The following is a 72,089-nucleotide window of genomic DNA, read 5'->3' on the forward strand; positions in this document are numbered from 1 at the left end:
GATCCTGCATGTCGATTCTATAAAATTCTAACAAAAACTCCCTTCACCCAACGATGTCCAGAGTCCCTTCACTTAAGTTACAAAATGACCTTGATTCGGCATTCTGTAAACATTTCTCAGCGCGAGTGATGAGAAGTGAACAGTGAGGCGGCCTAGGGATTGACACACGCAACAAAAATGTTAGTCGAGTTTTTCGATTCAAGTTTTTTATTTAAAATATTGGGATTTTGGCACAAAACTTGAAGTCATTATTTATTTCTTTAACTTAAATGTCATAATCTGAACAAATTAAGGCAGATTTTACGTTAAAAACTAGAAATCTCTAATTCATAGCATATACATAATCTGTGCTCTTACAAACGAAACAAAATGCCAAATTTACTTGTTGATTGTTTACGTTTGATGTTATTGATGTTTGAGATTGAGAAATTATCATAAAGTAAGTATACATTTGTGTTTGTGAAAGTTTTATACGATATTTTTAAGTTACTTAAGTAATAATCTAATTAATTTAAAATGTTTCAGTCAAATGAGGCACGATCCTCTCACCCATCGTCAGTCCAAGTTGAAACTGTTCGAATTTATGTAAAAAAAAAAGAAAACCTGGCTTAGCAAAGGGTTTCTTGAGATATACACCATTGAAGCCATTAAACAGAATAAAAATACCACATAACGAGGTTGGCAGCTTCAGTAGGAGGAACAAGCCGTGCGCTAAACACTATAAACATTACAAACAATGAACAAAGGCCAAGGTTAGTATCCGCTTATCAACATGGTTGACCCACTTAACATTCTTTAAAAGCAAACCACAAGATGTGCAACGAATGTTGGTTTTTTAAGTGTACTCGTTGGATTCATTAATAGCCCCACCGAAATCGAAATTAAAAGAGTAATGCATGATTTTGTTCTAATTTTTTTTTATATTGTAAAGACCAGTCAGATATATAAATTGACAAAAACCACCGAAGTTTGGGACTTTTTTTATTTTTAATGAAATAATCATGAACTACTTGTGCAGTTTACGACAAATTGCTTCAGTAGGTACTTTACTAAAGTGCATTTTATTTAAGCCCAAGTAATAGAGCTGTGGTTGAAACCAACCCACTAAGTTTGTTTCGGATATAGAAAACTTTATCTTGTATGGATGTTATGCCATGCACATACTTATGTCACAAATGCCATTAAAACTTAATACATTATTGTTCATACTGTCTTTTTCAGCATAACATTCCACAATTCCACTGACTGAAGCCCTGACTGAACTGGGAAAAGGATTGGAAGCTTTAGCAGAAGCTAATAAATGGATTAAAGATAAAATATTACTACAGCTTTATTTGTTTAATTTCTTTACTACATATTTCTATTACTGTGCCCCTCAGAAAGTAATGATAATTAGAGGTAGTCTTAATAATTATTTTAAATACGAAATACATTTATACATAGGTATATTTTATTATTCAAAATAATTAAGATAAAACAAAAATTTTAATGAAAGTTTGTAGGTATCCACACTTATTATTCTTTTAGGTACATACATGGAGATGTAAAATGTTTGATTTATAGTTTGCAGAATATGAGTGCTTCTGGGGAATTATCTTCGGTACCACTCACTGGTGTCATTAGGCAGGCGCATGGAGCATATCCTAAATCACCTAAAAAAAGAACACAAGCATCAATCACACATTACAAAAATTAAAATTGCCTCACATCCTAAGTAGTAGTGACTCACCAAGCAAAACCACTTCATCACCAGCCTTTGTACATCTCTTAAGTGGTTTTTTTACTATAGGTAGGTAGATACAGTGATTAAAAATAAATCAGACTTGCATAGCACCACCATTCCACCATATTAAGTTGGATCCGCATTTGACTTATTTAGATCTTTATCTGTTTAATCTGAAAAAAGAAATAATATTAGAAGACACATTCTTTGAGTGGTGAGGTTACATAAGGGTGATCAAAGAACAGGAAAAAGACCTGCTCTATCACACAAGGACATAAGTTATTTATTGTATTAAATATAAGCTTAAGGACTAAATTTCCTTGCTAATGTAACAATATTTATTATGTAATTGTATGTGAATGTACCTATTGTGAACTCGTTAGCTTTATATCAAACCCTAGTGGTTTTCAAAGCTATCTAAATGCAACTATCCCAATGTAATTGTCTAAAAAAACTATTACAAAATTGATAATATCCAATTTACCTACCAATTGCACTTTCTTGCATGGTAACCTTTGCGACAGTAAAAACGTTATCGTTCTCTGCTGGTAAATTTATTAATTACTTTACAGTTTACTGCCTTTAGCCAAAAATGACATTATAAAAAAATAACTTTACATAAGCTTACCTTTACTCGAGTTGAAATCCATTTGCCTTTAATAAAAACATTCGTGTCATCCCTAATATGCATAATTTAGTTCAAATAAATATCACAAAACTTATTTTTAACACATTTGAACACTAATAAATGTAATTTTAATGCAATTTTCTAAAACTCCGTCTATTCTCGCTCACAAAATACTAACTTTTTATTTGACATTTTGGAGCGCATTCGAGTTCGAAGTGTGTTTCGGAATGAGGCTGGAATTTCCTTACAGAATGCCACTCAAAACGTCATCCCATACAAAATCTCACGATCAATTAGTTCAACCCGCTGCCGCGCCGACAAGCGTAGCGCTAGAGTAAATTCGTGCCGACGATCGAGTTTATAGAATGCAAATCTAAAACCTCATCGCGGATTTAGTTGCGATGTCTAGGTGAAGGTTTTATAGAATCGCACTGACACAGGAGTTGCAGCGTGGGGAAGGAGAGGTGGAAATAGTTCCGCTTGTAACGTTATCAAACAATATTTTTAACCGAACTTAATCTAGGTATTCTAAATCTATAAAAAGATTTTCAAAGCTTTTCTTCGAAGTTGTTTGGTTAAGACAACATTTCATGTTTCAGGCACCTTATCGACGCGACCTCGCGTTCGAGAGCGTCGCAAGGTGCAGTTCAATCCGCTGAAGTGCTCTGGCTGGGCTCGCGAGCTCTTCAAATTTTACACTGTATTTTGTAAAGAACAGGTTTATCGGAAGATTTTAAAATGTACACTTTCAAAGTTATTAATGTTTGTGAAACAATGCTTGTTTAAGTGAAGCAGCAAATCGAACGCACAGCTACAGTGTCCCTGTGCGTCCACGCCCACTGTAAGACCTCATAGTAATGTTTCTGCGTGAGTCCTTTATTAGAGGTTGTTTCTCGAGTTACTCTATGTTCTCATAATGGCAAAGATTACTTTATTTGTGATGAATTATGTCTATGGCCATAGTTAAGAGGTTCCTACACCCAGGTGTAATGTGACCACAGCATAAGAAAATTCCCTAAAGGATTTCTTAATAAACATTTGTTATGTCAAAAATACTGGTTATGACTTATAGTATATCACTTACCTCATAATAAACGTCCATTCATCTGAAACAAGTATATAACGTATTAGTATATTATTTACAATGTAAAATAGCAAAACTCTCATCACACAAACATTAACTGATTAGATTTGAACTCTAGGTGGCCGTTAATTAAAAGTGCAACAATTATACATGTTTTAACAATATGAACAATACTGGCTTTCCGCCCGCTACTTCGCCCGCCTGGAATTTTGTCTGTCACAGAAAAACTTTATCGCACGCGTCCATCTTTCAAAAACCGGGTTAAAAACTATCCTATGTTCTTTCCCGGGACTCAAACTATCTCTAAGCCAAATTTCATCAAAATCGGCTCAGTAGTTTAGGCGTGAAAGCAAGACAGACAAACAGACAGAGTTACTTTCACATTTATAATATTAGTATAGAGTATAGATTTAAAGACAGTATATCCAAGTCCATTGTTGCTCCAACAAAACTATTCGAAACGCTCAGCGCAATCCCAGCTCAGACAAGATGGAGAGTGGACGCGTCTTGACAAATACTCGTTAAAGCGGAAAACTTGGGCCATTAGTCCACGAGCTGTGGGGAGGACTGGAAATTAGTCATTTGCTTACTTATGGGATAGGAAATTGACGTGCGTGTAACTGTTGAATCCTGTCTCATAAGTGTTTTGTAAGATACAAAAGATCCCAATGGGTCGACCAAGGTCGACGTGAACTACTACGCCTAGGTGTGGTCCTGTATAAGATATGATAAGATACAAGAGAGTATGAACTATAATTATATGATCAAACGAACTTACCAAGTGAAGTTCGATCTGAATTATCCTGTTTTCGCCGAAGAGATTTATTTTACCGTGTAGTACCCCTGTACGACAAGCCAATCCGCACACAATATTCAGCGTAGTAGTAGTAAAAAACAAAAAGAGCGGGCAACCCCACCCCTACCACGCTGTGGGCTCGGTGTCCGAGCGGTCTCATTATATTTAGAGAAGAGATGACATTGACGTTTACCTCCAGGGAAGAAGATAATAGAAATCTTCGGGTTGGGAGGGACCTTAAATCTCTTCGGCGAAAACAGGATAATTCAGATCGAACTTCACTTGGTAAGTTCGTTTGATCATATAATTATCCTGTTTTCGCCTCCGAGATTTATTTTACCGTGTAGATGTTTAGAGCATGGATCAATGTCCATGTTAAATGGTTAAGAGAGTAAATGTCAATGTACTAAATACATAATAAAGCAATATTTTTGTATTATTATCGTATTGCATCACTTATTCATAACAATAACAAGTATCACGGTCTCAACAAGATTTTGTTCATTATAGAGTATTATTATATCGATGGGTGCCTGGAATAAAGCCGCAATCGACAAAATGCAATTTTACAGGAGAAGAGATTTAGTGAAATTTTTGAATAATAACTAAACTACGAGGCGTATCCAAATGGTTTGTATATCAAACGATGCGTTATTTTTTCTGGAGTAACATATAATGTGCATAAGGTTATAGTGCTTAGAATATACCTTAAAAAAGGTAGAAATACATATTGCCGCTTCATACTTTGAAAGTCGGTTCCGTAAGAGTCCATTGTGGTTTTATTCCGGTAAAAAGTGCAAAAGTAATAATACAGCAATAGTGCATTGCAGCGTTGTGCGCTGATCTAAAGGATGTATGGCGAATACAGTAATAGCGGTTTGCTTGAATTTAATGATCGACTTGGAAAATGTACTGGTGAATGCTGTGTACATTATATGTTCATATGGTCCGTATCGAAATGAGTACAAAGTTGAATTATCTAGAGTGTTTCGTTAATATCTTTATATAAAGTAGTGGAATTCATTAGTACATAATGATAATATTATAATATTACACGCTTTTGCCCGCGGCTTTTTCGTAGTTTAGAAGTTATCAATAATTTTGTAACTTTTTTTCAATTTCATGACCTAGTAGGCTTTAAAAAAACTTATCTTTATTTCGGGTTGACTTATCTCAGATTTCTTTATTTTGACAATATCGCTATTAATTGCAAATGTTTGAAAAAAATATTCACCTTCCTATCTTTGATGCAAGATTCAAAATTTTTGCTAGAAACATAAAAAAAATGCTTTTAGCAGAACATTCTCAAAATTTCAACTTAAATGTTTAAATAATAAAAAATGAGAACTTTCATAGGTCTAAAATAATTTTAAAAACTGCGCAGTTTTCTGGACATTCATAATAATACAAAAAAAAACATGTACTTAATAGGCCACTATTTTTGTAATCGCTCCACTAAAGTGGTAAGTCGCTAAATGTTTTTGACTTTCTTAAAGTGAATTAATATGGGCAATCTTCTAAGTTTACATTACGTAGAACAGATTTAGAGACAATAACTGAACAGAAGATGTTTTTATTCTCAGCAAGGAAGCTTTTGCCCTTTATCACACCTGGTGGAAACTGTGATCAGGCTCAAGGTAGAAGGAAACTTCAACTACAGAGAAACTATGGCTTCCTACCTCCAATGCCGAAACATATTGTTATTATAAATAAGCTTTAATGAACATAAACCAAATATCCCTCCTTCTTCTCTTCCTAAGTCCCCTTTATCTTCCTAAGTCTGTCGCCATAACAATAATGTTGACAGCATTACTGTGTTCCAGTCCAGCAGTTGTCAGGTAGGTACACAGCATTGCTTAATGTAAATCCAATCAACATATTTTTATTGCATAGAAGAACACCATGAAGTATTATTACTTAAGAAAGTTTAAAGAAATTGTACAAGTAGGTAATGTTTATTGTGACTTGGTACACATAGTTTGTTTCGGGGAACAAAGCCGCAATGGCCGTTACTTGTAGAAGTTTGAAATAAAACTTTTAACATTGAACATGCCACGATTATTCTGGTAAACAAATTTCCGGAAATAACGATTCAATATCCATAGTGCTTTTGGTAAATCAGCCAGTTTCAAAGATAAAATTCTGAAAAAAAATCACAAGGTGTATAGGGACCCCCAGATTACGAAAATCGCTTAATCGGAAAACTGCTGCTATGGCTATTGCGGCTTTATTCCAGGCACCCATCGATATACATTTATTTGTACTTCTATTAACTGTTAAGTACGACTACTGATTGTAAAAAGTTGCCAAGACAGTTGACAGAGCATCCTGTCTATCCAGCACACTGGCTAATTGTGTCAACGTTGACAGCGGCGCAAACCGCAGGCAATACTGCCGCGTGTCGCGTGCTGTGTGGGCCGAACACCCTCGTGTCGACACTCCTTTCCTATAAGTATTTATCCAGTTTCATCTCAGAACTGAGCTTGACGACGGTAGTGGTTAACACCGAATCGATCACAGTGACTGCAAGGCTAACAGCTGATTGTTGTAAAATATAAGCTCACTTGCATTTTAATTAAATAAATAAATAATGTGGTTAATTAAAACTTATTAATTTATTTGGATACAGTTTGACCAGTATTCCAAAACAGTATTAATTTGGATTCCAAGTAACACTGTTGCGAGGAAAAAAGTTTGGTTTCTATTTAATAGCACCTTTTAATAGCAATCTTTTGATTCTTGAAACCTGACCTATAAATTATTATATTTATTTAAATAATTATATATTTCAATAAATTATATGATTTCACTAACGATATTGCTAAGCGGTGGTTATTTAATGTTATTATAGGATGCACCCGACTTGGGGTGCGATGGTGAGGGACCTCCCCGTGGTGCATCCCGGGCAACGTCCGCGTGTTCTGTCACGCGGGCGGCTGACTCCTCACCGGCGCGGCAGGTTGCGTCAACTCGGCGGGCCTGTCGGGCGACCCGTTACCCCCCAACGGAGGGGGGCCGGGGGCCCCGACTACGGAAGTCGGGGCCAAGACAAGGAAAAGTCAGTAAAACCCTCAAACGTCAAGGTCTGGCGGGGGCCGAGGAACGATATCGGGTACGCTCGATATGGTCGGTGGAGTTGCACCGGCCGTTACCCCGCCCGGGAAGTTGGTGGGGCAGCTGCGCCCGCAAGCAGTTACAATTATGAACGGTGTTGGCAAAAGTAATATTCCCCAGGCGGGTCCCGGTTCATCCGGGGAATCCCGCCCCGCCGCTTCGGCGGCGGGCTGCCCTTCGTATCTGGGGGGGGCACCCACCGTTTCGCGGCTTCGGCCGTGTAGTGAGGAGGAGTGTACATATAGTGTAAATAGATGTGTGGGAGAGGAAAGCACTGCGCCTGAAACCGCAGGCATTGTTGTAAATAGTGTAAAGGAAGGAACTGTACATAGTGTAGATACGAAGGAAGACGAGGCGAAGTCCAGCAGCAACAAGCTGCATAACATCATGCAGCTCCGCGAGCCACGTGTCTCGTTGGAACGCATTGACATCGAGTCGGACTCGTCTGCCGTCTCCATGAGGTCTGCGGACTCTCACCGCAGTGACAAGTCCAGGTTTTGGAGCAGGAAGCGCTGCCATGGTAGCGGCGCTACCTCAGACTCCGACGGGAAGGAAGAGGAAGCCCCGGAACCGAAAGTGCCGACTGGACGTGCCCGTCGTGGCCGAGGGAGGCCGCCTACAACGGGCGAATACGTCGGCAAAGCGAAGTTTCAGGAGGCCTTCCGAAAGGTTAAGAAACAGCAGGAGAAGAAAGAACTCCAGATCGAGGCCGAAAAAGAGATCTCCGAGTTGACGGCAAAGGCGCGGTCCTCTAGGACCAGCACCGAGACAAGGCTTGCTGTGAAGCAAGCCATGGAAGAGAATGAGACCGTGGACGGGTTGCTGAAGCGCGTGCAAACCGGGCTGGCGCTCGTCCAGAAGGTAAATAAGAAGTCGGGGCATTTACAGGGCCCTATGCAGGCGGCCCTCAAAGAGGCCGTCGTTATCATCAGTGCGGCTACCAACATCCTCGCTAGCCGCACTGTGTCCGAAGAAGTGCACGACCTTCAAGCACAGAACGACGTCCTGAGGGCCGAAATCGACGAAATGAAGAGGGAGATGGGAGAACTTAAGGCCCAACTCCGGGCGAAAGCCCCCACCAAGGAGACCCAGGAAGAGACGACACCCTCCAATATGGAGGAGTGGGCGGCGAAGATCATGGGTGTGATGACGGCGCGGATCAATGCCCGAGTGGAAGGGCTGGAGCCGCGCCTGAACCCCGAGCCCAGGCTTCGCCCGCCTTTAAGCTTCGAAAAGCGACGAGAGGAGGCCCCTTTACAGCCTCCTGTCAGCAACCCGACGACGACAAAGCAAACGGCAAGAGGTAGCGTAACCGAGAGGGTCGCAGACCAGCCGCCTTCGGTCTCTTCCAACCCAAAGACCGAAGAAGCCAAGAAAGGCAAGAAGAGGAAGCAGAAGAAGGGGAAAGCTTCTAAGGCGCCCCCGACAGCTACTGCTCCACCCGTCCCTCGTCCTCTACCGCCTGCCCCGACCTCAATGAACGAGGGCTGGAGCACAGTGGCGAAACGAGGTAAGACGAATGGGAAGGAAGAGAAGAAGGCGCCCATCAGGGGCCAGAAAAAGGCGGCTAAAGCCGCTGTGCCGAAAGCGCGTCCACCAAAGTCCGCAGCTGTGGTGCTGTCAATACAGCCGGCGGGCAGCGAGAAGGGCGCTACCTATGAAAAGGCCATCACGGAGGCAAAGAGACGGGTGGACATTGCCGAATTAGGCATCGAGGCCGTCCGATTCCGCAGAGCGCTCACAGGTGCCACCATCATCGAGGTACCGGGAGCGGCGAGCGATGAGAAGGCCGATGCCCTAGCTGACAAGCTGAGGGCAATCTACAATGAGGAGGAAATACGAGTGTCTAGGCCCACGAAGTGCTCTGAATTGAGAGTAGCAGGACTAGACGACTCGGTAACACCCGAGGAAGTGGCGGCCGCAGTGGCCAAGTTGGGAGGATGCTCCGTGGAGGCTGTCAAGGTTGGCGGTCTCCGTAGAGACTACACGGGACTTTTCGCCACCTGGGTCCGTTGCCCAGTTCTAGCGGCCAAAAAGGTGAATGAGGGCCGTCTCCTGGTTGGATGGGTTGCCGCCAGGGTGAGGCTTCTCCCAAACCGCGAACTGAGGTGCTTCCGGTGTTTGGAGGCCGGACACGTCCAGGCGGTATGCCCGGCGGATGTGGACCGCAGCCGGCAATGTTTCCGGTGCGGGCAGCTAGGCCATGTCGCGGCCAAGTGTGAAAACGAGCCACACTGCACACTCTGTGCGTTGGCCGATAAACCCGCGGGGCACCGCGTGGGCAGTAAGGCCTGCAAAGCCCCGGGGACCAAGATAGGAAGGAGAGCGGCGGCAAGTGCCAAGGGCCAGCCAAAGCCATCCAGCCCCACGGGGCCTGAGGAGACGCAGATGGCCGGCGAATAATATGGCCACAAAATTTCTACTGGCGAATGTCAACCACTGTGCCAGAGCTCAGGACTTGTTGCAACAGAGCATGGCACAGTGGTCGACCCAGATATGTGTGGTGGCGGAGCCGTACTATATTCACGAACGGGACAACTGGGCTGGGGACGTCGAAGAAAAGGTGGTAATTATCACCAACTCAGCGGCGGACTCCCCGCCATTTAATAAGATCCGGAGGGGCCGCGGCTGCGTCGCTGTTCTTGTCGGCGAGGTAGTCGTGGTAGGAGCCTACTTTTCTCCAAATCGCTCGATAGCTGAGTTCGAGACGTTCTTGGCGGAAATGGGGACATTGCTGACCGGATGGGGACACACTCACCCTGTAATAGTGGCTGGAGACCTGAACGCGAAGTCGCTGTCATGGGGCTCCCGACTGACGGATTTGCGAGGCGAGTTGGTCGAGGACTGGCTGATGGCTAATGGTCTGGTGGTTTTGAACCAGGGAACGGTCGACACGTGCGTGCGAATGCAGGGTGGCTCGGTCGTGGATGTCACTTTCGCGAGCCCTGCCCTAGCGCGCCGTGTCCAGAGCTGGGAGGTGCTGGAGGAGGTAGAGACATTATCGGATCACCGTTACGTACGATTCGAGCTCGCCTCCTCTCAGTCTGCCCCGAATAGCCCAAGCCGTTCCCCGGAGGAGATCGGCCCGAGATGGGCGTTGAAACGCCTGGATAGGGACACACTAATTGTTGCGTCGTTGGTAGAGAGCTGGTCACCGCATGTGGGCGATGTGGAGCCAGACAGAGAGGTCGAGTGGTTCCGGGGGGCTGTGTCGCGGGTGTGCGACGCGGCGATGCCTCGAGTTAGGGCGCTGCCGCCTCGCACAGCAGTGCACTGGTGGTCCCCGGAGCTAGCTCGGCTCAGAGAAGAATGCGTCTCAGCAAGGCGCCGCTACTCCCGACACCGCAGGCGACGGGACCGGGATGAGACACAGGATGGCCCACTTTACGCCGTCTACCAGGAGGCCAAGAAGGTCCTTAGGGGTGCGATAGGGGCGGCTAAAAACGCCGCCTGGGAGGAGCTCCTCTCCACCCTTAACCAGGATCCGTGGGGGAGGCCATATCGGCTCGTCATGAACAAGCTGCGCCCGCGGACTCCCCCACTCACAACCACCATGGATCCTGGTCTCCTGAGAAACGTCGTCGAAGCCCTCTTTCCCGCAAGGCAGGTTTTCACGCCGCCAGTCTACTTCAACTCTGACGGGATAGACAGAGAAGACGCACCGGATGTGACTGAGGGGGAGCTCGGGGCGGCTATCCTTCGCCTTCAAGCGAAAAACACCGCCCCGGGCCCTGATGGTATACCCGGAAAGGCCCTGGTGATAGCATTGAAGAACGGCCTGGAGCCCCGATTTCGGGCTCTGTTGACGGAGTGCCTGAAGCAGGCCCACTTTCCACGAGTGTGGAAGACGGGCAAACTCGTGCTGCTCAGGAAGGAGGGTCGACCAGCAGACTCTCCAGCAGCGTATAGGCCAATAGTCCTATTGGATGAAGCGGCCAAGTTGATGGAAAGGGTCATCGCCATCCGCCTTAACAGGCACATGGTGGATACCGGCCCGGAACTGGCGGAGAATCAATACGGTTTCCGGCGGGGCAGATCCACAATAGATGCGATAGAGCACGTGAAAGCCCTTGCCGAAGATGAGGTCGCGCGTGGGGGGTGCGTGGTGGCGGTGTCGTTGGATATCGCCAACGCATTTAACACCCTCCCCCACGCTTGCATAGAGGAAGCCCTAAAATACCACAAGTTCCCCAAATACCTGCAGAATATAGTACTGGACTATCTCCGAAATAGGGACATCATCTTCCCGACTGCGGATGGCTGGGGTAGAAGGCCGGTGTCGTGCGGTGTTCCACAGGGGTCGGTCCTTGGTCCGCTCCTGTGGAACATCGGTTATGACTGGGCCATCCGTGGTTCAACTCTGCATGGGATCGGGGTCGTGTGCTATGCGGACGACACCCTGGTGACAGCGAAGGGGAAAACTTTCAGAGATGCGGCCATTTTGGCAACAGCGGGAGTGGCGCAAGTCGTGGACCGCATCAAACGTCTGGGACTGAAGGTGGCGCTACACAAGTCCGAAGCAATATGCTTCCACGGGCCTCGTAGAGCACCGCCGGCGGGGGCGGAGATCGTGGTGGGTGGCGTCCCCATCGGTGTCGGGTCGACCATGAAATACCTGGGATTGGTCCTCGACAGCCGATGGAACTTTAAGGCCCACTTCCGATATCTCGCTCCCAAATTGACGAGGACAGCAGCGGCACTGTGCCGCATAATGCCAAATCTGGGGGGTCCGCACATGGGTTGTCGTCGACTCTTCGCCGGAGTTATACGCTCCATGGCTTTGTACGGCGCGCCCATATGGGTGGACGCCCTCGGTAGAGAGAACCTGGCAGTACTCAGGAGGCCACAGCGAGTCATGGCTGTGAGGATGGTGCGTGCCTATTGCACGGTGTCACGAGAGGCTGCGTGTGCGCTTGCGGGCACCCCTCCCTGGGAGCTTGAGGCCAAAGTGCTGGCTGAGGTGTACCATCACACTGCTGCCGCAAAGCGCAGCGGTAACCCGCCGGCACCGCGGGAAATCGAGCACTGGAGGGAGGAGGCCCGCAACGTGATTGTGGAAGAGTGGTCGGCCAGTCTGACGGAGCCCAGTGCGGGCCACCGGACGGTCGAGGCACTGCAACCCTGCCTGAAGGAGTGGTTGGAGCGGCGCGGTAGCCCACTCACGTACCGGATGGTGCAGGTGTTGACCGGACATGGTTGTTTCGGGAAATACCTGCACAGAATCGGCCGCGAGGGGACCGCCGCCTGCTGCCACTGTAACACCGGAGAAGATGACACAGCAGAACACACTCTGGAGGTGTGCACTGAGTGGGAGCCGCACCGAGCCACGCTCCGTGCGGCCATTGGACCAGACATATCGCTACCGGCAGTGGTTAAAGCCATAGTCGGCAGCGACACCGGACATGACGCTTTTAAGGCCTATTGTGAGGCCGTCATGATGGAGAAGGAGACGGCTGAGCGGGAGAGAGAAGAGGATCCCCTTGCAGACCCCGCTCGCCGGAGAAGAGTGGGCCGAAGGCGGCGGGCTTTTGCTCGTCGTCCTTGACGCCAGTCGTAGTTTGTAGGTGGGCATTTGCGGGCAGGCCATTTACACCTGTCTGCAATGCCAATTGTTGTATATAAACTTGTATAATATATAATCGTGTAAATATGTCTTTTCCTGTACAGTGTGTATAGTTTCCCCTGTATATACTGTAAATAAAAGTCTCCGAGGGTCTATGGCGGATATTAATCGCCACGAGTAGTAGTGGTCACACTGACGTGTCTGCAGTTGCAGACAACTGTGTTGTTATTGTAGGGGGGCACGCGGGAAAGGCCCAGCTATACCGTTAGCCTCCTACAAACACAGCGAGCTGGAGACTGGTGGAAGTTTTTAGTGGGTAGGCCCCGCCCTTCTGGCGGGGAGAGCCCCACATAACCCGCCGCCTGACCCAGCGGCGGGTATGCAGTAATGCATTTTTTACCACCTTAAAAAAAAAAAAAAAAAAAAGGATGCACCCGACTTTAGAATATGCTAAGAAAATAGAGTAAGGTAGGTACAATGATGTAATTGAGCATTGTAAAAATATTTATTTGTCAGTCATTTGGTGTAGTGGTTTCGAAACGGACTACTATGCCGAGAGGTCCTGGGTTCGATCCCCGGCCGGGCAGAAATTGAATTGATACATTTTAATTTCTGTGATGGGTCTAGGTGTTACTATGTATAATATGTACTTATGTATATAAAAACGGTATTTAAGTATGTTTATATCCGTTGTCTAAGACCCATAGCTTTGCTTAGTTTGGGACCAGGAGCGTAGTGTAAAATGTCGAAGGAAGGATATTTATTTATTATTTGCGGAGTGTATAGCGGAGTCTGGTACGTTTTGTTTGATCCACGACTGCCAAATACAAAACTCACTGCCAAGGAAAGGTAAGCTTAAATGGGCAATAATTATGGTACTACTGATGTACCTGTTGCCCCAGCATTCTATTTTTTTTTTTTTAATTTATTTATTTTTTAGTGAAAAAACTTATTAACGTCTAAAAAAAAATGTTCGCCATTCTAATTCATGTTAATCGTGTAGAAATCTCTACGCCAGACGATAAAATATGAATTATGACTAAATATCAAACAAAGTTCAAGAAACAAAAAATAGGTTTATGTCATGTACTGAAACCAAAGCGTCTAACATTTTCTGAGACAATATTAAACCAAGCTCCTACTCCGTGTCTTTATTCAGACACCTTGATTCAGTCAGCTTCAGTATTATGACTGTGATGATTGAATTTTTATAATCATGTTAAGAAAAAATAACAAAATACTAATTCTCAATTTATACTTCATAGAAAGGGAAGAAAGACTCATTCATTATTATGAGTTTGTGGCAGCGTTATCGATTCGTAAAATAATATCGCATTATTTTTTTGGTATTATTAAAAAATGTCCTTAATCTAAACTAAAGGTTACAAGTAGTGGTAGTACTGGTAGGTACCTACATAATACATAGTTTATTTTATGTGGTTGATTCGTTCTTTGACTGACCAAAGTCCACTAGTCCGGTTGTTATTACAAGCGGCCCGATTTCTTTTTTGATGCGTCAATAATTTTCTATTACATTGATTACAATGTAATTATTATTGTGTTATATTTATAAAGGCATAGTTATTATCGCTTTAACGCATAATAAGATACTTTGCTTGTCTAAAAGATTTAGCAAGATAAGAAATGATTCAATGTATTTCATGATGTCGCATCTCTTCTTATGAGAATTCTAACGTTATACATAAATAATTTATACGAACCAATTGTAAAACAGTACATGAAGTTAAAACTGACCTTTTTTTTTTTTTTAGTAAATAAATAATAATAATGATGATGAAGCCTTACTTTGTAAGACTATCAATAGTATTATTAGCATTAATCATACATTGATTAGTAGGTACAAACCTACATAACAATGTTTTTCCAATACAAGAAAAAAAATTACGTCATCTTATGTACCGATACCGATACAGTTTAAGGAAGCTCTTAGATTTTATCTATTATTTATAGATACAAGCTGGTGAGACGTCATGAATAAAAAAATAAACTTTGTAAAAATATCAGGGCTAAAGAAAGGCCGCAAAGAGACAAACAAAAATGTTGCCTGTTTGTTCAGATACAAAACAAACATCCGTTAAAATAAGACCATAATTCTATTTGCTTTTCAGTGGCTATCGTGTTTATGTAATAAACATATTTTATATTAATAAGTTTCTTTAAACCATAAATGAATCTTTTGTTAAAAGTTTAATTGCGGTTAAAATATCATCCCTTTTGAAGTGCTTAAACCACATAAACTTTGTTTAGCATCTTATATAAACGCTATCTAAGTCCACCATCTAGGAACATTTTTTTTTTTTTTTTTTTAACAAGTGGGTAATCTCAGAATGTTCTCGTGTCGACGGATGCGATTAAGAATATTCTTAATATCAACGTCTCTGCGCCGACGTGTATAATTATTTGTTATGTATAATTAATTATGTTTACTCGCATGGTTATGATGATTATGAAAAAAATCATCTGGGTTCGAATCGGGAATCGAATAGGTATCTCGGTACAATAAATTCTGTAACCGGATATTAGGTACATTGCATTTAAAATAACAATATTTTAAGCGGCCAGCACATACCTGTACATAGATGGCGCGTCGTCTAGGGACGCGGGTTACCTTGGTGTTCTGGTCGGTCTTTAATGGCGCTTCCCGCGGTGCTCTGGCAGCGCTGGGCATGCGGCGGCGGCGGCGCGGCGCTGCGGCGTAAATAAAGGCGCCTGCGCTTGTGGAAGGCGGCGTGGTTGCGCCGCGGGCGGGTGATAGGTCTTAGCCCATCATACCATACAGCAGGGCGTAGCTTGTCGGTACGGCCTCTGTATAAAGCCTCGATTCACACAGTTATGCGAACGGCTAAAGCTTAAATTATATATTCAGTGCAGCAGCCTGGATTAGTTGTCATATCAAATAAATACCTCTTTTCCCGTTTTAGAGGATTATAATGAGTTATAGTTGTCGACCGTCGATGTAATTGGTCGACCGACCGGAAATGTAGAAAGATCTTTGTAAGTTTCCAACAAAAAAATGTGAGACTGATAAGTACTCACAATCACAATGTCAGTTAATATGAGTCGTTGCATAGAAAAAACGACATATTGTCATACTTCCTATATAAAGTAGGCATTTATTTCCACTTCGACTCGGTTCGGTCAACAAACCGGCCAAAGGTTTATTTAGCATCTTTTATTCTGACCTTATAATAGCAAGTAATGAATCTACATAAATGCACTTTGAATTTTGATCTGATACTTATTTCTTTCTTACTAGCCTTTGTATTTAGACCAATATCGATTGGTGTAATGTATAAAAATACGAAACAACAAAATTATTCAGTTACCCTTTGTAGCATTGAACAATGTGTATGGCCACAGGGTCATCGGTCGTTATAAAAGTAGGCGGAGGCTCGACTGGGGCGAGTGCGTCCGCGGCGCCGGGTCATCATGCTCCAAGATGGTTCATAAGGTGCAAGGCCAAGAAGGCAAGCTCTTAATGTGGGTAGTTTCGTACAAACGCAACATTTTTCTGTATGAGCTCATTATGTTCTGTTTTTACGGCTTTTAAAAATGGCCGAAAAGAAGATACTTAACTCGTAAGAGTGAATAATATTACAATACCTGGCTATCTCGGTAGTTAATATCTCGTTTTTACTCGCTAGAGCAAAAAACGGCTACTGGTTAAAAAATAACCGAACAAAGTGGCTGCTGGTTAATATCTCGTATTAACGCTACTGGTTAAAAAATGACCCGCAAAAATGACCGAATATAAAGTGGTTGCTGGTTAATATCTCGTATTAACTCGCTAGAGCAGAAAATGGCTACTGGGTAACATCTCGCATTACCTCGGAGAAAAAAATGGCTACTGGGTAACATCTCGCATTACCTCGGAGCAAAAGAATGGCTACTGGGTAACATCTCGCATTACCTCGGAGCAAAAAATGGCTACTGGTTAACATCGCGCGTTAACTTGGAGCTATAAATGGGTCAAAGTTACGCGTCGTGTCACAACGCTTATAATAAAAATGTACGAGCACTTGCACAAAATAGTTGTTACAACCAACCTTGTTCTAATTCTCGTCATTACACTGCACAACTTAAAATAATTACGTTTTTTGTCGGTAAAAAACGTCCTGGTGACGTCACTTAAGCATTTTTCTTATACTGCGTGCGGTCGTTGCGCGTGCGCACAAAGGAATGAGACCGCTCGGACACCGAGCCCACAGCGTGGTAGGGGTGGGGTTGCCCGCTCTTTTTGTTTTTTACTACTACTACGCTGAATATTGTGTGCGGATTGGCTTGTCGTACAGGGGTACTACACGGTAAAATAAATCTCGGAGGCGAAAACAGGATAATTGAGAATTTAGAGTAGATTTTCTTTGCGGAAAAACGTCGTATTTATCCTGATTTGACTAAGTACACTTAACATTTTATTTTGCCTGAATGTAAAAGATTTTCTACATTAAAAAGTACCTACATAACTAAATAGCTTGTAATCGCTTTGGACCTGCTCACAAGTGCTACAAGCTTACAAGTGTTTTGAATTAATAATAAATAAATAAATAAACTCCGTCGAGAACTCGAGACCATTAGTACAATTTTTCATTACAGTTTGCAACGTAAGTCTAATCCAAGCCTAATTCTTAATTTGCATTTATGAGACAAGACATAGTCACCCGTAATTTGTCATAAGTAGAAATCCCACCTCAGCCAGTAATTTTTTCTCAAAACTTTTAAAACATGTAATGTATGTAGAATCTCTTTCCAGCTAACCCATATTCCCCAAGAAGAAAACTAAATCACCTCCACAGTTTCCTTGCTCCAGCAGTTCCATTCGAAACGACGCCATCGCGCCACCTGTTCCTTCTAAATCTGCGTCGACATCGCGGCAACTTTACACCCGACGGATATATGGCCGGGGATCGTGCCGTGTAAACCGGGCGCAAGATAAATAAGCCTGAAGACAGTAGGCTTATCTTCGAACTCCTTGGGTGTTAGGTGGTTTAAACTAAGCCATATTTTATATGTCTGTTTGAACGACTGACGTTTGAAAGGCGAGAGTGAATAAGCACTTACAGGGTAGATATCCATCCTAGACTGCATCTCACTTAACACCAGGTGCGATTGCGGTAAAATACCTGTCTTGTTATGTTATGCACAAGCCTATGTAATTTATTGTCAATGGTTCAATTTTACCCTATGAAGTGCAAGCATAAACTAAAAGCTGACAAAGCATAGACCCATTTAAAAATAGCGATAAATTTAAGACGTGTCTCTTCATTGACTCTAAAAGATTGATAGCGAGTCAATATGGCCGAATTCCAACAGCTTAGGCTTACAGTGTCTGTCAATCAGGCAAGATTGCCTAGCACTGTGCTAGACAGTTCAGCCGTAGCAATTTATTACTATAGTGTATTGTAAGTTCATTCCAGTGAGTCTATTGGATCTACTTTACTTGTGGCTTAACAAAAGGACAGATTTTAAACTGGTTTCTTTAACGATTTCGTTTTTCGTGTGCGATTCATGAGTTTAGATTGTACTGTTTCGTTGGGAGATTTATCACGTGACTCTAACGTTAAAAATCTTTAAAAAGGAACTACATAGAGTTGGCTCAATCCAATTGGATTGAAACATGAAAAGATGGTCAAATAACTAATTTGTAGATATTTTACGAACAAGGTTGTTAACATTCAGTTGTTTTGGCGATAGACAGGTAAGATGGTGATAGCTCCGCGGATTGAGTACAAGCAGGTCTGTTCATCTCCGCGACTTAAAATTGAAAACAAAACACGCACGATGGCCCACCTACTATTCGACAAGGCCTCACATACGAGCGAACATTGCCTCACGCACGCGTATTCTTGTGTATGATGGAAGAAAATAAAGAAAATGGTGTACTAAATACTGTGCAGTATTTAACTGCCTAAATAATAATAAAAACACAAAATGTACTTTTTTAAGTTGCCTCAAGACACTGAGAGGTAAATAAGTAGTTAATATTATTCATGATAATTCATGCTAAATCATGTATTTCCTCCGCAATTTTCCGCAGTTTGGCACCTCATGTCACATCATTTTACCGAAGTCAGCCCTATAGCTTCGGCGCAGTGCCGATCACTGACGTTTGTCAACAAAATGGTGCTTGGGTCTTGAGACAGACTAAATTACACCATATTGTTAATGACATTGAGCATACATTTTTTAAATACCTTCGCGGAGTAAAACTTCTGTACGTAGTACTTATTATTATTCTGTGGTACAAGCCCTTCCATTAACCAAACCGAGCAGAAAGTTTTGTCGCCATCAGGAATCCACCCGAGAGTCTGAGAGAGGTCGTCTTACCACTACACCACAGAGGTGGTGCTGCACCTGCTAATCTATACTTACTAATATTATAAGAGTTTGTTTGATTGAACGCGCTAATCTCAGGAAGTACTGGTCTGATTTAAAAAAATATTTTTGTATATAATCGAGGAAGGCTTTAGGCTATATCACCATACAGTCAATAGCGGCAGAGCAGTAAAGAAAAATGTTGCATAATCACGCGTACAAAGTCGCGGGCACAGCTAGTATGCGCATACCTCTTCGTTTGGTCGTCATCCTTATTGGAAATAATCTCGCAGTCTATAAATATCAGATTCAAATTCCGCACTCAACTCCAACTTCTGTTGACTTCTGATTAATTCCATTGCGGGTTCCAAGATAGTTTGCCCTCGGTTCCAACTTGGTTCCTTGGTTTGTTTGATAGTCACGGATTTGATCCTGCAAGAGTTGCAGGGTCATCTCTCGGTTTGACTTGGAAGTTGACCTTTATCGGTCTAAATTACCGTAAATGATATCCATCTTTAGGTATTGGAATCTTAACATTTCAACAGGAGTTTAAAGCTATGGTTACGCATGCTCATAAAATATCATGCTTTCATGCTTAAAACAAGCGTGCTCGAACATAATATGGAAATGATAATGCTTATTTATTAGCAATATTTCGATACAACATACCAGTAGCACTTGATCAATAGTGGCATGCTTTCGTACGTAATTAACATGATGTACTTACTTTACTCTACGTAAACAAACAACTATTATAAATATGTATTACAATATTTTATGTGAAGAACTTAAAACATTTGTCACATACTTACCTACCAAGAGTTTATTGCACAAACGGTTTACCGTTTCTCCATATAAAATATAAAATCCAAAAGACGGCGTTTTATGGAGGTACCTAAGAACAATTTTATAGTCTGAGCTGTCAATTTCACTAGCAAGAAACTAAATAATAAACGCACCTGAATACACCGCCAAAATCATAACCATCGTATTTGGGTCAAAAGGGGGAAAAGTTGCTGGTGTAGCAAAAACTTCCAGCGATAAATATGAAACCAATCTCAGACGTCTGTCATGCCAAACCCAGAAATCCCAGTCCTGAATAGTCCTCGAACAATTCCGAGAAAAGCCCGAGCCTTAGGCCGGCAATACACGGACAGCTCGAGCAGTTAGTCAGTGATCAACATACACGGACCGCTCCTGCAGTCAAGAGTCAACAGCTTGAAGCTGCCAGTGATAACTGCTCGAGCAGTTGGTATTAACTGCTCAACAAATCACAAGCGCGCGCGCCGTGGAATGAAGAAAGTGGGCGGAGGTAACTGCGCGAGAGCTGTCGACAGCTCGAGCAGTCAGTGTATGGCTGGCGACTGCTTGACCGCACGATGAAAGTGCTGTTGACCGCCCGAATCAGTTGCAACTGCTCGAGCGGTTCGTGTATGTGCGTCCATAGAACTCTGCAGTTCACTGTGCAGTCGCAGCATGAAGCTGTCGACCCTGACTGCTTCAAGCGGTCCGTGTATTGCCGGCCTTAATCGGCGCATTATTAACTCGATAATTCAAGTTTTTCATCCATCATACGGTTAATTGAGTTCGCGGAGTTTCTCAAAGGAAACGAATTAATTTCGAACAGGAAGCCGGATTCTCATTTAACTTCTTTCATGTGTGCTGAAATTAGTTTCATGAGGATATTTTTATACGAGTAGGTAGTTATTATCTTCAGATTGTGATAGTTTCTTTGAATACTAACACCCGTATTTACCAACGATGCTTGCTTATGTGAAGCAGCAAATCGAACGCACAGCGTTGAATAGAGCTCTGTGATTGATTCGTGTGTCACCCTGTGCCTCCACGCGCACTGTGAGACCTCATAGTAATGTTTGTGAATATTGGCGTTATTCAGCGATGCGGCCATTTTGTTTAGTGCTATGAATTTCAGTATTCTAGCGAAATTTTTCAAGCTTTGTGAAGTTCATTTATTGAAAGTTTAAAGTTTTTAAATTAATCTATAATCGTCACACAGCTTACGTATTAATCAGGATAATACTATAATTAATTACGTCACTGACTAAATTAACAGTTAAATCATGATAAAACTAATTTTATGAAATTATGTAGCGCCACTTTATCAATCTGGATCCACCCTTAGAAGTTTAATTCAATGATTGATCGTGGAAAATATGAAATCCTTTAAGAAAGCTGAAGGTGCCTGGAATTAGATGATTCGTCAACGTCAGGTGCATTGGTTAGGTTTAAATGTTAGCTAAGCTTTTAAAGTTTGTTAACAGCTTTTAAACGAAACTACGTTTAGACCACTAAACGAAACTAAACTAACTAAACTAAACTAACAGCGAAAGTTTTTTTCGAAAGCTGTTAAAACAGTACAGTGGTTTGGGAATAAATTGATTAGATCTAAGTTCGATTCGCAGGTAGGACAAGATATTGGAAAAATATTATATATCCATTTTACGTAACCTGAAAATGTCTTCTCTTCTAATTTGGATGGGAACTAAGATACTGTGTCCTGATTTCCTGCATAAGCGTTTATAAAAAGGAAAAACATTTATTATTTGATAAACGCTAAAGCACCTTGAACTAGGGCTTCCAATCCCGCACCCCATGCTCGATCCCGGTATTGGCGGGAGTTGGAATTCAAATCCCGCGGGATCCCGGTATTGGCGGGATCCCGCATATAATTATGAAAAATATTATGTGAGGCAAATAAAACAATAAATTAATCAAATTAAATCAACGTAATTTCACTTTAATTAACGTTAAAGGGAGGGAATGAGAGAATCAATCAAATTACACTTCAATTACTGAGATCAAATATAAAAATATGTATAATCAAGTACAATAGAAAAAAACAGTTTCAGTTGAATGATAAAGAATTATTTAGTTTCTTTCATAATTTTTTTATCATTCAATTGGAAATGTTTGCGAAGAAAACATAGTATGTCTAAAGTGTTGTCTGCCAAACTGCAGCGTATTTTAGAGTCAATATAGCCAGCAGCAGAGAAGGCTCTTTCGGCTTCCACACTAGTCGGTGGTATTCCTTTTAAAGAATTATATGTAAATGTGAGATATCTTTACAGTCCCGCAAATCCCGCGTGATCCCGCACCCGTAATCCCGCAGCACGCGGGACTAAAAAATTATGCGGGATCCCGGAATACCGAGATCTCGGTATTGCGGGATTGGAAGCCCTACCTTGAACATTATCTAAATTCATAAAGCGTTTTTTGTTCAAGATCCCAGAAAATGCATTTGAAACTGTGTACCTATTAAGTTCCGTTAGTTTTTATCAAAACAATTTCTCTCTCATTCACACTTTTAGTATTTGGAAAACACCCAAAATGCTTACGAGTTCTTTCTCATTCGATAGGAATATCTAAAGCCTCCGCTCGCTGGCTCGCTCGCCGACGCACTTATACTCTGATTTTTTATTCGACGGAATTTTGACATTTCAGAAGTGTTGCCAACATTGAAACATTCCCACTAAGAATGGAGAGCATTTTCGCAAATTAAAAAATAATCCTTTCTTGAATTTAAGGTTTCACTTGAAAAACTAAGGCTTAAAAATGTACTGCTCATTTCAAAATGGTTATTTGAATTTTATTATCATATTTTTGAAGTTACAAAAAAAATTGGCAAATTATTTTTCTATTACTGGACTCCCTGGCCAATAATCCATGGGTTACAAACCTTTTTTATGAAAATCCTTTTGTCAACAAAATCTTAGTTTCATAAAATAACCAATTTAACAAGATGCCAATTTTATAATCCAAGTTGATTATGATGACGATAATGATGATTGATGATCAATACATATTTTCGTTTATGATAATATGTTGTTTTACTGTGTTAAAAAAACGTTTTTTTCTATTTAATCTCTAAAATGAACATAATAATTAGTGTACATTGAATTCACAAAATAAACAATAGTTCATTCTTGTAAGTTGTACTTGATGAAATTTCATTTCATATTATTTATTAATAATTCGAAGCAAAAAAGGCTTATTACATCTGAATTGTCAAAAAATGACAGCTGTCAGAATTCCGTCGAATTAAAAATCGGACTATAGTTTATAGGGCTGAATGATCGCACAAATCACAGGCACTGATAGATCTAGGACTTCCTCCGAGAAATCTACAGTCTACACATAATTATTGTTGTGAAATCGCTCTTATTACAACTTTGTAAGAGTCTAGTGTTAAACTTAATGCAGTTGTCTGTACTGTGTTTGTCACTCATGTGCCGATTCAGATCGCATTTATGCTGGACGGTAATTAAGCCATTTACGATTTAAGTTTAAACGACCACCATCGCCGGCGATGACGATCTGCACGCGTTGGTGCGGTTGAAGCATTACGTTGACGTATTTTGTAATACAAAAAATAGTGGTAGATTTGTAACGTAAGTTTTTTGCTATAAAATAACAAAAACACTACAAGTAAGGCCGACTTTAAAATAATAAGGTGGTATTCGAGCAGTGCAGATTTAAATGAAAGTTTGTCTCTTCAAATGGTAAAAATATATTTGGAATTTAAAACTGAGCCATCTAGTCCCAAAGTAAACAAATCTTGCATAGCTACCAAATAACGGATGTATCTATAGTTACGGATACTTTTGTGTAAATTAACAAACTCTACAAACACAAAGATACACCTTGGCATTCAGGCACCCACTTCACTCAGCCATAGGACGTCCACTGCTGAACATAGGCCTCCCCCAATGCTTTCCATGTTGCTCCGTTGGTAGCGGCCTACGTCCAGCGCCTTCCTGCTACCTTTACGATGTCGTCGGTCTACCTTGTGGGTGTGACTTCGAGTCTTTTTATACATATTAAAATAGGTAATTAAACTTAGTTCTATTATTAACCAGCAAAATGTTCCTGCAAACCCTCAAAAAGTTGCACGTTATCAAAATTCATAAAGCATAAAAGCGGTTTGTTGGTCCGTGCTTGATCCCGGAAAATCCGGAACTAGCAACAAAGCGAGTATCAACCGTTATCAGAAACTTAGAACACCGAGGTTGGGACTTTGTATGGACTTTGTCGAGCGGACAGTAGTGATGTGCCGAATCAGCCTGACTCGAATGCTGACTCGAATATTCGAGAGTTGGTACAGTTACTTGCGACTAGTCGTCGCCGCAAGTGACCGTCACAAGAAGCGGATGCTATTTCTCAGACAAATTGCAGAGTATGTGTGGGCTTCGTTACATATTTCCTTGCTACTCGCTTTACAACAGCAGGTACCTACTTGGCCTACTACACCACCTCTTAATATCTCACCTAACAAATACTTTTTTATCATATTTGTTTATCAAAAGTACGTTTTGTAAAGAGAAGAAATTGATAATGTTACTACCCGTCAAAAGGAATTGAAATAATTTCACTACTTACACAGGTAGCAAGCTTGTCTTGCAAGCTTGAATAAAACAAAACTTGTTACATATTTGCGTATCAAATAAGCTAATGAAACTTTATTAAAAAGTTCTGGAGACCAGATTTAGGGGCTCAATTAGTCGAGCTAATTAGGTACTCGAGTGTTCCCAATCTCCGACTCGACCCTTTAAATCGATTATAAAAACTGACCGACGTGTCGTATCACTAGCGGCCAGCGGTCTATTCAGCGAAAGCGCTTAAGTATCATATTCCGTATCCTATTCTGTGTCGGCAAAGGCAAAGAAAAGCAGAGGGGATAAAGATTGTCATTGTGGGAACGGATTTCACGAACGGCTCCTATTATACGTACCTACTTAACTAAAATGTTCTTAAATAAAAATAAAATAAAAATATAATTATTTTGGTCTAGTTTTGTACAAATTTTAATGTAAGTCACTTGAATCGAACTCTCAACTATGACCATTTAATTTAGTAAGGAATCATTCTGATAATTCTGATAATAGAGAAAATTTTATATTTCCCAGAGCCTACGTGTGTTGTTTTGTTTCATAATGCAATCTACACACCAAACCCGTCGATCCGCCGACATCACTCGTGACTTTGTCACAAAAAACACCTACAAGTTGTCGACATGATTCTTTTGAAAGCTCGGTGTGTAGAATACTTACGAATAACGTCGGTTATGAAAAAGTGTAACAAAACGCCAATCACAGATCACAACCCACGTAAATATTTCGTGAATCCTTCCCTTCCCAATAATCCCTAATTTCAATCTTTCGCTCCGGTGTTAGACAAAACACTGTCAATATTTCCGCATCAGCAAAATCGCAAGTACCAAAACTGGCACAATATAAAAAGCTTATTCCGCGAGTATGACAATAGAGGCGAGGTGGGCCGGAGCGGGGCCGGTGGGAAATCAACTCTGATAAGCAGCTAATTCCGCTTACATGCAGCTGGAAGTTGGTTAAGAGGGAATCGGGAGATAACATTTTGGTTCTATATCGGCAATACAATAGGGAAGTATTTTGCCAATGCGTTTTATGAGTGGTTTTTATCTAGGACTAATAAGGCTGAGTTGCACCACCTAATTTTGACCGTAACTTTAACGATAACCGGTGTTTTTTGTATGGAGTTTGACAGATTTTTGACGTTTGTCAAAGTTAAAGTAAGATGGTGCAACTCAGCCATAGTGTACACGGGTTCCAATGAAGCCTAGAGCAAGAGCCTGATAACATGTATTAAATTGCATTGCATTGAAGCATACGTAATCTAATGCAATGTTTCATCAAATTCCGCCCAGTAGTTCTTGCGTTATAAATCCATCTACACAAATTTTAAGCTAAGTAATAATATTCTTAGACGCTACATATTTTTTGAGTTTGAAAATATATTTTATTTAGTATGACTATTAAATCAACCATACAAAAAAATACAATAAAGTCATCATTATATTTTTTTTTACTGGCATAGTCTTAGGAAAAAGGGTTCCATGGAATTGCTGATGCGGAAACATAAATTCCGTTACCGGAAGCGCCTCACTATTCGAAAAGTTGTTCCGGAAATATTCATAATTCTCGAGGGATGTACGATTTTATATGCGGACAAAGGTTTCGGGTGTTGGGTTAATATTGGGTTTGTAAAAATATAAATAAGTACAATTAAAACAATCTTATTTAATAACATTTTTGAAATTAATTGATGATTAATGAGCAGTGAATAATTCTTCCACTAATTACAATTGAATAAGGTAGAAATTGTGTAACTTATAGAGTTAGAAGCTTGGCTCTACATAAGATCTGTGTGCTTAGCATGAGATTAAGGTGTGCTCGCTAGCGAATACGTCAAAAAATTCTATGAAGATTTTATTTCTTGAAAGTAGTCACTAGGGGCGCTGCACAATATGTCATACATATAATGTCATTTTTTAACGCAGTCGCTAGCGAGCACACCTAATGTAAACTCATGGTAAGCACACTGATAACTTTTTCACAGTGCGAGCCGTATAGAAATAGATATAGCAAAAACTTAATGACACAGTAAGGCTCAGTTGCACCACCTTATTTTAACCGTAAAAATAAAAATAACCGGTGTTTTTTGTATGGATTTTGACAGATTTTCGATGTTTGTCAAAGTTAAAGTAAGATGGTACATCCCAGCCTAAGTATTCAGTCTCGCCTCGGCAACATTTTAAATGAAAATGTTTTTGATGGGATATGTGTTAGCTTGTACCTCTGAACTTTCTGAAACAGTCAAATTAATGGCCGTTTTCACCATCAATATCTAATTTTTAAGTGACCCTTATAGTAAAACATAACAGGAATTTTGCTTCCATAGGGGTAACTTAAAAATTAGGGATTGATGGTGTAAACGGGCTTAGGTTTTCTAATTTGGACCATGGATCCCTAAAGCCGTCAACAATGAGGTTAATTTCAGATCACGACCGCTATTCATCGGTTCGATTCCTCGCGCTTGCCCTGCCTCTTTGTCGAATTATTTCATAGTTAACAAGATTTTTCTTTGCTTTGCTTGATTACTACGGGGATTACTCGGTGAGGTTCTTGCGAGCTTAGAATTAACCGCAACAAGTACCTAGTAACTTAAAATGACGCCCTGTTTAAATTAGAAGTAATGTAATTACTTTGATCATATTTTATAGCTTGCTGGATGTCTTAAAATATACAATGTGCATTAATTTAGCTCTTAATCTAGAGCACATAATCAGAGAGTGAGAAAATGTGATTGTACAGTGCATGTATGGTCTCTCCCTAGTCGCAATTTGCAAGGATGTTACGTTATTCCAAATCTGTTTCTAAATTGCATTCAGCCGTTTGGTGTAGTGGTTCGAAACGGACTACGGTTCCGGAGGTAGCGGGTTCGATTCCCGCACAGTACAAACATTTGTGTGCATGAACATATTTGTTTGTATTAGACTGGGTTTTTTCTATGTATAATAAGTATGTATTTACAAAAAAAAAAGTATTTAAGTATGTTTATATCCGTTGTCTAGTACCCATAGTACAAGCTTTGCTTAGTTTGGGACTAGAATAGCAGTGTAAAATGTCCAAGGATATTTAATAATTATTATTCGAAAATAATGTTGCTGTAGAAGTACTTCTGATTGAAATGAGACAAGTAGGTACGTACCTACTTATCTATTAACTTATTTAGTTCTACAATAGTTGGAAATAGTTTAATCTTTTTATTTTCCTTTTCATGGTATCAAAATCAGCCAGAAACAGACACTACTTATCAACATTACACAATCCGAAAAACCCTTTTCCTCCATACATATCTTATCATAGTTTATTTTTATAATTTAGTTAGATAAAAGGGATCCACCTCATCCTCAAGCACTTACATTAGCTTTCACGAGCCCTCAGAGGAACACGTGAGGGCCCTCGACACTCGTCCCTCCCGAGGGACTGTTTGGCAAAGGTAATTGTGCGGAAATATCATGTTAACTCTACATCAGTAGGCACTGCGATTATTAAAACCTGCCCTGGATTTAACACCATCATCATTATAATACTAGTCGTGGTTGCAGATACAAATACCGCAGCAAATGTCTAATTAAATGGTGGTTTCTTCTATTTGTAACATACAAAAAATATATTGTATTGTTTTATAGAAATGTAAAAACACCTGGTTATGAATAAAGAAATTTGAATTTGATTTGAAAAAATATTAGTAAAGTAAGGTAAGTAAGTCGGGTACTAATAATCGGGGTAATATGTACCCTAGTACGAGTTACATTTAGTTTCAGACCAAATAAATGATGCAGTGTAAATTTACAAATTACGAGTACTCAGTATTATAGGTACCTAATTGATTCGATGGCTTACAAGATAGTTACTTCTAAACATTCTTTTGCAACTTAAAAAACATAGTGTTTCCCTGGTCACATTCGGTCACATTAATAAACATAAGAAATTTAATTTCGCAAAATGGTTTTTGTCAATAATTTCTCTAGCTTATATGCTCGGGCTCATCATAAATGCCCCCAGCGGAATTCGATCCTGCAACCGCAGTTGGGAATTTGCAGTCTGACGCTCAAACCACGAATCCAGGCGGCGCAGTTTGGTAATACAACACCTAAACCACAGTTAATCTGCCTTAATCCTGGCAACAAATTGAATCCTGCTGTACAGCCTTATTAACTCCACTTTACTCTTTAAGCTGTATATTGGTGTAAACGGGTTATTAACAGACTCAAAAGCACGTAACGACGCTGTATATTGCTCCCTATTGCAGCTCTTGAGCAACTAGCTTGTGCCCGCTTCAGCTTTGCATAAATATAGTGTACGAGTACTTAACCCTGTAACTACTGTTTTATTTGATAGGGCCCTTCTAGGAAGATGAACTATTCACGCGACGATTAAACGAAGCTATGGGAAGGTTAACATTTTCTTGGAACTAGAATTTGAAGACAACGCTACAAGAGACTAGAGAGTGGAATTTCTCTTGAAGACTACAAAAAGAAAATGTAAAAGCTAATCGTTTTGTGAGAGTAAATGTTTTTCAGTTTTAAGTACAAATAAAGTAATTTGTGGAGTTCTTTGGATACTTGAACCGACGCTTGATGCGTAAGTAGTCTTGAGGAGACTACAAGCGCAGGGTTTGATGAACCTCCTGTTCATTCAGGAGGCTCAATAGCCGAAAGCTTTGCTTTATCTAAATACTTTTGGATGTAACTGTAAATCGGTAAGTAAGTAAGTAAGCATTTATTTGCTGCACACAAAGTCACATACGAGTACATAGTTCAACAAAATAACATAATACAATATTTTAACATGCACATTCAAAATAAAAAAAAAAAAAAATAACAATGAGAAATGAAATAATGTGAGCAGAGTTGCGGCAGCAAAAGGTCTCCGTCTCAGCATGTGTCACAAGCTAATGCCTGGACGCTGATTTTCAGACGGCGGCCGACGAAAGTGGAGAGCGGCGGTAATCGCCGCAGCAATTCGCAAGGGCATTAAAACACAAATGATAAAGAAAAATTAAATAAATAAAAAGTGAAAATTAGTTTAATGTCAAAATGATATATTAAATTATGTAAATTAGATGTCAGGAATAGGATTAGCAGGTCAGTATTATAAATAATGTCTTGTTTTATATAAATAAATCGGGATAAACTTGACCATCACTGGTTGGGTTTTCATCGATAGATCCTAGCTACACAGGAGTTGCAGCGGTGGGAACGAGAGCTGAGAATAGTCCCGTTATTAATTGAGCTAGTTAAGCTTGGCTGGATAAGGCGGAATAATAGAACTAAACTAGTATAATCTCCTGCCTGTCGCCATTCAATGATTTCTATCAGATCAATGATTTCTCTGCGGGTAATTTGCCATGAGGTCATGCTTCACTGAGACTCCATGTTATAGTTAGTACTTTCATGAAATTAGTTAAATTGTGTAGTGAAATTATCAAAACTATTTGCAGTGAGTTGACAAATCTGATGTTTTGTTAACACCGAGTTCAAATTCCAGTCACTCGTAGGTAATTAATTTTCATAGGTCTTGGAGACTTTTACTTATAAATACCTATCTTAGTAGTAACAAATGTTTCTTTCTTTCTTTCTATTAACTGAAAAATCCTTCTAAGACGTTCAAAATGAAGCTTTCGGACCATAAAAATATAAATATCAAGAATGCATAAGCTACAAAATACCTTTGTTTCAAAAATCGTCGCTTGTCTCTCTAACGGACGTAACTGACATTGAGCAAAATGTTCAGGCGATTAGACAGAACCATTCGTCTTGCAAAATTGATTAAGATGGTGTAGAATAGTGTAGATAAGTCAGTTTCGAAAAAAATGTCAGATACATCAGTTAGAGAGGCAAGCGACGAAATGTGGCGCGGTTATAGTATCCCAGTGAGGCGTGGCTGTCAGATACCTTGGTGTGGCAGGTGCCATAATCCTCTGCACGAAGACGACCCCAAAGCCTAGTGTACACAGGTTCCAATGAAGCCTAGAGCGAGCATAGATAAAGGTATGTACAGTGTGCTTACCATGAGTTTACGTTAGGTGTGCTCGCTAGCGAGTACGTCAGAAAAATCTATGAAGATTTTATTTCATGAAAGTAGCCGCTAGGGGCGCTGCACAATATGTCATACATTTAATGTCATTTTTTTACGCAGTCGCTAGCGAGCACACCTAACGTAAACTCATGGTAAGCATACTGAACATCCCCAAAAGTAGGATTACCATCGCTAAGAAATTGTAAAAACTTTTCTGAATGATTCGAGTTTCTGTCCACAAAATCTCACTCTCAGTGCTAATCGGGAATCCAGGATCAAATTAAAAGAAAACTTTTTATATAAATAAAAGAAATCGTCCTATTAATACTTATTTTGTAGTCCTGTCATTTTCATTAGCTAAGAAAGAATGATACCTTCAATAATGAAAGGATCTTACAATAAAGTAATTGCATTTCATCGTCAGATCGTGAGTCTCCAGCCTTAGATGTATCTTCACGGATGAATGCGCTCTCTCATGACGATATCTCGTAACTCACTTGATGACACGTGCTTTCTGAGAATTTACTGATATTGATTTTGTTAATGTTATAACTTATTCATATCAGGTGCTTGTTGATGAAACATTATTTATATAACTTTGGTGCATAAATTATTACCTAATTTTGTTGCACAGTGTGACACAGATGCAATGTGTATCTAGTAGAGAGAAAGACCGAGGTGAGTTGATACTTGTAACAAAAGTGAGTTGTACCTACAGATTTTTCTGATCCTATTACAGTTTATCGAGCTAACAGGTTCGCGAATTCATTGCTTATAATAACACCTCACAATTTGGATCAAATTATCAGCTTGCTACTTATTATAGGTGTAGAGAAATCTGCTTTGTTACAACTCTCCTCGGCCTCCCTATTGATAAATTAATACACTCTCGGGAACACTGAGATGTATGTACAACCTTAAGTAAAAGCATCTAAAGTACTATTTCCCAAAAACTGTCCGCGATCGATTTTTGCCAGTGTTGTCGATGCGATTTGATATCACGGCCTAACCAAACAACTTGTGATATGTTTGAGGATCAGCTCAAACAGTTTTCGTAGCCAACGCCTTTCTGCTACCTTTATGATGTCGTCGGTCCACCTTGTGGGTGGACGTCCCACGCTGCGTTTTCCGGTACGCAGCGTCATCGGCCGTCAGTTCTGCGTACTATGTGCCCTGCCCATTGCTACTGCAGCTTGCTAATCCGTCGGGCTATGTCAGCGACTTTAGTTCGTTAATTCGTTTACGATCGACTTCGAAGTAAAAACGCCTAAAGCATAGTAAGTGGGCTGAGTGTGAGTTTACATCAACTCACTACTAGTGAGCGCGTTTAAAAAATGCATGAAATTTTTAGTATTTGAAAGTTTCCCGCTAGGGGCGCTGTACAATCCGTCATACATTTAATGTCATTTTTTGATGCGCTCACTAGTAAGCGCGTTTAAAAATATCACACTAGGCCCTCTATGCCTAAAGAACGATATACTAAAAATATCCGAATCTGATTTATGCCAGAATGTCGATGCGATTTGATATCACACAGCCTAACCAAACAACTTGGCGATGTATTTGAGGATCAACTCAAACAGTTTTCGCAACTTTTATTTGTCGCGGATTGACTCTGTTTTATTTTGTTTCCACACAATAACTGGGTGGGTTGTCTGAAAATATTTGCACTGAGAAATATGAACGATATTTTGGCTTTTGTAGATTTTAGCGGCTCAGTGGTCGGGGAATCACCGCTGGCTCGAGACAATGATTTTATACTGAATCTGCATAGGTATGACAATTGATGCTTAATAGGTACCTACTGTTAAAAGCCGGTAGATCTATTCTCATAAATAAAACACTGGATCTTAACTTTCACATTACAGAGCCTCAATAAATATACAATTTATCACTTAGCACCAAAGCGCGTGACACTACGTCAAAGTCACTATGACAGCAGCTCATTGGCTCTAACGATACCGTTATTTTAACGTGTTAGATTTTTCACAATTAACAGCAGGTACTATACTTTCATCCTAATCCAGTAAGAAAGCAATAAAGAAATCAGTTTTTAGTCAGATCATGATGTTGCATTGAATTATAATGATGAAATTAGTCTGTGGTCATGGTCAGATATTAACATCATTAAATCTCCACTGCAGAAGGACGACTCTATCTAATTTACTACGGGCAAATTGAGATACTCCCCACGCACTGGCTGCAAAATTATCTTCTAACATTTAGGATAAATACTTTTTAGGGTAGGTAGCTTTACTGTAGCTGTAGGTACCCCATTCCGATGTTGTCCCTTTATTCCGTCCTTTTGTTGTGTTTATTTCAAACTGCCCGGGTCCAGAAGTAGGACCCAACTTGCCCGTAGTCGTAGTGTTAGAAAAAACTAATTCAGTTGACAATATACCAAACAGTACGAAGTTGGATCAAATGGCGGTAACTTTGTATCCTTTCAGATAGTGAAGAAATGTGTCGATATTTTATTGACCTCAATGTTTTTTAAGCATTGGACTTATGAGATTTAAAATCAGAATTTAGTTTTGCACTGAAATGTATCTACAATTATTATATCAAATTATGAAAAACAAATAAATAAATAACGCTGCTTCTTCTCAGTACAGACCCATTTATTGTCCCGAGGCGAGGCGAGGGTTCAAGTAATACTACGACGTTTAAAAGAGCTTTTTGAAAGCCTATCCGCAAAATAAATTAATTTCAATAAAAAAATACCTACACCAAAAAGTGCATTAAGAAGTGGAGGAATAATGGTAGCTCTACAAAATGACAAAAAATCACTGCAGATAATACACTTTTTGCTTACTGTCATTAATCTCTCTCAGAAAATCTTTTTACTCCTCATTAATAAATGAGAGCTCAATACAACTGAGCTTTTGTTTACGAAATTTTATCGTTAATTACTCTTATCCCCCAAAGCTTTTATCGACATTTCAGAGTTACACCACTAAACAGAACTGAGCAGGCGCCCAATAAAATTACAACTTTCTGAACCAGCTGGCAGTTTTCAATATTCGATCCGGTATTCCGGATCCATAATACGAACATGTCTTGTATGACTTCCCGATTTGACTCGCAATTTAGCGGGGTTTGCACGAAACTGGAATGTTAGGTTGTTTTGTTTTATCTTAAACCATGAAAAGTTTAGAAGGGAGCAAAAGGGAAACGATAAAGATAAACGATTTTATTATGGATATTTAAATCTCCGTGGTTGAGGATTCCGGGTGAGGTACAGGCCAAGAGCTTCCTCGTTGTGGATAAAAAAATAGATTATATTCTTTGGTTAAGTTATTATGTATCCATCCAATACACGCTACACTGAAACCTGAAAAAACGCTCTAGGCCAAAATATAAACTAAAACTAAAAACATTCAAAGTAAATATTTAAGATTAACGGCGCAGGAATATCCCTGAATGCAAATAGCTTAGGACCAATTATTGTAGAAATCCATGTGGGATTTCCTAGTACAGAATATATTCGAAATATTGATCACATAGTAGGTACACCAGACTTCATAGCAACTTCATTCTCTCCATGCAAAATCAGCAATAAGATTAGCGCCCGCCGTTTCAATCGGTCGAATTCTCGCAAAGCGCGTCCCCAAAATTAAAAACCAAGGTAAAAAAGTTCGCAAACTCCACAGTTGGCATTCGCATCACGTGCCCTCACGTCCTGAAGCAGTGAAACGGAGTTGGAGGGAAAATAGTTGAACCTCTGTCACTGGGAACAGAAAAAAAAACCGGGACAGTTTTGTTCCACCCGATTCAGCGTCGCTTAATCCTGTAACGGGTTCTGGTTTTGGAGAAACGCTGAAAGGGCAGCGACGATACTCGAACAAAATGAATGAATAGTTCTGTAAAATAGTAAGGTCAGTTGTATATTGTCTGTTGCTACAATTTGCGCCAGCGATCCTTTTTGATACTTATTTATTTGACTTAATTTGTTGCTAATGACCTCTAGCTTAATACCTTTCAAGGAATAAATCTAGGTTTCCCGTCACGATGTAGAGACGCACCTTTAACTTATTTTTTTGTCAAACTTGAAAAATTCGATTGCTACTCATACAGATGGAAATTGAACCTACGAGCTTTTTGCTTGCTGGGCGACTGGCGACGGGTTTTTCCAATATTTTCACTGGGTGGTCAGAGCAGTCACTCTGGGTGAGCGAAAGGTCGTGGGTTCAGTTCCCACCTGAGGCAGATTTTTGTAATTGTAAACAGTTTCAGTGAGGAACACGAAAAAAATTCGAAGATGAGAATTAGATAACATTTACCAACACAATTATTAAACCGGTCGCGATTAAAAAAGACCTGTCATAACCAAAAATCAACTTTATCCCGCTGATCAAAGAGCGTCGAGTTTAAACGAGAAAAGTTATTTTGTTTCACATGGAAATTAAGCTTTGTGGAATTGATTTATTACGCAAACATTCTATATATTTTTCATTCGTGGAGATTCTGGTGTGGACGAGCGCTATGTTTGCTTATTTCAGTTGTGTTTTTTTGTCTTCTTTACACATAACACCTTTCACTCGGCAGTAAAATTGTAACTATAATAATCCTCACTATAACCGTAACTATAACTTTAACCTGTGCTTTTGTGAGTTTTTGAGCTTGACAGACTTTTAACGTTTGTTTAAAGTTAAATTATGATGCAACCCAATTAGTCTTTTTGCTACTAATTTTGTTCAATAGGTTTAATAAAATGACAAAAAACAGAATAGCTATAGTAGAGTGACTTTACTCATTACAGGCAAAAAAATCTTGTCCCTTAAAAAATCTTACTTAGGAACTTTCCTAATTTTTTGTCAGATGCTATCTTGCTCAGAGATTCTGGGTCACAGTGCTGCCATAGTCAAAAATTAGCGCTTGATAAACGTGCTGTGACATGTCAGCGGGGCTTCGCGAATTTGGAGCCGCGCTCGCGTTCACGGCGATAAAATGTAACAAAATGCAGTTTAGGCAGAACAGCCCCTCATTTGTTCAAATTTAAATCAGGTTGTTCATTACAAGAGATGTTTAGAATTAAATGAAATCCTAGAAAAAGTTTTAAAAATACTTTGCAGGAAAATACTTAGCGTACCTAGATACAATCGACCGCCCTAGGTGAAGTGGTGGTGACCTTCTAAAAACGAGTAACGTAAACGTATGATGTGGAATCCCGCAAAAGGCACCAACCAACAATAAATCTAAAAGTATAGTCTAAATGCGTATTGCCCATTTTCATTTATTTCACACAAGCTTTTGCCCGCGGCTTCACCCGTGAACAGAGTGATGCGGCAGGTACAAAAGACACTTAACTTCAGTGATATTCTATTTATTGCGAAGATAATTTACAACCATGTGCACACATTTGAATGGTAGGAAAAAGAGACCATTGAGAGGGGCCATAGAGCATACAACGCTTCTGGGTTGCCAGATAACGTTATTAAATTTTTACCATACACCCGCCCCATTGAAATTACATTTCAATCTTCAAACAAAGAAGTTAAAGTTATTAACATTACAACTTACATTTTGCAATATAATACTTTAGCAATGAAATACACATACAGAAAATACTTAACAAGAAAGAGATCAATTAAGGTAAGTAAGTTCAACAAACCTAAGCGCTCTTGGCGTCATACATAAGTACAAGCTCTTGGCATCATACATAAGTACACAACCATAAGGTGTCCTACGAGCTATAATAGCCTACCAGTTACATACTAGTAGTAAACAAGTTTTACTTATTGTAAATCCTTTAAATATAACAATGTAATTATGTATACAATATTTAGTTTAATACACAAGATAGTATACACTCATAGTGTAGAAACAAATCAAACTATGTTTTTAATAATGAAAGTTAAACAAATACATAATTAACCTTTTAACTTTTACAGTTTAGGCAGTAATTATAAAATTACATTTATCAGTTCTTAAGTTAATTATTTTGCTCAATAGGCAATGGGACAATTTTTGTAATAGGTCGAGAGTACAAACCAGTTTTAGTTTTTACAACAACAGCTCGAATATGATTATCTTTACCTTTATATAATTCAACTACACGACCCAATGGCCAAGACATTGGTGGCTGATTTTCATCCTTTAATAAAACAATAGTATTTAACATTAAATCTGGGTTTTCTTTGTACCATTTATACCTCATTTGTAATGTATTTAAATAGTCAGTCATCCAACGCTTCCAGAAGGTTTGCCGTAGATTACATATTTGTTGATATACATCCAATCTATAATCAGGAAATTCTGCAAAATCACCCTCTGGAAACGAAGTCAGACTGCTCCCAATTAAAAAATGAGCTGGCGTGAGACACTGCTCATCACCATCCAAGTCTCTCAATGGAGTTATTGGTCGACTGTTTACAATAGCTTCAATTTGAGTTAAGAGAGTATACAAATGTTCATAACAAAGTACAGTGTGTCCTAACACTCTCTTTAAATGATGCTTTACAAGTTTTACAGAGCTTTCCCATAACCCGCCCCAATGAGCTGAATGAGGAATTATAAACCGCCATTCAATACCTTCTGAAATTACATAACTGACTCAAACTGCTCCAAGTACAGATTCTCAGTACAGACTCCTGCATCCGGCTCGAAGGACCATGAACAGAGTGATGCGGCAGGTACAAAAGACACTTAACTTCAGTGATATTCTATTTATTGCGAAGATTATTTACAACCATGTGCACACACTTGAATGGTAGGAAAAAGAGACCATTGAGAGGGGCCATAGAGCATACAACGCTTCTGGGTTGCCAGATAACGTTATTAAATTTTTACCAACCCGCGTGAAATTTAGTTGGTCACAGATCGTCATAAAGTATAGCCTACATGTTATTCCAGGTTATAAACAATAATACTGTAAAGTTTCATCAAAATCCGTTCAGCAGTTTTTGCGTGAAAGAGTAACAAACTGAGGTGTTTTTTTGTTACTTCTTATATTTTTCATGTAATTTAACAACAAACTATTGAAAATGAATACTAAATGAGCTGTCTGTCTTCCCATATCCTATGCTAAACGGCTAACACGCCGTTGGATCTTAAATCTCGTTATGTTGCGCTTCTGACACTCCATTACCTGCCCGAATGTATGGCGCTGGCGCAAGTCAGGAGATTTTATTATAAACTTCAATGTCATTGCAATTTGATTTATTGACCACCACTTTAATTATAAATGGAACGCGAAGATTTAAAATCTAGGCCGACTCTTTGTTCAATTGTAACTCTTAAGTTCTCGATTTGACCAAGAGATGGCGCTGTTCCGTTTTACTTCGCGGTGTCATTTTATTTTCGCTGGCTACATTAAAATAAAAACTGAAAGTCTTTGAAATTGGTTTTATCAATTTGGTAGTTAGTGATGCCGCAGTCAGTGAAGTGAAGAGGTGAGAGTACCCTTTAAGATAATTTTATTGTATTTATTTATGTAGATATTATTAATAATTCTCCCATGACTTGTCCAGCAAATCCAGCAGTACAACGAAGCATAATAGGATAGTACTTGAGACATACAATTTATTGCCGCCTCCCGCCTGGCTTGGCGTAATCCCGCTTTTGTACATTAGTTAATTATTTCTAATGTTCAATTGCTTTATGAGAAATCCTTTAACTTTTAAAAGATAAGTTAGATAGGTAGTACTGGAGAGAAGCAATTTATAGCTTTTCCCTGCGTAGGTTGAGATAGATCCTTTTCTTGTTTCGAATATTTAACATCGAATATACAGGGTGTTTGGCGCATCGTGTGCCAAAATGATTTGGCGGATAGAATGGGTCATTTCCTATATTTTCAGCCCCCATAACACGTTCCATACCAGGCGGCTACTTTTAAATTAATTTTTTTAGTAATTTCACCAAAATACCCAAATCGCATCATTTAATTTCGATTTCAAAAAAAACTACTAGGCGCAGCCCTAAAGTAAATATTTTGTTTTGACGTGCATTAATGTAGGGTTGCATCAAATCTAAATTTATTGGCAAATATCATCTAGTTTTTTTAAAATTCAGCTTTGAAGTTTTCCGAAAAGTTAAAAATGGACTGAACATTTAAGTTTACAAGGGTATAATTTTTTTTTTAAAAGAGATAGCGATCTTCGGATTTTATCAAAACTTCTCTAGTCTATCCTCATTCAAACGGTATACTAATCTTGTTTAAATAATAACAACAACTTCACAAATTCCTTAAATTAGTGCATTGACTCTACTCGGACTGATTTGCGAAATTTGTGTTTATAGCTCCTTTTTGTGTGAATAGCACGTAGAACACCTAACAGGTAAAAATTATTTATCTTATGCAATGTAAAAACCTTTTCCCTATCGTTTTTCAATGTGGATTTCTTGAAATTAAAGACGAAAATAATTATTTTGATCGTTTATTAATTATTACAAATTTTGTTCAAAATGTCCGCCTCGGCAACGTATACACTCAAGACATCTTCTTCTAATTTCGACTGTTGTCGTATGCAGCCACATTTCTCTTTTTATTACTAATAAGGCGTTTTCTATTCGTTGTAGTTTTTCTATTGTTTGAATCCGTTACGTACACCAGTTCTTTAGCTTGTCCCCAGACGTAAAAATCGAACGGAGTTAGGTCTGGGGAACGTGTAGGCCACTGTATAGGGCCATCTCTTCCAATCCACGAGTAGAAAACGCCTTTGTAGTAATAAAAAGAGAAAATTAGAAGAAGATGTCGTGAGTGTATACGTTGCCGAGGCCATTTTGAACAAAATTTGTAATAATTAATAAACGATCAAAATAATTATTTTCGTCTTTAAATTCAAGAAATCCACATTGAAAAACGATTGGGAAAAGGTTTTTACATTGCATAAGATAAATAATTTTTACCTGTAGGTGTTAAACGTGCTATTCACACATAAAGGGGCTATAAACACAAATTTCGCAAATCAGTCCGAGTAGAGTCAATGCACTAATTTAAGTAATTTGTGAAGTTGTTGTTATTATTTAAACAAGATTAGTATACCGTTTGAATGAGGATAGACTAGAGAAGTTTTGATAAAATCCGAAGATCGCTATCTCTTTTAAAAAAAAAATTATACCCTTGTAAACTTAAATGTTCAGTCCATTTTTAACTTTTCGGAAAACTTCAAAGCTGAATTTTAAAAAAACTAGATGATATTTGCCAATAAATTTAGATTTGATGCAACCCTACATTAATGCACGTCAAAACAAAATATTTACTTTAGGGCTGCGCCTAGTAGTTTTTTTTTTAATCGAAATTAAATTATGCGATTTGGGTATTTTGGTGAAATTACTAAAAAAATTAATTTAAAAGTAGCCGCCTGGCATGGAACGTGTTATGGGGGCTGAAAATATAGGAAATGACCCATTCTATCCGCCAAATCATTTTGGCACACGATGCGCCAAACACCCTGTATAACATTCGATATCCATTAGGAAAACTAAATTAAAAATCGTCTACTGCAAAAATTTTTCAAATAACGCTTTGCTGGATTATCGAATGAAACTAAATTTTTAAAATAAACCTGGGAATACGATAACATTGGAAAAAGCATTTCTGTAAAACCCATCAAACGTCAGGGATATTGGCAAAAACCGAATATGGAATGGGCGGGATATTTTTGAATTAAAACAAATGCTTTGTTTACGACTTTTATAGTACGATTTTTATATCGAGCTTATTTTTATCCAGTTTTTATTGGACTAGGTACTTACTTGTTTTTCCTTGCCGATAGTCTACGTAAGCATTAGGTAGAGTTAGAGTCGAGGCACTCTGGACACGACGTTGCACGTCAAAACAAATAAATACAAATACTTAACAAAGAAAAGTAGTGTATGTAAGTACTTAGGGTAAAAAATACTTTCGTTTTAATAAAAAAGGGTCGACACGTACCGTACAAGGTGGACCGACGACATCGTAAAGGTAGCAGGGAAGCGCTGGACGCAGGCCGCTACCAATCGATCAACATGGAAAGCATTGGGGGAGGCCTATGTTCAGCAGTGGACGTCCTATGGCTGAAATGATGATGATGATGACGTACCGTGCTCCATTTTGTGAGACGCAGCCGAATAATGCGTTGGTCAATATTTACTATCGTAATCGTACAGCGAATGCCAGTCGCATCGTGCCTTCTAAAAGACAACAATCGTCCAAATAAACGGATCAGGGGGCTTAAAATTCACGACCCTTTTAATCCGGCAAAAGGTTAAATAACGCACAAAGGAGAAGTGCCGTGTTATAACGCTATAACGTTATAACGGTATAACGTTATAAATTGCGATTCGTGGTCCACGCTGACGGCACTCCCGTAAATAATTGTGATATGAATTGTAATTCACGTTTGTGTGTAATAAAAATAATTGTTTTGTACGGCACGGACAAAGGGCTGTTGTTTAAATGGGCTAATATTGTATCGAAATAATAAAGTAAGGGAACAAAGCAGATTAAGTCAGTCAGCTAGATTTATATTATTGTACAGAAAAGGATAATACAATTGTTTCTGAATGTAGTCTCAAGATTAAAAATTGCATTAGATTTTCTGTTACATAACTAAGTTATGACACTAAAGGCGGAGCGGAGCGGAGAAATATTTTGAACAACCAATCAGATGTCATTCAGATTGAATGAAATTGACAGAATAGTCAACTCCTTTACAACCCAGTGCACGGCTAGGTAATTTACGGTTGTTGACACGCATAGTTCAATTTAATCTAAATTGAATATTGGAATTGAGAATTGTCACCTCATTCTATTTCAAAACGTCTAACCGCGTTACGTTCATCCTGGAAGGCATTCCATTCTGCATTTGCCGAGACGCGGTTTTCACTCGATGTCGTTGTTCCAATAAATACATATTTCGCAATAAAACAATCTACAAATTGGAATTCAATTTATGTATTCAATCCATGATTCCTGATTCTAAGCTGAATTTGCTTCGACGACTAAAAGTTGATTTAACATCGATTTCAATTGGTTACATTGCTCTATGACAGGGTTTCTCAAACTTTCGGCTCCACGAACCCCTGTTAAAGTTTCCACGTGACAGCGAACCCCCTAAAACTAGCTAATTAAAACACCCCTTCCCCAAAAAGAAATAAAAAAGTTGATTGTTGAAAAAATAAGGTTTTATTTTCAGTAGATTGCCAAAAAAATGTATTTTTAATATTAATGTAGATGAAAAAACAAGCACTGTTTCTTAAAGCAAATGGAGTCAATTTATAGGAGTAATTTTGGACAATTTTAAGTCTAACACCATTACGTAAATTTTGTCGCGAACCCCCTACCCTTCTATATGATGATAAAATTATTTAAAATAATAATGTGGAATCGATATAAAACGTAACGATTCTCATAGCAGTTTTAAATAAAACCATTAGTAAATGTAGTTTCGGCGAAAAAATCACAACATAGATTGGACGTTTAATTTTTTTCCCTTCTTTATGGCTCTTGCAGTGACGTGTAATTCTAAACCTTTCAATATCAAGCGTCTGAAAAAGAAAAACGTTGCAGCAGTCCAACCAGTCAGAACAAAATTTATTCCTTTGCTAGTTTCAAACTTCCCACAGTAAAAGAAAAAAAACTTTGCATGGCCAAATCAAAAGTCAGCTCGTGTCGAAAGTCGAGCGATTAATTAAAGCGACCATATTGTTGGCGAAACCTTCGTGGCCAGGGCCATAATTCAGGCTTAGTGTGGCCAGTACGCGAGGGTTAGCCAAATACGTGCAAGTTAAAAAGTACAACATTGTTTGTTAAATTGGATTGGCCAGGTTAAGTTTTTATTTGAGGTAAAAAAACTTATTGGGTTAATCCTGCATATTTAATACCGCAGTTATAAAATATATAAGTAATATGTAGGACAGTAGGTAGTATTTATGTTATGGTAATTTCTTCTACTTTACATCAGTGGCTCTACCCACAATAATTTCGAAAGACAATGGGACTGCTTAGTTACGTACCCTGAAATACATGAATCTAAAAAAAATAGCTAGTATGTTCTTGTTATACTTATTGATATTCGTTGTTATACTTATTCGTTCATTCTTGAAATTCGATTTATTTTAAGTAGAATTTAAATTTTATGATAAATCAAACCTGAATTTAATAACTTTTCCGAAGGTTTTTTGAAGGTGTATCAAAAAAACTTTACATTTCTGCCTAAATTGGCAAACCCATAAAAAGTTACCGGCCGAAAAAAGTGAAAACAAACATTTCGTTAGAAGCAAGAGATACGGAATATCCGATCAATCATTACGAGGCCGGTCTAAAGGCCCAAGTTTTTATCATTCACTGAAAATACAACGGAATCGTTTAAATTTTCCGCGTGGAAACTTTTTCGTCGATTGTTTTATATTTTTTATATGCCGTAGTTGGCAGTCCTTTTAGCGCTGGCCGTTTCCCGCGGTTTCGGCGCGTGTGAAATAAGGTTTATAGTTTTTTTTTGTTGTGAAACTGGCATTAATATTATAGCGCTTTACGGCCGAATACTGAAACGCCATTTAAATATTTGACGGCTTCTCAAATAGTTAAGCAGCTCCTAAACTTACATTTCGCATACTCAAAACAATATCTGAGCAGTTCTCAATTTTTAAGCACCTCTCAAATTAAGTTGCACTCAAACGCCACTTAAATGAATTTTCGCATACTGAAACGCCATTCTACGCTAAGCATCACTCAAACAACTGTCAAATCGTCTTAAGCAGCTGTTAAATTTGAGAGTGCTTGTGCGGTATCTTAAATCCTATTCTTATACCTAAATCGACCTAAATAGTGGTAAATAATGTGTGTCATCGTTATCATTTCTTTCGAGACTCGAGGAAATACCTAGATTTAATCGCAGGAACGCAATAATGCTGAACGCTATTGAAAAATATTATTATAATGACATGCAATTCCGAGCGAGGTTCCGCATGTCTATAGAAACGGTGTTGTGTCTGGATTCATAATTTGGAAGCTCTTTGAAACCCCGCACCAAACGCCATACAACCAGTGGACCAAATACTTATTATAACCCTACTGTTCTACGCAACGGGAAGTTATGAACTATGAACGTGTACTAGGTGATATCTTCCACATCGAACAGCCAACTGTGCATCGTATAGTGCACAAAGTAACAACCAAAATAGCTGCTATGAAATCGCTTTACATAAACATGCTTATTTCTGAGGAATAATATGGGGACATCGCATAGTAGCATTTCCAAGAGTTGTTGATTTGTCAATTTGATGCTCTGTCAACAATGATAAATGTCAATTGTGGTTACGTTTCGGTCCACGATCGCCACTTAATAGATTTCAACAATAAAAAGTATCACCTTTAAAATTATTTATTTAATTAAATAAAAATGCAATCGTTAATTTTTTTATATGTTAAAACGAGATTTATGTATAATAGAAACTAAAAATAAACTGTTGTATGTTAAGTTGATTGAGTAATATTTCCATAAAAGACAATACATAACCAAACGATGCTGCGTGTAATGGATAAAAAACGTAAAGTTATCATTTGTGTAAATGAAAACATACTGTTTTTGGTAAATGTTGCCAGTAGGTAAACATTTGAGAGCTGCTTAGCTGATCACGGCTTCAAATCCGTTGAGTGGCGTTTGAGAATACCATTTAAAATTGAAGGATACTTAAATTTAGGAGCCCGTCAGCTGAGTGACAGATTTGAGTAGTGTTTCAGTATTCGGCCGTTAGTTTGATAATGAGTTTTAATGCTATCAAATTCAGATACATAAATTCATGGCACTTTTTATTGCATGTAAATGTAATGTAAGTATGTAGGTCATAATATGTTTGTATTTGCAAAGTACTGATTTATTAACAAAAAATTGAAATACGGTACGAATAAAACTCAAGTACGGTTTACAATAACGTTACAAAGCTACGCTACGACAGGAAAATTAATCAAAATAATAAACCTTACTTTGAATATCGTATACCTAACCATTCCGGTATTTGTTATTTGAGAATAACAATAACAAACAAGTAACAATACGGTCTACGTCAAAACAATCTCTCCGATATTTTTATTGGAAAATTAATGTAAATTGGAAATAAATTGCTGAATGTTTCGGTCCGCGGCCCGATCTGATTTGTGTGTCGCTCCACCGCGCATCATCAATCTTTGGGGAAGAATGATTGAAGAACCCGCCACAAAAATAGGGACAGTGGTCATTCGGAAATCTGTACTTATTGGATATTTAAATTTCGAACAGCATTTTGTTTTTTGAGAGTGGCAGAAATGATTAAAAGAGTTTTTAATATGACACTGGCCGCCGTTATGTGGATAAATCAAATTAATTAGCATGCAGTTTTCTTTCGCATGGGAAATTAGATAAACTTAAATAATAATAAAACAGATTAAACCTACTTATTGCATGTATACCTATCTCTATCTCACAAGGCAGTTTTATAAACATCATGATTTATTAGATGGTAATACTGCAAGTTTACTCTCCAAAAGACTTTTTGGCGGGCTTTTGAACGCACTAGGCGCGATTTTCGAAGCCAATTTTGTATTTTTCTCTTTTTGTGTTATAAATAGTTATCTATCTATTGGAAGTCGTTAAGTCAACTTAAAACTCGACTATGCCGGACGGGGACGGTAAGGACCCGCCCAGGGGCAAGGAAAAAAGGAAGGCACCAAATAGAGATCACACCTATACGAGTGCAGATGAAGATTTCTACAAACCGTACGTAAAACCAGGGTATAGAAGGCTATTCGCGGAGAACACGGTGAGTGGCGAGTTTTCTGTATTTGTGGAAAGCACGAAAGAGAATGAGAAGATCGGGAACAACAATCCCATCCTGACTACCAACCTTTTCAAAAATGAAATCAAGGGCATTACCAATCTTAAAAGAATTAACGCCAATAAAATATGTGTCACATTTTCCCAGTCTAGTAATGCCAATAACTTCCTGAAAAACGATCCCTTCCTAACTAAACACCAACTCAAGGCATACATCCCAGCCACAGCAGTAGAAACAGTCGGCGTGCTTCGCTTTGTACCCACTAGTATCAGCAATGAGGAACTTTTTAAGAAACTCTCGTCATCATACGAGATCATAGGTGTACGTAGGTTCACCAAAAAAGACAACGGCGAAATAAAGCCCTTCCAATCTGTGTCTATCACATTTTTATCAACTGTGTTACCCGAACATGTGTATCTAGACCTTTTTAGGTTCAGAGTATTCCCATACAACGCTCCATTGTTGCAATGCTTCAAGTGTTTCAAATTCAACCATGGTGCTAAAATTTGTAAATCTGTGCAAAAATGCTCAATATGTTCTGAAGAACATCATTTTTCTGAATGTACTTCAAATAAAATAGCCAAATGCATAAACTGTCAAGGAGCTCATCTTGCGATTTCACGGGACTGTCCTGTCAAAAAACAAAAAATGGAAGATAAAAAAAATAAATTAACTTACGCCAATATGGTCTCCAGCAGTGCTGCGGCTACTAAGAGTAGCCCAGTTATCAAAAACTACATAAGCGAGTTTCCTCTACTGGCTGCTCCTAAAACTAACTTAAAATCTATTGCATCAAGGAAGCCACAAGCTAGCTCGGTTTCAACAGCGACCTCTTCCACTTCAACTAACTCGATGGAAGTTAAAGAAAAAGAACCACTTACCAATGAACAATTAATTGATGAAATATTAAACAATGATTTTATTCGCAAGGGCCTTGTAGGCGCCCTTGTCGCTATTGGCAACGAAACGAGGGCAGTCAATAGTTCTATTATACAGGAAATTCTTATAAAAAGTTTCAAAGGGCTTTAAATGGATAAAAGTTTCATAAGAATCTCTCAATTTAACGTCGAAGGTGTTATTAACAAAAAGCCATTACTTATAAAATTTTTGATTGATAATGATATTGATATATGTTTGTTAAACGAAACATGGTTAAAAGAAAACAGTTCTTTTCGTATTCATAATTACAATCTAGTTAGTAAAATAGGTAAAGAAAAAGAAGGCCGGGGTGGAGTCGCCATCCTAGTCAAAGACACTTTGAAATATTCAGTAATAGAGCTTCCCTTTTATGATTTTCTACAACCTGTAGCTATTAATCTGCGAACTGGCATAGGTAATTTAAGTATTCTATGTATATATTGTCCACCACCTAAAGAAAATAGATCAAGATTCAATGGTAGCAAACTGAAACAGATTATTAACTTACTACCTAAGCCACTTTTGCTATCAGGTGATATTAATGCTCACCACATCGCATTCGGCTGTGCTACTAGTAACGGTCGAGGTAATGAAGTTTACAATATATTTGACGAGAGCGACCTCTGTATCCTCAACTCAGGGGCGCCAACCACTGTTGGTAGATCTGTTCATAATCCTTCGGCTATTGATGTAACATGTGTCAGCCCTTCAGTAGCTCCATTATGTGATTGGAAAGTTTATGATGATCCAATGGGAAGTTATCACTATCCCACTATAACAGATATTCAGACTTCTGTTGATAAATATCAGATAGGTGAACCAGTACACAAATTTATTTACAATAAAGCTGATTGGTTTAAATTTCATACTGAAACAGAAAACATGGTAGGTAATATTAATTTAGATAATACAGATCCATTAAGAATTTATGACGATTTCTATAATCATTTGATTAATATTAGAGACAAATGTGTACCTAAAGTAGTCAAAACCTCTCCCAATTTAATGAAAAAGCCTGTACCTTGGTGGGATGATGAGTGTAATAGTGCAGTTAAAAAAAGTAAAGATGCTTTAAATTTTTATAGACGTAATCCAAGCATTGACAACTACATTGCGTATAAAAAATTAGATGCTGCTAAAAAACTAACTCTTAAGGAAAAAAAGAAAACAGGTTGGAAATCTTTATGTGAATCTTTTAATCGATATACTCCTGTTAGTACAGTATGGAACTATATGAAGAGGTTTAAGCGTGTTTCAATTCCTAAACTGCCGAAGAATGATGAATGGATTCCCTCTTTTTTTGAGAAATATTCGCCTGTATCTCCTCCTGAAAAAGAAGTAAATAATTCATTATTGCAAGCATATTTCTGTCAAATTGGTAACGAAAAAGCAGCTTTTTTATCTCAACATTTTTCTTGGGAAGAGTTTATGACTGCCTTGAAGTCTCGTAGGAACACTACACCTGGTTTAGACAATATTCCTTATGAACTTATTCGTCGCCTACATAGTAATGCCAAAAAACTTTTACTGTACATTTTTAATTTACTATGGCAAACACAGGTCATCCCAGACTCATGGAAGACTCAATGTGTCATCCCTATACTTAAACCAGATAAGCCTCCTGATGACTGTAACTCTTATCGACCAATTTCTCTGTCCTCATGTATAGGTAAAGTATTTGAGTGCATGTTAAAGACAAGATTAGATTATTATGTCGAATCAAATAATATCTTACCAAATGAACAATTCGGATTTAGGAAAGGCCGAAGTGCAGCAGAAAGTTTTACAGCATTGGTCTCAGACCTTAGGAGTTCTCTTGACAGTCACTCTGCTACAGCTTGTGTCTTCCTTGATGTACAGGGCGCGTTCGATAACGTGGTCCCCTCAATTTTAATAGCCATCTTATGTGATATTGGAGTACCCGGGGTAGTCTGTAAATGGATTTTCAATTTTTTGTATAAAAGAATAATGTATATAAAATTTAATAACATTTTTCATGGACCCGGATATGTATATAAAGGCACAATGCAGGGCGCTACGATCTCGCCATTATTGTACAATTTATACACTAGTCAAATTAATAAGTATTTAACACAAAGGGATATAAAATTTTTACAATTTGCTGATGATTTATTAATTTATACTGTAAATAAAAATGTAAATACTGCTGTGCATAGTTTAAACCTAGCTTTAGTTGAAATTCATAATTTTTATTCTGGTAAATTAAAACTTGATATTAGTCCCAATAAGAGCGGCGTTATGTTATTCTCGAAAAAATATAATGAATGTAATTCTAATATTTATTATAATAATAATCCTCTTCCATGGATTCAGGAAAAAAAGTTTTTAGGAGTGTGTCTAGATAAAAAACTCACATTTGAAAGTCATATAAAGCTTCTCATTCGCAACTCTTCTAAGGCTTTAAACTTATTACGCTCACTAGCCGGTGTAACTTGGGGCTCTGATCCTAAGATTTTATCAATGTTATACAAGAGTTTAGTGCGTAGTCATTTTGACTATAGTACTTTAGCATATATGAATTGTAGCCCAACCCTATTAAAGAAATTAGATGTTATTCAGAATAAAGCACTTAGAATAATAACAGGAGCTATGTGTTCAACACCTATCAATGCTATGCAATGTGAAACATGCATTCCTCCTTTAGTACTGAGACGTATTCAACTAGCAGCAAATTTTTGTCTCAAACTAATAACTTCAACTAACAAACCAGTACTAGATAGAATCATGCCACCATTATCTTCCCAAATATGCTCTACTCCTCCTCCTCCAATTACAGGTAATGAGTTAATATCTGGACGCACTCCGGGCTTACTAAGAATTGCATTGTATATTGATTCTCTCACTGTAAATATGTATAAAGATAAGCCATGGCCCATGTACAAAGTTAATTATGAAGATCTTGTTGTAAATAATTTCACCATTTTAAGGGAAAAGATCTCCAATCAAATTGATCTTAATAAATTTCTAAATAAGTCTTATTATAAAGTGTACACAGATGGTTCAAAGAAAGAGAACAGTGTAACCTCTGCATTTTATGATCCACAACTTAAACTTACTCAAAGTCATAAAATTGAAAGCCACTGTAGTATCTTTACTGCAGAAAGTTATGCTATCCTCTTAGCACTTAAACATATCTCTACATGTAATCCACCATCTGACAATATTATTATTCTAACTGACTCTAAAAGCGTATTACTAGCTCTGGAAAATAACTCTTGTAAATATAATTTGAATTATATAATTTATGATATTAAGAAATTAATTAATAACATATATAGACTTACTGGTAAGACACTGCTCTTCCTTTGGGTACCATCGCACCGTGGCATCAGGGGGAATGAAATTGTTGATCTGGCTGCAAGGAATGGCTTTGATGTTGACCATTCTACGTTGTTGAAGATACCTCACACTGACTATCAAGCCGCAATCAGTCAAGACCTGAAAAAGATATGGCATGAGTACTGGACTATTACTAGTATGGAAAAGGGAAAATGGTATGCTAAGATCCAAGGAAGCCCGCCCGCCAAACCTTGGTACCATCGGAGGAATGAGAATATAGATAACAGGAAGTTCATAACCATAATAAATAGGCTGAGATTTGGCCATTGCCACGCTCCCACTCACCTGAAGAGGCTTAACTTGATTCCGAGCGCTGAATGTACATATTGCAATGAAGAGCTTGCCGATATGGAACACATAATCCTGAAATGTAGAAGTTTTGGAATCCAGAGACTGGTCATGATCGATGACCTTCAATCTATTTGTGAACGTGTACCACAGTCGTTGGACGAACTCCTCAAGGATCCGAAACTTTTCAAACCCTTATATACTTTCGTGGTTTCAACTCTGGGAACTATTTGAGAAATTGAGAAGAGTAAGAACTAAGAAAATATCAGTGAATCACAGTGAATCAGTGAAGTGAAGTGTCAAATACAGTTGTCATGTGTCAAATTCAAACAAAAGTTCAACGGACTTCAAAGACTGGCTTAAAAGGGCATGCACCCAGAGCCGTGAAAAACTATATTAAAAAAAAAAAAAACTCTCCAAAAATTCTTCGCGCCAATTTTTGTGTGAAATGCGCGGGAAAACTTTTCAAAACGTTAACACTACAGTACACGCGCCCCTTTTTTTACACCAATACACGCGTGGCCTACTCTGGTAAGCCAATTTAAAATCACTGTAAATTAGTTTGTAAGCAATTTATGAATAAAATTACTATGTAAATGATAAAAGTGTTTATTAAAGTTCTTTTATAATCAAAATTTCTTTATATAGCTATTTGGGATAAAACATTATAAACAGATTAAAAAGTTGTAAATTTTTTGGACCAAAATTGCACTCTGAGATCCAAATTACCAAAAACAAAATTACTGAAAAAATATGATTTGTTTTTAATCTGTCATAGTATTCAACATTTTCTACTGCCTGATACACGGGGTAAACCCATTTTTTGCAAGTTTTCCATATTTTTTTGCTGAGTGATTTCGGGCTTTTGAGTAGACTCGCAGTTTTGACGGCCAATTTTAGAAAAGTGTGCAGACGCTAGCGATCCAAGCTGTATTGGCTTATTGACAAATTTAGTAAACGAGGCTTTCCTGGAATGCCAGCTCTCTGGCGCGAGTTTTCAAAAAGTTATAGCGTAAAATGTTACCCTGGTCTACTCTAGTAGGCCGCGCGTGTACTCTAGTGTTAAACTCATTCTTCACACAAAAGTCACTGCGTCAATTTTAAAATTCAATTACAGTTCCTACATGTCTGTCAAATTAAATTATTATTTTTAGTTCCTATTTCATCAGCGTTTTTCCATCCGACCCACGCATCGGATCACTTGCTAATGAAGATAAATGCGGGCAGAGCTGCGGGGCGGGGTTGTCGGATGAATTAATCGCGTTATCTACTTAGTTTGATGGCCATCGTCTTTAGAGAATGTGCTCGATTCACTGGATTAAGATGGAGAATAATTATAGTTTTAAAGGTTATGGAGGTATTAAAATCATTAGAAAGCTTATAAATGGAAGTTATTGAAAATTTTAATCATGGAATTATAAATCCTGAAAATAATTTATTGATAGCCGAACTGTTTTAGTTATTTCCAATTTTATTTATTTTAGGTATTTCAACTTTGCCTAAATGTAACGAATATTGTATTAATAACAAAAATGAAATTAGTGAGCTCAGTACCAACAATTTTAATTTACATAACACTGTTTTATGTTATTGCAAATTAATTAATTGAACAATAGATGGAAGCACTGGCAAAAACCAAAATTAAAGATGTCGCTTACACTTTTTTCACAGATAATTGCGATGGCTAAAATACCGTCATTGCTCGTAGATATAACTACAAGTACCATTCAAGTTCTTCGTTCGTTCGTTTCAGCCAAATGACGTCCACTGTTGGACAAAGGCCTCCCCCAAGGATTTCCTCGACCAGTTCTGCGCTGCCCGCATCCAGGTTCTTCCAAATTCTATTCATGTATAATAGAAAATTCATGTCCATATTAAAATTAGTAGGTTCTTAGAATAGCGTGCAGTAAAACGGTAATCGAGCGGGTGATCCGTAAATTCCGATTTCCCCGCGGGCCGTGCTTATTAGATCGGTCGAACGTAAACGTGGGATTTGCTACTATAGTTCTAGCGCATAAATCAGTCAAAGCCTGAGGTATGGGAGCGGCATGGGGGGATGTTTTTATTAGTATTACAAGCTTTATATTGACTTCACTACTACGCAACATCTTTTCGTCCAAATTACCTACCTCAATGCCTGAAGACTAGAGTGTATAACCAATGTGTGTTACCAGTGATAACTTATGGCTCGGAAACGTGGCCTCTCACTATAGGCCTTATACAGAAGCTCAAAGTTGCACAGCGTGCTATGGAGAGGGCTATGCTTGGTGTTTCTTTGCGAGATCGAATCAGAAATGAGGAGATCCGTAAACGAACCAAAGTAGCTGACATAGCCCGACGTATTAGCAAGCTGAAGTGGCAATGGGCAGGGCACATAGTACGCAGAACTGACGGCCGATGGGGCAGAAAGGTTCTGGAATGGAGGCCGCGTACCGGAAAACGCAGCGTGGGACGTCCACCTACAAGGTGGACCGACGACATCGTAAAGGTAGCAGGGAAGCGCTGGACGCAGGCCGCTACCAATCGATCAACATGGAAAGCATTGGGGGAGGCCTATGTTCAGCAGTGGACGTCCTGTGGCTGAAATGATGATGATGATGATTGACTTCACTTGTTAGTATGTGTGGGACAAATCTTGCAACTGAATTTAAGACCACTTCTCCTCAACCGATTGAGCTGAAATTTGGTATACTTATGTAAGTACGATGACAATGCAATGTTATGGTACCATTGAGCTGGTCTGATGATGGAGTCAGGAGGTGGCCATAGGAACTCCTAAACGAAACAGCGGAAACTTATTGAGTTTGGGTTCGTTGGATTCGACTTCCCGAGCACTTTGGTGCTAAATGATGACCAGGGTCCAGAAATTGAGATACAACTAAAAAGTGTATAATAAAATTATAATAAAAAAATAACTTTTTTGAAAACAAGCTTTATTTCGAAAGCTTGTAGCGCAAACAGAAAAAAAGAGGAATAAATTCCATGCGCGATACAAGCTTTCGAAATAAAGCTTGTTTTTAAATAGTTATTTTTTTATTATAATTTTTTTTTTTAAGTTACGTCAAATGTCACAGCAAGATTTCATTTGTACTACTTACTTAATGCTCTGTCCCCTAGATGGGGCAGAGGACGTCCACAACAGTCCTCCATCGCGTTCGGTCTTGAGCTCCGCGTTTGATCTCGCTCCAGGTCTTGCCGATTTTCTTCGCCTCGTCTGCTACAGTGCGCCGCCAAGTTTGCTTGGGGCGACCACGTTTGCGTTTTCCTTGGGGGTTCCAATCCAGTGCCTGCTTAGGGATGTGATCGGGGTCCCTTCGGAGAGTGTGTGTTACGTCGTAATATATATCAAAATCACCCGTCCCATGCCAATTGCCAAAAAATGCCGTCACGGGGAACTAGACGCAGGTTAGCGTACCATCCCTAGATTGTTGACATTCCACCAGCTCACACGCGTTTCGATGACTCTTTTATAATGCGAACGGCTAGGGACTGGAATTTTTTGCCTGCTGCTGTCTTTCCCGAAGACTATAATCCGGGCCTTTTCAAGGCGAGAGTGAATAGGCACTTGCAGGGCAGATATGTACCATCCTAGACTGCATCCCACTTAACATCAGGTGCAATTGTGGTCAAATACCTGCCATGTTATGCATAAAAAAAATGTAAAAGTGCTTTTTTTTAAGCCTATTTAAAGAAATAAATGAGTTTTATGACTTTTTTATTAATCACGCCGACATAGTGGTACTTAGAATTATGAAAAAAAACATCTTATGTTAAAATAAGTACCTAAATGAGTACTTGTTGAAAATAAATAAATTATTCATTTCCCAAAACCGACTCTCCGACTAGCTATCTGGACATTGACGGATTCGCGCTCGAAAACCAGTTCGATTCCCAGAAATGCTTTTTATCTCCAATTGTTGTTGAAAATTTATTACCGATGGCCGCTTCGTCTTAGTCAGTCGATGTGAATAGAACGATTTATAGGATTGTTAAAAAGAGGTTTGATAATTTTATTCTATTTACTGAGGTAAGATTGTAAAAGTAACTAGTACCTAGGTACCGCAAAATTAAAATTATTAAATAGGTACTCAATAAAACTTTTCTTAGCACTCTTATTAATATGGCTGATCGTTCTCTACAATTCCTTTGATTAATAGCTTTGCATAAAATAAATGTAACATTATCAATGATAGACATTGATAATCCACGAAAAAATATCACTAAGGCTGGGTTTCACCATCTTATTTTAACTTTGACAAACGTCAAAAATCTATCAAACTCCATACAAAAAACATCTATAAGTCTATACCTACCTATGTAGGACTGTAGGATAGGTATCTGATGTCTGAATAAGTTACCTAACTTACTTCAACTGAGATTACTCTAACAAGATTTTTTTATTAAAATCATTGCCTAGCCATAAGTGTGTTCTTATTACTTTATCATCAACATTAGAATAAAAGTTCCAAGCATTTAGGTACATACCTAAATTAATAACTTTCTTTCTCTCGGTTTCTAAAACCACAACATTGTCAAGTATAATTAAAACCTGTTTTTTCAGTCCGTTTAAAACTAAATACCGTTGCGACAGAAAAAAAACTTAAAAAATGGCGGCCAGTCCTTTTTAATGCATCAATTTATCTGGCGAAGCACCGCGCAAATTATTATGTTAATGCGGACTTTGTAAAAACGGAACCGCAATATACGGTTTTAGTACCTAAACTTCAGTTTGCTTAAGTTGGCATGGGAATCGAGCACAGTTTTATTCACAACTAACATAATAATCACAACTAACATAGATATTTTAGGTTGAAGAGGACAGGAACTTCTTTTCGCCTACATATTTAATTATTTAGGATACTCATAGTTCTTATTGTCGCTTAAAGCTTCAGATTATTTATTTTGCCAAATAAAATATCGATTAAGATTATCGAGATCATTTACATTTTTCATGTAAATGTGTGTTAGAAAACAAAAATATCATTCCGTACCTTTAAAAATAATACTGGCTATGCTTATTTCTACTTGGCTACCTAAAAGCCATATAGTGGGCGAAAAATAAAAAGTAGGTATTTATTTTTTATTTTCACCTGCCGTTCTAGCCAGTCATTTGCAATATTCGCAACCTGCATGCTAGCAGAAAAATACCTCTAGTGGAACCGCGCCTATACCTAAGTCAGGGAAATGCAGAAGTTCGAACGCAAAAATATCAGGCCAGAATATTCTGGCGTTATCGTTGCCGGTATTTTGCAAATGGAGGGAAAATGAAATGCCCGTGGAACTATTTCAGAAAATCCACCCATTGTTCCTTTGGTAGCTGATGCTTTTAAAGCGTAGGTACTTTTATTGTAATTCAAATACACATAGTAAATTATTTATTTATTTATTTTTATTTTCACCAACATTAGTGCAAAGATGCGAAAAATAATGACACACTAACCTGCTTCTAAATGCAAAGAAGTATGCATATTTTTCTTGTGCAATTCGGGTAGCATTTATTGTTAGGGAAATTAATAACGTCATCTTTGAAATAACGATGAAATGATATATACTTTATATTATTATTTTTCTACATTCTAATTTCAGGAAGACGTAGCGTGGGCAGGCCTCCCACTAGGTGGACCGACGATCTGGTGAAGGTCGCGGGAAGTACCTGGATGCAAGCGGCGTAGGACCGGTCTTTGTGGAAATCCTTGGGGGAGGCCTTTGTCCAGCAGTGGACGTCTTTCGGCTGAAACGAACGAACGAACGAACGAACGAATTCTAATTTCATCCTAAATTAAAATCACTGAACAGCGTTATTTTGTGATCGGTTTCAAAAAGCCTATTTTTGACAGAACATAACTTTTTAAAAACGTTCGAATCTCAAAGTTATTCAACGAGCACTGGCCAGTATGAAATGAAATTCTTAATACTGACGTGCCCTTCTAGCTTCCAGCATTCATACCGCTCTGGTTATTCAAATAAGATACAGCGCTCCTTTGTTTCCTTTGCGCATTTAAAAATAATATTCGAAATACGAACCATCTTTATGGCCAGCTTTAAAATGATGCTTTTTGAGAATTATCACTTTTCAAAGAAAGTTATTTGACTAGTACCTAACTTGTAACTACTATGGCCCAGTTTTTTGATTCATAGTTAAAATAACTAATTGTTAAATTTTGCTACCAATGGTTAAATATTAACAAAATGTATTAGTGTATGTCGGCGTTATTTTTTTTCTAACTAATAAATAAAACGTTGTTTATGTAAGAACATAATTAATTTTGGTTGATTTAACGCACCGAATTAAAAATAAGCAGTCCAAAAAAACAATGTTATTCTGATGAAGACGAATATTTAGACAACTAAATTAATAGGAAAATTATTGAAAAAACGGTTTGAAGTACTTACGATTTGTTTTTCAAATTAATTCGAATTACGTTTAGTAATTAGAATTGTTCTTTGATGTTATGTTGGTTTAATATGTTTTTGTAAGCAGTGAATCTCTATTAAAGAAATAATTTTATTATGAGCATAGCTTTCCGTTGCTTTTTTATATTTCGGCTAATATTATAATAAATAAACTAAGAACTTACTTGCACTGTAGATTGGAGTCCCATCTGAAATATAATAAGATATAATAAATTCCAACTTCTAATGTTACTAAATCTATAACCTACTAAGTAACACCCGTATTCACAAACGATGCTTGCTTAAGTGAAGCAGCAAATCGAACGCACAGCGTTGAATAAAGCTCTATGATTGGTTCGTCTGTGACCCTATGCGTCCACGCGAACTGTGATACCTCATAGTAATGTTTGTGAAAACGGGCGTAAGTATTTTTTTTACCCCAGTAAACTCGTCGTTCCGAGGGATCCGTCTTATACTCGTGAAAAATCAGCGCATGGAAACCAAACTATAGGGTAGGTTATTGATGTAAGCTATGACAAAGGCCCGTAAACGTTCAATAGCTGATCTTGATCCAACCATGCTTTCAATCCATCTTGGTGGGTCAAGATTGATGATGCGAGTCAACTCTTTGGGCACAACAACGCTTTTGTAAGGCTCGGAATTTATATTGCTTCCCGAATAATGTGGGGTTATGTCATTTATAACGGTCGAAATTAATGTCTGCGACTGTACTGTAAGTTTGCGTTTGTGTTTATTTTTAATGTCTGTAATTACATAAATTGATGTGTTGAAAAAGATAGCTTCATCATCATCATCATTTCAGCTATAGCACTGGATAGCACTGGATGCAGGCCGCCACCAACCAGCCATTGTGGAAATCATTGGGGGAGGCCTATGTTTAGCAAAGAACGTCCTATGGCTGAAAGATAGCTTGCTACGAGTATATTTGAAAAGACGAATTTTCCTTTTTTTTTTTGCACAATAAGTACTTAGTAATTAATAAGGAAACACTGTGAAATTCACTCCAGTTTTACATACTTTTTAACCGAAAATAAATTTTCATATTATGTCAACATACAATGCATATTAAGATGATTAAAATTGGTGATACTACTGATTAAATGACTGTTAACAATATTAAACCGTTAAAATGTTATTTCGATTGCATAATTAAATTCAGATTACAATTTTTCAATATTACACCAGCGCGAACATTACAGTACACGTTAATTTAATTTCGTAGAAAATTAAACTCTGCATGGGCGATTTTCTATTGCGATTCCCGTTACATACACTGTATTCGTTATTGGATTTTTTTTAACAAAGAAAAACAAAGATTTTTTTAAATTCCAACCGAAGTTGTTTTAATATGAAATTAAAAAAAGAAAAGAAATGAAGATGGAATAGTAAATATAGGTAATGTTGATGTGCTTCAGTCCTGGTAAATAAGTAATAATAGCCTAGCACTTTTCAGCTGTAACAAACGTCAATAATCTGTCAAACTCCATGCAAAAAAACACCGGTTATCGTTATAGTTACAGTCAAAGTCAAAGTTAGGTGGTGCAACTCAGCCTAACTCTATTTAAACTCAGCATTTATCACATGACGTCATCAATCACAGTTGGAACAATGAAAATGTATTTAATGCAGATAATATTCTACAATGCTTTGCTCTGCACTAACCGGGGTATATTCCGTTTACTTAACCCATTCCCCGTCTATGCTATCGTCAGTAATTTATATGCCATAAATTTCAATATGAAAATGTTAATGGAAATATATCTGGCACTTGTCTGTTCGGGCCTGACAAACTGGGGAGTGATTTATAAGGCCCGTAGTGCGCTGTTAGCTGCCTACGCTTACGGCTCGACTAATTTATTAGTGAAATCCTTGTTATAATGCCGAGATGTCTGACTTAATTGTGTGGATGTTGGGGTTAATATAGCTACGTAAGCTCTAAAAGATACTGATTTGTTTATGTTATTAAAACAGATTAAAATTTGTGAACTGCTTTTTTTAACTTGAAAAATTATGTTTTACTTTCTAGAGTCACCTAACCCCTTTACTAATAAAAATACACGCCCGTTGAACAGTATTTTAAAGTGATGACGTTTAGTATGGAAATGTCATTTAAAAAAAGTGTTCAACAAGCGTGTAACTTTTTATTAGAAAGAGGGTATAGATTTCAGCATAAAAAAAATATGACGGTAACAAAACATCCAAATAAGAACTTACTTTTAAAAGTCCAAAGTCTAATTGTTACGACAATCATGTTGGCTTTTTTCTATGATGCATCCCTTTATGACGAAATGTATCGAAATGCAAAATGATATCGAATGCAGCAACATTAACGAGAGTAACCAAGTTCTCCATAACCAGTTGGTTGAAATTGGAACATGTTTTAACGTTATTTTAAGAAGGGACGGTCTCGGCCGTTAATTAATTTCGATATTAAATTCCGATTCTGGTCTGAGGTCGGTTGTACAGGGGCCTGGTACAAGATTCTTTGAATAATCCGTTTATTTATAGAAATAACTACATGAATTAGCTATGCTTAGTTACAATCTTACACTCGTATTCACAAACGATGCTTGCTTAAGTGAAGCAGCAAATCGAACGCACAGCGTTGAATAGAGCTCTATGATTGATTCGTGTGTAACCTTGTGCGTCCACGCGCACTGTCAGACCTCATAGTAATGTTTGTGAATACGGGCGTATATTATATTATTATTATTGGTTTTGGGCCTTCATTTGCGCCAGCTCGACCAGGTTTGATCTATTGTGGCAGCCCTTGTCTTTAGAGTTCACTGCTTAGTCCCGTTGAGTCTATAAATTTCCAGATTCTTTGGAGCGTGATATCTGCTATCTCATCCGGGTGCATGATGTGTCGCCCGAGATGGATACTTCTTTTGCTCATAAGCGAAGAATAGAATACGGGAAGAGTCTTTAAATCAGTTTGGAAGCTTTCAAGATGTTATTGACTGTATGTAAGAAATGGAATCAAGTGTCACGAAAACACACATTTAAATGATCAAAGGAGTTTTTGCTGCTTCATGTTACTAATGATCAAGGGTAAGCTGAAATAATTGCTGGCGAATTTGATACCCGGCTCCTGGCCTAAACTCGGATTGATTGTTCTCTGTAAATTAAGCCTTTATCGTGTTTGTCTTTACCAGTTGCATTTTATTTCGTTGTTTTCATTCAATGTTTATTTGTTTTACTTTTGGAGAGTCGAGCGGCAGTGTTTTATTAAATTCCCGGTTAATTTACATTTTGCGTATCAGGTTGTGGTGCTGTGTTCGCACATTGATTGTACGAGTATATTCAGTCTAAATATACAACTCAAAGGTGACTGACTGACTAACATAGTGATCTATCAACGCACAGCCCAAACTACGGAACGGATCGGGCTGAAATTTGGCATGCAGGTAGATGTTATGACGTAGGCATCCGCTAAGAAAGGATTTAACGAAACTCCACCCCTAAGGGGGTAAAACGGGATCCACGCGTACGAAGTCGCGGGCGGCCGCTAGTTTGAAATAAGACTGCAGAGCAAGCTATTGAATCAAAATGTACAATCACACATTGCTTTCATTAAAAGAACAATAAACACTATGATATGTAATGTATTAGCTAAAACATGAGTTTGGTGCAGACATACAATTAATAAAGGGCATATCACGAAAGTATGATATTTGGAGAGTCATCATCATCATCATCATCATCATCATCATCATCATCTCAGCCACAGGACGTCCACTGCTGAACATAGGCTTCCCCCAATGCTTTCCATGCTGCCCGGTTGGCAACGGCCTGCTACCTAGATCTGGAGAGTACGTTACAGTATTTCACCAACTAACTTTTTCCCGTAGCTTCGCCTGGGTGAAATTCAGTTTGTAACAGAAAATTCCTACATATTTGATACCTATAGTTTTAATTTGGCAAATTAACCTTAAAATTATAGCTCTAAAGTTATTCTGATAAAATTGTAAAATTATATCTAAATCCGTCCAGCAGTTTTTCGTCAAATAAACAAACGTCATATTTATTATTAGTAGCATCCAAAATGAGCTGAGAAGTGCCGAAAATAAGCTGCCTTATTTGTCTGAGAGGCCGCAATCAGTGCGGCGCAGGTGCGGCCTGGCAGGCTCGCACGCGTACTTTATGGCCCGACTTGAAAGAAGTCTAATGAATCCACACTGATTCTATGTACTTTTTGTGCAGAAACTTGTGATAATGTTAGAGCAATGGTGGCAAAATGGGACTAATAAAATAGCTAATATAGTAGTGTTTTTCTTAATAGTGTTTTCTGTAACTGGGATGAGAATTTACACATGACTAGCTTTCCGGCCGCGGCTTCGCCCGCGTGGAATTTCGTTTGTTAAATTTTCCTGAATTTTCTTTGCTATAAACCTCACGGAGCCCGAGACCTTTCCAACGAATGCAAAACCGGGAAATCGGTTCGTACGTTCTGGAGTTATAGCGTCAGGGAGGAAAACCCGACTTATTTTTATATAGTAGATTTTCAATTTTTTTCTTTTTTGTGAGCTGTCATAATCTATGGCTGGGTTGTACCATCTTACTTTAACAAAGGTGAAATATCTGTTAAACTCCATACAAAAAGTTGCGGTGATCGTGATAGTTACCGTTAAAGTTAGGTGGTGCAGCTGAGCCTAATGCCCGTTTTCACCATCAATCCCTAATTTTTAAGTGACCCCTATGAAAACAAAATTCCTGTTATGTGTTACCATAGGGGTCACTTAAAAATTAGGGATTAATGGTGAATACGGGCATAAGTACTATAGATAGGTATGCAGTTTCTCGGAATCATCCAACAATAATCAAATATCAGACTTCGCCAGTCTCAAACCAGTCAAAACAAATTGTCAATTTTATTGAATTGAATTTATTTATTGATATCATCGAATAACTGATAACACCTACCTAAACACCAAGATGAAAATGACGTAAAAGAACAATAAAAATAAGAAACCCAAAGTCATACAAAAATATTATTTTCTTACACATTAATCTTGCTAATATAACTCCCCCTAGAATGTACTGAGAAGTGCCGCAAAATAAACAGGCACTTACCCGCGGGAGCGGAATCAGCGCAGCGCAGGTGCGTCCTGATTGCAGCTCGCGCACTTTATGGCCCGACCTCGAGCGAACGTTCGCAATCTTACTTTGGTTAGCAGTTGTTAAAAATTTAAAATTACTCGTAACACCTTCGCATAAAGTTTATCTATACCAGTCATAATGATTTACAGGATAAGTGTAGGTTCGTGTAGTTACTAGACTGCACATGATAGGTCTACACCTATTGTGTATCGCGTATCTACATACACGTAGCTACACTGCAACGCCAGTGTGTGCTGGTTCAAATCCCATCGGGTGCAAATAGTAGTGAATGGTCAATCTATTATATTAATGATAATTATGTTTATCCGCTATCAAATAGGTAAAACAGGTAACTATTGTCTGCTTAATTCGGTGAAACTGAGATGAAACGCATAGGTAGTAGTAAAAAACCCAAAGTCACACAAAATATTATTACTAATCTTACTAATATAACGCCCCCTTAAATGTACTGAGAAGAGCCGCAAAATAAACAGGCACTTACCCGCAGGCGCGGAATCAGCGCAGCGCAGGTGCGTCCTGATTGCAGCTCGCGCACTTTATGGCCCGACCTCGAGCGAACGTTCGCAATCTTACTTTGGTTAGCAGTTGTTAAAAATTTTAAATTAGGTACCACCTTCGCATAAAGTTTATCTACGAGTATAATTATAGTTATTGCAACTCACGAAATTGAGTGAGCTTTACTTGTGTACGTGTACAGATAGTGTAATGTCTATCAAAACTCTTGAAAAACGAACAGTAGCGAGCCACCACACATGTAAAGCTCACTCGCCTTGAATGGCAACAACTATACCAGTAATAATGATTTTTACAGGATGGTGTAGGTTCGCGTAGCTACTAGAGTGCAAGGTCTACGTGTGCTGGTTCAAATTATATCGGGAGCAAATGGTAATAAATAAAGCATCAGAGCTTAATTATACCCGGAATTATTGAAATTATGTTCTAACTGATCTAATGAAGATTTATTAGTAAGTATGTAAGCTATTATAATACAATATGTTTATCTGCATTATAATCTCAATAGTATGCATAGGTAGATAGGTGCCTATTAGGTCTGCTTAATTCGGTGAAAGTAAGATGAAAAGTCCAGGTACTTATCAAAAAATAAAAAAGGTAATTAGACAAAGACTAGGGGTGAAACAGATTTTTACATTTGTGAAAAATCTAAATCAGCAAGAGTTAACACGTTACAAGAACATACTTACAAGATTTTACACGTTAACCACTTCACATCATCAAAATACTTATTAAGATAGACGTAAGTAGGTACTTGTACGTGGGCATAATTTACGCAGGAGTAATTTAGTGGCAATTAACCTTCTGATGATCCTCCAGGGACGCGGTAATCGTCGAGATAATCATACTGGTTAGTTGAAATGGGGGTAACGAAACACGGAATTTTCTGGAACGAATAATAGGAAGGAATATGACCTGCCAAAGAAAGAGCGAAGGGAAAAATTAAGGTACCTTTTTATCGTCGTAGGATTTAGATTTTGAAACATAAACTTCTGTGACAAATCAAATCAAATATAATGAAATTTTGACCAGTTTCAGGCACTTATGAACGTCAAAATGATGAAAAAAAATGTAGACCATAAGGGACACTTTACATGTCTCCTTATCTTTCAGGCCTTACCAGTGCTTCGAGACAAACATTATGGCAAGTGCTGAGAAGAAACAAATTCAGTCACCACTAGTTACTGATCAACGTTAGAGAAACTAGAAGCACAAAATCGCTACACTTCTTGTTAGTTATAAACTCGACACAGTCTGTAATGTAACAAAACTAAAAAAATGTACCGACGAAAAATAACTCGCACCTAAATTCAGTGCGGCACTAAAAAGAAGCAAGTTCGGAATAATTTTCGAATTTTCAAACTGAAAAATAATTTCGTAGGACGCGGACCCGAGCGGACAAACTATGCCGGAACTCGGTGCCGCGAACTCCGCCAGATGTCGCTTTCCAGAATGTGATTTAGCATTTTAATGTGCGAAACGGTAAAGTTGTACTTCATAGTTACACGTGTCGGATCAGGCGAAGCGGACAGTTAAATGGTTAACTTGAACGTGGAAAAATTGATTCACATTAAATTCTTTGAAATCAAAAAAATAAATTTAATTATGCCTGTAATTTATGGCACTCAAGTATGACTTTAATAAGTACAACGGGGAATCTCTTGGCCTGCATCTCACCTGCTGATACAAAGTAATGATCAGACTAAAGGTGGAAGCGAACTTTACAAAGAGGAATCCTCTACAAAGAGGAATTGACTAACTTATCTATCTCCAACTGCCAAAACACAACAATGATGTTACCATTGCTGCTATGACGACAAACTTAGGTAAAATAGATGGTAGCACACCAACCGAGCACAAAACTTTCACCCACTGGGAATCGAAACCAGCGCCCGCACCTCTAGATCTCAGATAGATGGTCCTGTCAATAGACCTCGGATGTATGAGGGTATTATTTACCGGTTGGTCCTGTACAACACACCCTTGGAAGCCACTCGCGAACCAGAAGCGTAGGTAACCAATAGACCACGGATGTACTCGTATAAGTGTAATATCGGTATTCCCCTGTACAACACGTCCTTGGAAGCCGTTAACAGCGGCTATCGGTCGCGGACCACAAGCGCAGCTGGCAGGCGGCCAGCGCTCAACAAGTTACACTAATGCCTGGGGATGCTTCATTGTGCTTAGTGTTCACTAGTCGGGATAACTTGGTTGTATCGTTTAAATATCACTATCCACATTACTTGTGCATAAATGCATTCCAAGATTTATTAAGAGCTTAAAGACAGAAAACTAATTCAATAATTCTTCAAAATACATCTACGATTAGTACTTAGTTTAGTAGTGTTAGTTATGTATTGGACTTGAGACTCTTAACATTTTATTGATAAATTGACAACGTATCAATCGATTTTAAACAATAAATAATAAAGGGCACATTAATTTTATTAAGTACATCCGTAGCATCAAATCTAAGGCTGGGTTGCACCATTTTACTTTAACTTTGACAAACGTCAAAAATCTGTCAAACTCCATACAAAAAGCACCGGTTATCGTCAAAGTTACAGTCAAAGTTAGGTGGTGCAACTCACCTTTACAATGTTATGGAAATATTTAGAGGCAACATTCACTGCTTTCATAGTAATAGATAAAAGAGGGCCAAATTCATATTATTATCGATCTTCCTTACTTTTTTTTTATTAAAAAAAATACCTTTACCACTTAAGTAGGTACTAGGTACTTAAAACCACAGACGACCTCAAAAACACGTCGAGTATTGGCGAGTTCGCGTTCAAATGAAAAGCACCATCTATTTGTTTGCAGCCAACCACTCTGTCCTTCATTTTCAAGTAATTTCCTCTGCGAAAAATACCGCCAATATTAACCCGTTCGTCGCTCATTCAAAGATCCAGACAAAGAGCTATTGGTGAAAACCCGTTATCGGCGGCGAGCTCTTTACGACTCCGCCCGGGGAAAGTGCGGAGCAAGGACCTGATACACTATTTTGGATCATAAATCCGTATATCTTTTCAGTTCAATTTATTTTAATATAGCTTGGTTTATCTGAAATATGATGTCAGGTTAGGGTTCTTTTATGTTCTTGACAGAAGCTAGTATTTATTCAGGTTTGGAGCTCCAGATAAACATATTTAATTCAGAAGGTGCATGCGTATGCTTGACTATTTATTACTTTTTGAGATATTACAACAAAGCGATTTAATATTACATGGTATTTAAATTCTTACTACGTGAACTCGATTCGATTGACTTATTAATACAGTTAAAGTATTTTTTGTCGAAGTTTGATGGTAAAGCGACAATCATGAGCTATATTTCAAAACAAAAAGAGAGCTTACTAATAGTATAATAATTATACGTGTATTTTGTTATGTTGTCAGTTTTTCTGTAGTCTGTATTATAGAGCATCTCTACTTTCCATGAAGTCTGTCCCTTCTTCGTTTCAGCCAAATGACGTCCACTGCTGGACAAAGGCCTCCCCCAAGGTTTTCCACAATGAACGGTCCTGCGCTGCCCGCATCCAGGCTCTTCCCGCGACCTTTCCCTGTCCCTATTACCTTTTTAATTTCTCTTTAAATTATTTTTCGCACAGTTCATACACCGAAAAAGTCGCCTAATCGTCTCTAGAACATTATTCGTAGATATTCCTCGGCTCCAGTCGATTAAACGCCAAAGTTTGATAGGCAACCGCAATTTCACTCCTCGGATGATGGCCTCGACGTTTAAAAAGTGCTCGGGACCGAATTTATTCACCTCAAGACTTGATTTCGAAACTTTCGCTCGTTGAAAGTATGGCAGACGTAATTAAAAGTTTTTGTTTCGGGCGATCATTTTTGCTTTAGCCCAATATTATTCGTTTGGCCGCTAAAATGTTAAGATGGCGGGAATAATTGTTTAGGTACGTTATTATTCGTTAATGATTTAAGTTTTATTGGGCGTATGATTTGTTAAAAATTGTGGATGTATTTGTTTTTCCAAATTAATACCATTTTAGAATATTAATATTTTACATTAGAAGAACTATAATTTGGTTATATTTATCATACAAATAAACGCAAGAGATACGGTTTTATTCTTTTGTTAAATTTCAGCTTCGAATTTCAGGAATTTGGCCTAAGCTGAAAAAGGATACAGGTTGCATTTTCTAGAATAAAAAAAGACCTATTTCCTAAGTTCAATTATTGCAATCCATTTCACGTGCAAGGAAGTGGATGAAGGTAAATGGATTTTCAGAAGAGTTAAGATTTTGTACAAGCGGGATCAGTACTTTCTGAGAAATAGGATTTTCGTGGGTGCAGAAGTGGGCAGAAGATTGATGAAAGATAATATTAGGTAGTTACGGCCACCCACATAGTAATTAGCTTAAGGACTATTTACAATGGTTCTAAAATTAACCCTTTAGTAGATAAAACCCGACAACCCTTAATGAAAAAATATCAGGTTAAATTCATACCTAGGTACTTTTTAAGCACAGTCGCCATCATATTTAAATCTACACATTTATAAAGCAAAGTCACACCTATTACGGCTTAGTCTAGAACTGAACTCAGTCAGTGCTTGAGGTATGGGAGCGGAATGGAAGGGTTTTTTTGTAGCGTCAAACGTCAGCGAGACTTACACTCGTATTCACAACGATGCTTGCTTAAAAGTAAAGCAGCAAATCGAACGTACAGCGTTGAATAAAGCTCTGTAATTGGTTCGTGTATCAACCTGTGCGTCCACGCGCACTGTGAGACCTCATAGTAATGTTTGTGAATACGGGCGTTAGATCCGTTTGTTAGTCGTATACCTCGAAATCAGAAAATCCTTGTAGCTTTTCACCTATTCGCATTTCGCCGCGATATCAAAATTTCTGAATACTTAGATTTTTATTCTTGTAGTATAATTTTTGATCGCTAATTACAATTGTCTAAAAAATTCATAGTAGATTTACTTTCCTGCCTGTCTTCACTGTAAATAGGATATTGATAATACATGCTACATCAAAATTTGCTACTGTTGTAAAAATCTGTTAAAAATATATGCTAGTAACAAAATATACTACCGATATTACACGCTACAACAAAAAACGCTATCACGGTGAAATGCGAATAGGTGAAAAGCTACAAGGATTTTTTGATTTCGAGGTATACGACTAACAAACGGTTAGATCTCTAGATTTATACGCTCTGTCACGTCATAATAATTATGTCAATGTCACCCCAACCGTGCCGCTCCCATACCTTAGGTAAGTACCTGCTGAATAAAGAGCTAGACCTTTAATAACTAAGATGCGTGTATTTAGCTTCACATTAGAAGAGGTGATTATTTTACATAAATCATCTCTTATCATCACACACCTCATTCAAATCCAAGCCTTTCATTTAACCTATTTGTAACACCCAATGTTTAACTATCAAATAGGCAATTACCTTCCTGCTACATCCCGTCCTGGGGTGTACTATGGTTGTATTATTTCATAATTAATATGCAAACATCTACTCCCACTGCATATAAGATCGTTTGTTTACCCAATCTCAACTCTACCCCATTGTAATAAGGGTACACGTAAATGGACTGATGTAAGCCCTTCTACCTTATTTATGAACGTAGATTTGGAGCTTATATCAATGGCCGACGAAATTATGAAATGTGAATATTAATACATCATGTATTAACTTGCGTCGAAAGATTTATATTTGCCGTACTCTCTAATTAAGTACCTACCTATTTAGAAGAAACATTTAAGAGTAACTCTTATCAAGAAGATCCTCTGATGTCACTGGCAGTTACTTATTTTAAACCAGGTCTTTGACCTTAAAGTTGTGAAAACTGGGATCAAAGGGTGCCTAATTGACAGCTGTCAAAAAGAAATGGCATTGCGTCAAATGGTTACCTACATCAAAAGATATGAAAATATCAACCAAAGCAGCTCGTATAAAATGCCTACCTCTTCTAGTAAAGCGAGAAACGGTCACTCTACGCGCCAGAGGGTGAAAATGCATGTCTAAAAATAAAATCTATCTGAACAAAGCCTTGATTCAAACCTTCGATAATTAAGACATAAACCTAGGTTTATGTCTTATTTAAAAGGCAACAGAGTTCAAATCGTTGTTTTTAACCATAAGAGGTCACTTATCATGGCTGTCCTAAAAGCAAAATGAGAAAAATAACCAAACCAATAACGATCACAGGCGATATTTTAAAGCTTACGGTGACAAATTGTATCCAGCATTATGTGTTTGGCATCCATCTTCGCCCATTGAATCTTTAACACGTTCGCGAACCATCAATCATGCTGAAAGAAGTTTATGCATTGGCGTTTTTCTCGTTTACAATTTGGCAATATTGGGCTGCGATGATGTGATGGAATTGGTTAGGCATAAAGTAAAACTCAATTAAACTGAAGCCAAAATACATAAGTACCCGCTCTTTTTTTCAACTTTAGCCAACGTTTTCTAAATGGGAAAGAAACTTTATCTGTGTTTATGTTTTTATTTTCCTCAACGAGGAAGCTCTTGGCCTATATCTCACCTGATGGTAAGTGATGATCAGGCCGAAGGTGGTAGCGAGCTTCACCCAAAATTGTTGAACTAATTATAATTAGTTTTAGATAGAGATAAAAATCTTCGGGAAAAAAATTATGGAAGGATGATGGGCACTTTTCTATGGAATTATTGCAATCGAATAATCGATTATGATTTATTCGGTATACATACTTACTAAATCGATAGAATCGATAGTAAGATATGATAAAATACTCTCAATATGATCGATAAAAGCAATCTAATTGACCTAATACTATTTTTATTACCCTAATGTGATGTGAAATACTATGGAAACTTTGCATATTCAACGACCTCAATCTCCGTATCCCCGCGTATTTCAGGATTGTTGTCATACTATGAAATGAAGTACTAGTATTAAGCTTTAATTTAGTATACTTTTTGTTTCTGTTGGTTTAACGCCCAATATGCCCATCACCCTTTCTCAAGTGACGGAAATGAAAATAGTGATGACTTTGGTCACGTGATTGACCAAAATACACGTGGTCAAAGTGAAGCAAAACAAAATAACGATAATTATTTCGTGATATTTAGAGCATTCTTGTAAAAAATTTAATTAAACGAAACGAGCCTTTGTTAATTATACAGTATTGTGCCAAAGCAACATTTTCATCAGTGATACCTACTATTGCTATTACCATTTCAAGTCACAAAAGCAACAGTCATTTATACTTCCAAGAGGAACTAAAGAAGTGCAAATAGGTAATACCGATACCCCAGCAAATACAAATAATATGCGGTAGATTCATTCCCTTCTCTACTTACTGAAAAAATATATTTTCAGTGTTGACTGATACCTAGGTACTTAGTTTTCAATATAATCCTTAAGTGCTGGTTAGTTAGACTATCAAATATTTTCGTTGTTTTAAGATCCAAAGGTCTTGTTTTAAACTTTCGTGGTCACTAACATTAGAATAGGTAATTTAAAATTTAAAATAAAATTTAAAAGGTACATGGTAACAATCTCTTAAACAATATAGGTACTATTTTATTAAACAATAACAAACTAAATTTGTACAGGTAATTTACAAACTTAAAAACTATACTATATACAAAAAAAAACTTAATTATCCCAACGGTATTTAATGAAACTGAAAAGATTGGTTTGCTTGTCCCATCTGAGTACGGAACCCATGACCACCACGGGGATGGGGTTTACAATTGCAATAAAGCTTTCTGCACACACCTCCACTGTGCCGACTGCCGATATTCTGCCAATGCTGTAACGGCGGACAAAAGGCTAATTAATATTTGGCAGACGAGGCCCGTTGTTATTGTTCCCTGCTCGTTACCGCGAGGCGAGCGGAGTACGAAATGAGCTGCTGTTCGAGGAATGCATAATTAGTAAAGAAGTTAATGAATGCCCCGTTTTGGTAAAGCTTGCCTAACCTTTGGTATTTAGAACATATTCTATCATGTGAGATAAGTACGAATTGGTAAGAAGGTTGCAAATATTCTATGAGATCCAAGCTGCTAATCTTTATTAGACTCTTTAGTCTACACAAAACCATAATAATATGAAAAGTAGTTAAAATCGAGAAATTTTAGATCCCATCAAGACAAATGACAAATCTAAGATCCATTTTTTTCGGATTTTAAATCATCATAGTTAATACTTTTTTATTTTATTAAGACAAGCGGACTGGAAATAAGTTTCTATATAGTTGCAAAAATAATAAAAGCTAAAAGTAAATAGCTAGTTTCATATAAATTGAACACAAACAAACATTATTAGCGCGGGAGCACTCTGAGCCCAATAATCCCGCCAATACTCGGGAAATACTGTAAATACCCAGTAATTTTGAGAACAGCGGAACAAACTACTAAATCAAACAGTTTACGTGGCAAATCCCTGACTTAGCAGGCGAAGAAGAAGAAACAACACATAGGAAACAGTACAATATTGTATTATCATTATTTAAGTGCGCAGCGGGTGTCGTAAGAGGCGACTTAGGGACTACACATCAAACAGAGAATGGGCAGCAGCGCTCTCTGAAAAACATCAATCTTTTAAACTGCGATCTTCAACCCGCCTGCCAAGCGTGGAGATTATGGCAAAACCCTCCACTATAGTGGAGGAGGCTTATAGTCCAGCAGTGGACTGTAAAGGGCTGTTGATGATGAAGTGCGCAGCGTAGGACGTCCACCCGCTAGGTGGACCGACGACCTCATAAAGGTAGCAGGAATGCGCTGGATGCACGCCACCAACCGGCCATTGTGGAAATTATTGGGGGAGGCCTAGTTCATCAGTGAACGTGCCATGGCTGAAACGATGATGATGATGATGATTATTTGAGTTCGTGTTCTTAGATCTGGGTGCCTAAAAAAGCTAGTTCTGATGACTAGTTAAGATATCACTTGTTACTTGTAAATAATTTATAATATTATGTATTTGCCTCACTGCGTTGCCCAACCCCATGGTCAAGTAATGAGACAAGGTTTTGTACTTTTTCTTGATTATCAGTCTATAAATATCTGAAAATATTTTTATGAATACTTCGTTGAATCTTCAACTGCAACAGTTTGGAGCCATTGACAAAAATTAATGTCTCAGTCGCAATAAAATCCTACCAATCCATTCAAAACCAATAGAAATAAATTAGCTCTTGATCAAAACAAAACCCGCAAAGATTAAACAGGAGTCAGAGAGGCCATCAATAACGTCTCATTCGGTACGGGGTCGCTCACCCCGCCCTCGTGGCTTGGTGCCTCCAAGAATCAACATTTTTCATCCCACTGGAGCTACTTTTTGCAGCATTAAGACCCTTCTGACTTTAGAGGTAGATAAATGAGCTAGGATTCCTAACAAAAGTTACGTAGCGAGGTCGGTCGACTATTTTTCTTTGAACCGTTGTGGATCTAAAAAGTGTCTATTAAAATTTAAAGTGCAGTATTTTCGATTTTGTTTGCCATCGTTTTAAAAATCCAATCTACATAATGCTTTTCGAAGATATATTTGTGATTTTCGTGTATTTATTGAGAAAATTTGAGAGTGAGTAATGTGAAAATCTGTGTTTTTCTGTCACAAAATATTAAAGGCGTCACAAATAGAGTTTCCACAGACAGACTACACTAAGTTCAGTCAAAATAGTTGCAAAATTGAGCTCTTATGCATGAATAGAAAAAGGATACCTACTATAAAGTAAATGATTATTTAAATGACAGGTGTGCGTGGACTCTACCTGCCTAGGTCGCACTTATTAAATATCTGTATCTAATTGAAAAAGAGGCTGAAAAGGTGACTGAGTTTCTTCCGCCACTTCTTCTCAGCACCAGCCCATATAATTGTTCCGAAGTGGTGGTAGGGCAAGCTAATATTTGGGACGTGTCTACGCGGGCAAAAAGGGCCTAAGTACTAAATTAAAAACTTTGACTTGGAAGCATTATCGTATGACATTGCATTTATTTTATTATTTCATTTGATCCAGCCTTTAACCCAGATACAAAGTTCAGATGTTGCTTAATTTTATCGCAAAAGTTAAATCTGCGACATCTTTTATACTCCGAGTGAGGAA

The 72,089-nt window shown here is 38.2% G+C and overlaps 1 protein-coding gene and 2 long non-coding RNA genes across 3 annotated transcripts; 2 read left to right on the forward strand and 1 right to left on the reverse strand.

Moving 5' to 3' along the window:
- Positions 1-373: 373 nt before the first annotated feature.
- LOC135076435 (uncharacterized) lies at positions 374-1,327 on the forward strand. Its single transcript, XR_010258258.1, has 3 exons — positions 374-439; positions 526-752; positions 1,222-1,327. It is a non-coding gene; the product is annotated as an uncharacterized LOC135076435 (long non-coding RNA).
- A 6,027-nt stretch (positions 1,328-7,354) lies between these two features.
- LOC135071971 (uncharacterized) lies at positions 7,355-9,748 on the forward strand. The gene has a single exon (XM_063965917.1). It carries the CDS (start codon positions 7,355-7,357, stop codon positions 9,746-9,748), a length of 2,394 nt encoding a protein of 797 aa, XP_063821987.1.
- A 37,743-nt stretch (positions 9,749-47,491) lies between these two features.
- On the reverse strand, positions 47,492-50,299 carry LOC135074260 (uncharacterized). Its single transcript, XR_010257792.1, has 4 exons — positions 49,961-50,299; positions 49,621-49,774; positions 48,051-48,246; positions 47,492-47,642 (listed from the first exon to the last, which is right to left on the reverse strand). It is a non-coding gene; the product is annotated as an uncharacterized LOC135074260 (long non-coding RNA).
- Positions 50,300-72,089: the final 21,790 nt, after the last annotated feature.

The sequence above is a fragment of the Ostrinia nubilalis genome, chromosome 1 (genome assembly GCF_963855985.1).
Source record: "Ostrinia nubilalis chromosome 1, ilOstNubi1.1, whole genome shotgun sequence".
Taxonomy (NCBI): domain Eukaryota; kingdom Metazoa; phylum Arthropoda; class Insecta; order Lepidoptera; family Crambidae; genus Ostrinia; species Ostrinia nubilalis.

Excerpts from the sequence above, each read along its gene's own strand:
- LOC135071971 (XM_063965917.1), top strand. The coding sequence starts at position 7,355 with ATGGTCGGTGGAGTTGCACCGGCCGTTACCCCGCCCGGGAAGTTGGTG.